At 42.1% G+C, this 72,089-nt stretch overlaps 2 protein-coding genes and 1 non-coding gene across 4 annotated transcripts; 1 reads left to right on the forward strand and 2 right to left on the reverse strand.

Moving 5' to 3' along the window:
• Positions 1-17,729: 17,729 nt before the first annotated feature.
• On the reverse strand, positions 17,730-22,251 carry LOC130712553 (uncharacterized). The gene is made up of 3 exons (XM_057562382.1): positions 21,691-22,251; positions 21,001-21,280; positions 17,730-17,797 (listed from the first exon to the last, which is right to left on the reverse strand). Exons 1-3 carry the CDS (start codon positions 22,249-22,251, stop codon positions 17,730-17,732), a joined length of 909 nt encoding a protein of 302 aa, XP_057418365.1.
• Positions 22,252-25,355: 3,104 nt separating this feature from the next.
• Positions 25,356-25,462, reverse strand: LOC130716473 (small nucleolar RNA R71). The gene has a single exon (XR_009012084.1). It is a non-coding gene; the product is annotated as a small nucleolar RNA R71 (small nucleolar RNA).
• A 12,429-nt stretch (positions 25,463-37,891) lies between these two features.
• Positions 37,892-48,088, forward strand: LOC130715736 (uncharacterized). 2 transcript variants are annotated; one of them, XM_057565854.1, is made up of 9 exons: positions 37,892-38,110; positions 38,544-38,752; positions 38,935-38,968; positions 39,068-39,223; positions 39,340-39,429; positions 39,877-39,942; positions 40,102-40,193; positions 40,276-40,323; positions 47,778-48,088. In XM_057565854.1, the coding sequence occupies exons 1-9, from the start codon at positions 38,084-38,086 to the stop codon at positions 47,893-47,895; spliced, it is 840 nt and encodes a 279-aa protein (XP_057421837.1). In that variant the 5' UTR covers positions 37,892-38,083; the 3' UTR covers positions 47,896-48,088. The 2 variants fall into 2 exon arrangements, with proteins under 2 accessions (XP_057421837.1, XP_057421836.1); XM_057565853.1 differs by lacking the exon at positions 37,892-38,110 and having other exon boundaries at positions 38,162-38,752.
• The last annotated feature ends 24,001 nt before the right edge of the window (positions 48,089-72,089 follow it).

Consider the following 72,089-nt stretch of genomic DNA (forward strand, 5'->3'; position numbering starts at 1 on the left):
TAGTTTCTTTTATCTTTTGTTGAGGAGTTTATTGTTTTCTGTCTTTAGTTATATTGTCGAAAAAAAAATAATTCACGTTTTTCCGCTTAAGTATTTCTTTTGGTTACTAAAGTGACGCCACCGAAAACGGGGTGTTACAACTGGGGTATCAGAGCTTAGTCGAGTCTTTCGGGAGTCTTTGGGGAATAGGTCTTCTGTGCTAGGTTGTGTGACTCTGCAAAGAGTGAAAATTGATTGTCTGCCAAGCGATTTTTCGCTTAGAATTGCCTGAAGTTATTGCTTAATCATATTGTATAGTTATATTAGATGCTATCTTATGATGAGTACTAATTGTTTGTTTGACTTAGCAGAACATGGTGAACGCTAACCAATTAGCTGAGATGATGGCCACAATGGCCCAAGCTGTGACTGCACAGACAAACGATAATGCTATGAGGCGTGCTGCTGAGGAGGCACGTAATCAGCACCAACGCCAGAGGGAAGTGATATTGGACCAGAACAAGGGCCTGAATGACTTCAGGAGACAGGACCCACCTAAGTTTTCGGGGGGTACTGACCCGGACAAAGCGGATCTCTGGATCTAGGAGATTGAGAAGATCTTTGGCGTATTACAGACTGCTGAGGGAGCCAAGGTGGGGATGGCAACCTTTCTACTGTTGGGTGATGCTGAGTACTGGTGGAGGGGCACCAGAGGAATGATGGAAGCAAACAATTTGGAGGTGAACTGGGTTTCATTTCGGGCTGCTTTTCTGGAGAAGTATTTTCCAGATAGTGCTCGTGATGAGCGTGAGGCACAATTTCTGACTCTTCGTCAGGGTAGTATGTCCATCCCGGAATATGCTGCGAAGCTGGAATCGTTGGCCAAACACTTTCGATTCTTCCGCGATGGGGTTGATGAACCCTACATGTGCAAACGCTTTGTGAATGGGCTGAGGCCCGATATTGAGGACTCGGTGAAACCGTTGGGGATCACTCGCTTCCAGACTTTGGTTGAGAAAGCCACGGAAGTGGAGATAATGAAGAACAAGAGACTGAACCGTGTTGGAACAGGAGGGCCGATGAGGTCGGGCTCTCAAAATTTTCAAGGCAGAGGTAAATTACAGAGCAGGAGGCCGTATCAACGTCCTGCTGGTAGAGGATTTGCTCTAGGATCTTATAGACCCATGGTGGGTACTGCTGGTGGTTCCGGAGGTCAGACTATGAACAGGGAGATGACCTGTTACAGATGCGGACAGCCTGGGCACTATGCCAATGCTTGTACTGATATGAGGCCCAAATGCTTTAACTGTAACAAGTTGGGGCATACTGCTGGTCAATGCAGAGCACCCAAGACAGAACCAGCTGTCAACACTGCTCGTGGGAAGCGTCCTGCTGCTAAGGCAAGAGTCTACACCATGGATGGTGAAGAAGCTGAAGGAGTTGATGGTTTGATCAGGGGAGACTACGAGATTGACGGTAATCTCCTAACTGTACTTTTCGATTCCGGAGCAACGCACTCTTTTATCTCTAGGGAATGTGCTACTAGATTAAAACTTCCTATTACTGCTTTGAGCTTCGATCTTATAGTTACCACACCTGCCAAAACACTGCTTGCTAATGCTGCATGCATGTATTGTCCAATAACCTATAGAGATCGAGTTTACCATGCTAACCTAGTGTGCCTAACCCTCAAGAACCTAGATGTTATCCTAGGGATGGACTGGTTGTCCCACTATCATTGTCTTTTGGACTGCAACCGAAAGACAGTGGTATTTCCTGACTCGGATCTTTCCAAGTATCTATCCGCCAATCACATTAGCGTTTCTCTAAATGAAGGATCTCAAGAGTATTCCGTTTTGCTAAGCTTGGAAAGTAAAGGGAATCCGGAAGTAAATAGTATCCCAGTTGTGAGAGACTTCACGGATGTTTTTCCTGGCGATGTACCTGGATTGCCGCCTGTGCGCGACATTGAGTTTGCTATTGACATCGTACCGGGGACAGGACCGATTTCGATTGCACCGTATCGGATGGCACCTGCAGAATTAGTGGAGTTGATGTCTCAACTAGAGGATCTTCTGTCGAAGGGATTTATTCGACCAAGCGTTTCACCTTGGGGAGCACCTGTTCTATTGGTGAAGAAGAAGGATGGGAAATCTAGATTGTGTGTCGACTACCGACAACTGAACAAAGTAACCGTCAAGAATAGGTATCTGTTGCCTAGAATTGATGATTTGATGGATCAACTACGAGGAGCTGCGATATTCTCAAAGATAGACCTGAAGTCGGGTTACCATCAGATCAGAGTAAAGACTGAGGACATCCAGAAGATGGCATTCAGAACTCGTTATGGACACTATGAGTATCTAGTGATGCCATTTGGGGTGACAAACGCACCTGCCATTTTCATGGATTACATGAACAGGACCTTCCATCCGTTTTTGGATCGATTCGTCGTGGTGTTTATCGACGACATTCTGATCTACTCAAAGAATGTTGAGGATCATGAAGGGCACTTGCGTCAAGTTTTACAAGTACTGAGAGAGACAAAGTTGTACGCCAACCCTTCTAAGTGCGAATTTTGGCTCGAAGACGTAAAATTCTTAGGCCATGTGATCTCTAAAGAGGGTATAGCGGTGGACCCAGCAAAGGTAGAGACTGTATTGTCATGGGAACGGCCAAGAACTGTGACTGAGATTAGGAGTTTTGTCAGTTTGGCGGGATACTATCGTCGCTTCATCGAGAATTTCGCCAAGATTGTTGGACCCTTGACTCAACTTACGAGAAAGGATCAACCTTTTGCATGGACCGAAGCGTGTGAAACTAGCTTTCAGACGATGAAGGAACGTTTGACGACGTCACCTGTACTCGTCTTACCGCAACCCGAGGAACCGTATGAAGTGTATTGTGATGCTTCGCATCAAGGTTTGGGATGTGTGCTGATGCAACATCGGAAGGTGGTGGCTTATGCTTCACGACAACTGAAGACTCATGAGAGGAACTATCCGACTCATGACTTAGAACTCGCTGCCATTGTATTTTCGTTGAAAATCTGGAGACATCACTTATATGGATGCAATTTCACCATATTCAGTGATCACAAGAGCTTAAAGTACTTGTTCGACCAGAAGGAGTTAAACATGAGACAACGACGCTGGATGGAATTTCTCAAAGATTACGATTTTACTTTACAATACCATCCTGGAAAGGCTAATGTCGTTGCTGATGCATTGAGCAGGAAAATGCATATCTCATCAATGATGGTTAAGGAGCTGCAACTACTGGAACAATTTCGAGATTTGAGCTTAGATGTGAGAGTATCCGAGGGAGAACTGAAGTTCGGAATGATCAGGATCACCAATGGATTGATGGGAGAAATCCGAGACCAACAGTTACAAGATGAATTCCTACTCGGGAAAAAGAATTTGGTAATTCAGGGTAAGGACCCGGAATTCAAGGTAGGAAGTGACGATATCCTACGGTGTAAGGGTAGAGTTTGTGTACCTAACAACCCTGACTTAAGGAGGTTGATTATGGACGAAGGTCACAAAAGTAAGTTGAGCATTCACCCTGGGATGAAAAAGATGTATCAGGACTTGAAGGTGAATTTTTGGTGGCCAGGAATGAAGAGACAAGTAGCGGAGTATGTAGCTGCATGTTTAACCTGTCAGAAGGCGAAGGTGGAACATCAAAAATCTGCAGGTATGCTACAGAGCTTGGATGTACCTCAATGGAAATGGGATAGCATATCGATGGATTTTGTCGTGGCGTTGCCAAGGACTCAGAAAGGATATGATTCGATTTGGGTAATCGTGGATCGACTGACTAAGTCGGCTCATTTCATACCTGTGAGAACTACGTACAACATGGAGAAGCTATCAGAGATATATATAGCTGAGATTGTGCGACTTCATGGAGTGCCAACAAGTATTGTTTCCGATAGAGACCTGAAGTTTACTTCACATTTGTGGGGAGCTCTTCATGAGGCTTTGGGAACGAGGCTGAGATTAAGTTTTGCTTATCATGCACAGACTGATGGACAGACTGAGAGAACTATCCAATCATTGGAGGATTTGTTACGAGCTTGCGTGTTAGACAACAAGGGCAGTTGGGATACCCTGTTGCCACTAATTGAGTTCACATATAATAACAGTTTTCACACGACCATAGGCATGGCACCATGGTTATCAAAATCGAGTTTTAAATCGTAAACTCGTACGATTTTACGTGTTCAGGTGGTGAAATCGAGTTAAAACGGGTGTAAACTCGTTTTAGGGTAAAATCGGGTGAACTCGGGGTGAACTCGTTAAAATCAGGTAAAATCGCGAGTTCAAAACGAGTTCAGCGAGTTTAGAACAAGAAAAAAATTCCTCTGCTTTTAACCCAAACGACGTCATTTTGAGAGTTACAAGGTTAGGGACTTAGGGTTTTGCTTTTCATAACTTGAAATGGCCTGAACCATCATCGTTTTTCTTCTGCTTTCCTCTATTGACGACTCCATGTTTCTGGTTCTGTGAGTTCCTCTGCTTCTGCCTTCCTCTGCTTTTACGTTGGATTTTGCTTTTGGTATGTCGAGTTTCTCTGCTTCTGGTTCGCCGTTCTCCGATTTCTCCACTTTTGCTTCTGTGTTTGGCGTTCCTCCCTCCACGTCTCCACCTTTTGCTCGTCATTCGTCATCATACCTTTGCCCAACATTGGTATTTTTCAGTCATTTTATATTCTTCTCTGTTAAGTTTATACACTATAGTCTGAACTCTGAATTGATATGGCCATGATGATGGATTTCAAGATGTTGAAGTATCTGAAATTTGATATCCTGACCTCACCTGTTGGCTTTTGTTTAATGTTTTATTATGACTTGTGAAACCTTAAATTTGGATTATTTAGTGCTTTTATGTATGAACTTGAACTTGTTGGTAATTTAATTTATGGTTTGAACTTGTTCTTACCATTATTGTTGGTGATTTGGTTCATTTTTATAGTTGTTAATGAGTGTTCATCACCATTAAAGTGTTTTTATATGTATTTTTTACATGCGGTAAACTCTTACGAGTTTACGAGTCGAGTTTATGAGTTGAGTTTACCCCCCCCCTCCACGAGTTTACCTAAACTCTCGAGTTCGATTACCTTGCATGGCACCGTATGAGGCTTTGTATGGCCGCAAGTGTAGAACACCTTTGTGTTGGTATCAAGATGGAGAAAATTTGTTAGTAGGACCAGAACTTCTCCAACAGACGACTGAGAAGATCAAACATATCAGAGAGAAGATGAATGCTTCTCAGAGTAGACAGAAGAGCTATGCAGATCAAAGGTGCAGAACCCTGGAATTCGAAGAAGGAGATCATGTGTTTCTGCGAGTTACCCAGACTACAGGAGTTGGTCGAGCAATCAAGTCAAGAAAGCTTACGCCAAAGTTCATCGAACCTTATCAGATTACTCGTCGTGTAGGACCGGTAGCTTATCAGATCGCACTACCGCCTTTTCTATCAAACATTCACGATGTGTTCCATGTGTCACAACTGAGGAAGTATATTGCTGATCCGACACATGTTATCGAACTGGATGACATTGAGTTGAAGGATAACTTGTCTTTTGAGACACCGCCTATCAGCATTGGTGACACAAGGATAAAGCAGTTGAGAGGAAAAGAGATCGAGTTAGTGAAGGTTATTTGGAACAAAGACACCGGTGATGCGACGTGGGAGCTAAAGGAAAAGATCAAGGAACAATATCCATAAATTTTTACTGAACTTTAAGTTTCGAGGTCGAAACTTTCTTTTTGGTGGGTAGTAATGTAAGGCCCAAGTTTTTAAGCTTTGGATAAGTAAATAAAATATAAGGGTTTATTTGATTAAAATAAATTTGTGAAGGAAAAGGTTCAGGAAAGTCCAAGAATTTTGTCGAAAAACCGATAAGAGTTATAGCACGACTAACATTCGCCTAATCCTAGGTCAAAGGTTTTAGTGAATTGTTAATTTACACGTTAGGGCACGATGGAAACTACTTCCAAAAATCTTCAGAGAAATGTTAGAACTTCTCTTTTTCGTCTATAAACAAGTGTTTCAATGCGAAAGCCTGGAATGTACGAACGCCAAATTCCAATTCTCGGAAGTTTGCCGAAACGGAATCCCTGATAGTTCAAGAAACCTGAAATCAACGGACGATGAAGACTTTCTCTATTCGAAGCTTCAAATGAAGATTCCACCCGCGTTCACCTATTTCTCTCGTTATTTCTAATCTTTCTTCAGAACGAAGTTTTCTCTTCCGACGATCACTGCAAAAAGTAGTTTTTCGGGATGAACCGACTCACACCGACTTTGGATCGTTTGGTTTAATTCCAAGAATCCTGTTTTGAGTTATGGAATTCTGTCGCCAGAACCTATCTTAGAATTTGCAGAGGAACGCACAGGAAAAATCGGAATCGCAAAAAAATCATTTTTTCCGCATTTTCCAAAACCTATAAATAGCTTGAAAATTAGATTTTTTGCAAAAAAACTCACCCATTCCCTCCCCCAAAACCGCGAGCTCCAAGAGAGAAAGAGAGGATCCTGATTTCGCCGATTCTTGCCCGTTTGCTTCACCGATCGTTGCTAATCGAAGACCTTGAGGTAGGTAAACTATATCTCTCTTCTGATCGTCGTTTCTGTCGACTTCTTCTATGTCTTTCTGTGCTCAAAGTTTTGAGCTTTTTGTAAAACTGTCCAAATAAGCTGATTTCAGTGTCTAAACTTATTCCCTGCATGCTCCTGAGCGTGTTCTGCGGATTAGATTTTGTCAGATGTCGACGAAATGCCGCCGGGATCAATTTTTGCATCAAATACCCATTTTTAGGCAAAGTCGCAACCTTTAAGCTGAAAACTATCGACTTGGCTTAGTGCTAGTAGGATTAGTCGTCATAAACGTCGTTGTTGACGTCCCCATCCAATTTGTTTTTCAAAAATCCAATTTTGAAATTCTGAGCTGAAAATAATGACCAAACTACCCCTATATCAGTTTTCGATCCGAAAATTTTTCCGAGTTTAGATTCGCCTTAGTTACGGCGTATGATAACCTAAGAACCAAGTTTGATCGAAGAAAAATCGACCCTCCCAATTAAGGAAAGTGGCCGAGAGCTATACCAAGGGGGGGAGGAAATCCGACTTTTTCGAAAACTTGTCTTAACGCGTTAGATTGTCGTACCACGGAGGTTGTAATGTACCGTGTGACCCTAGGATTTATTGTTTGCTGAGTTTTTGACTCATTGTGTTGATTTCTGTGACTTTTGCTTAAGTTTCTTTTGAGGAGTTTCCTGGAAATCAAGGAGAGGAGCGTGAAGGAACTTGCGAGGAGGAAGCTGGAAGACCCACCGGTGAGGGCTACTCTCTGAATTACTAGATAATGCTTTAGGTGTCGACGAATTCGACTTGGTTTATGTGTTATGCACTTAATTGCTAAATGTCTGAAATGATTTCTGAGGCTTCGGCCGATCTTGTTGAGTACTTGATGCCATGATATTGTGTGCTAAATGATTCACATGTTATGTGCTAAATGGTTAATCTAGGATGTGTTGGAATATGCTGTTTATGTTTATTGATTGAGCTGATTTTAAGTTATTCCACTTATAACTGTGATTCTGAGGAGTGAGGATTGCGGGCAGGTCATGCCGAATTTTTATGAGATTTTTGAGAGAGTTTGAAAGGACGAACGGAGTTCGGACCTTGTTATGTTTTAATGGACCGAGACCTTCTCAGAAATTATTTGGGACTATGGAATCCCTGAAACTCGTAGGAAACGTTATAAGACTAAAAGAAACCTATTTTCTCAAGGAAAATTCATAAGACATCAATTAATCTCTAAAACCCTTGAACAATAATAACAACCTTAGATAAGAGCTTAGAGCTTGAACATTAGTTTTAAAGATAGGAGAAGTGTCGTCGAGTCCAAGTTTCGAGGGAACTTACAAGTTTCTGAGTATGTTGATACTCTTTTGCTCGATGAGCAGGTTATTGTTTGGCTATCTAAAGTTTAGCCGGAAACTATAAGTTTCCAAGTACTTCGGTACCTTTTCGCTCGATGATCAGTTTACTGATTGGCTATCTAAAGTTTAGCCGGGAACCATGAGTTCCCAAAGTACATTCTTTCTTCTTTTGATTAATTCATTTTGTCGCAGAATCGACATTTACCTTAGGGTATTTTTTTAGAGACATTAAGTTATTTAGAACACGTAGTGACGTGTCGAGTGAGGTCGGAGACGTTGTTTGGCTAATCACTTGCATTCATGCACTCATTTTGAGGTTAATACACGGCGTGATACCGGACCTCGGTGGATTCCAAAATGGTCATAAGACCCGGATTTCCATATTTAGGACACTACGGTGGTCCTTAGTAGCAGACGGAATGGCAGACCTACGGGTTCACTGCTGATCTGACTACTTTTGTGTGGTGTAAGAGACACGCGAGCAGGGAGGTACCCACCGTGGCTGGTGTTAGGGTCGTCTCGTTGATGTCCATCCTTCTTTCGGAATGCATCTTGTCAACCAGCATTGCATTTCATGCAACATACATTCTGACTTAGTTGCTGAGTGTGATTGGTACTTGTTTATCCTATTTGAGGCATGCTAATTGTTATTATGATTTTTTTATATTCATTGTGATACATGCAACTCTAGGATGTTATCCCTAAACTTATAAGCCTGAGAGACTAGTAATTATTATCCTATATATCTGGTTTTATTATTTATATAATTCTTTGGAGTTGACCCTCGCGTCTTCTGTGTGTGTTTGGGCGGACTACGCCATTGCCAGATGAGTATGGCGGATTGGTTTACGATGGTCAGCCCTTCGGGGGGGACCAGATTCGAGATGCTTGACCAGGACGACCCAGGTGCATGGGTGGTCGACCCCGTAGGCCACCGTGCGACCTACACCGGTCGGTTCATGGAGGACCGTGTTGACCGATTCGGACGCTTGACGGAGGGGGTATTGAGGAGACATATATTGAGCTTCAACTTGCCGCCTGGCGTGCATTGTGGACCCGGCTTGGGAGGACCACCACCACCACCATTATCTTCGGATGATGAGGACCCCTCTGAGGAGGTGCCAGTGGGTGGGACTTCGACGGAGTCCAGTTCGTTTACTGCTGCTGTCATCGAGGATCATGGTCCGGGCCCCGAGCCCGAGAGATCAGTGCAGGAGCGCGTCAGGGTGGATAGAGAGGGTAGGATTGTGTATGTCGACTTAGTTGTCCTGGATGCAGATTCGGACGACGACCGTGCTAGCGTCTAGGATCGAGTGCTAGTGTGGGCTCCTCGAGTTGGGATTAGTGTAGGAGTAGTGTCGTAGCTCTGGCCGTCATGTTTTCAGATTTCGGGACAGGGTAGTTTCCTGCCGGTAGCTTTTTGTGTGGTTTTCTTATGGAGATCACAGAGAGCTGGTTGGATTTAGGAGGTCTTTTCTTAGGCCGCTGGGCCAACTTGTTCTCAGTTTTTGAGGTATAGTGTTGCGGACACAGGTTTTTACCTTGGACTGTACATATTGCCTTCGGGCGTTACTTTCTTTCTGTTACTCGTCACTGGAGGTTACTCGTGACGTGGTTTGTATGAGCGGGGCATGTATATATATATAGTTATATATATTAGTTTCTTTTATCTTTTGTTGAGGAGTTTATTGTTTTCTGTCTTTAGTTATATTGTCGAAAAAAAAATAATTCACGTTTTTCCGCTTAAGTATTTCTTTTGGTTACTAAAGTGACGCCACCGAAAACGGGGTGTTACACTAATGGGCCAGTTGGGCCTCCCGGGAGAAGTCCCAATTTCCTGGCTCGCATGTCGCCCCGGGCTGGCGCGCCTGGGCGAGGGACTCTAGGGTCTCGCCCAGTCCACCATGCACACAAAAGCTCTAACGCTACTGATTAGCTTGCTAAAAAACCCAATGTTCCAGAACCCAATCGGTATTTTCCATAGCTTAAGCCATGTTAGAAAACCATTAGGTACTATCGTTGTCTCAACTGGTTCCACTGACATGAAACTGCCATCCACCTCTGCTGCGTTCTGTTTGAGGAATGTTTCACAATCGCTTTCAGACTGGAAAGTCAAGATTTTTTCTTTTTCACCAAACGGCTTGACAAGCACCCCTCTGTGGCCTTTCTCTTGTAGCTGGTGTTGAATAACTTGGCTTCTCACCATATCTTTCAGCGTGACAATTGCCATCTTGGGAATTTTCGTGTTTTTTGCCACCCTCTCCTTCCTCCAAGTCACGTCTGGGGGATGGTCATTACCCTGGTGTTCTTTTTTCCTCCATTCCTTGCGGATCCTCGTACCTCCTGTAGTTCTCAGCGTTGGATTCGCCTTGGGTGCCCATCTTTGTTTTCGTCTTACCTAGTTCTGACTTCTGACTCTCCCTTGTGTGGCTCTGTTCTTTACCCAGTTTTCGTGATTATTAGATGAAGATTCAGCTACCTTGACTGTTAAAAAAACTCCACTGTACTTCCATTTATGTAGTTCTGAAATTGCTCGCAGCCCATCTTGCATTTCCTGAAAGCTAACGAATCCAAAGTTGAACCTTCTTTTGCGTCGAGTGCTCCAGGGGATGAAGAGCCTTTCCACTATTCCAAATTTCTCAAACAGTTTTCATACACGTCTGTGAGTAATCTTTTGTCCAGCCCATCTACGAAGACCGTTAATCCTTCTTTCCACTCCTTACTCGCTCTATCCCTCCTCCATGCTACCGGTCTGCCAGTTTCTTCCTTAGAAGATGAAACCCTAGCAGAGCCAGTGGGGCTCATTAAGTTACATGAATTTTTGATTATTCAACGTGTCATAAATAAACTTAAAACTGATATGAAATTTAATGAAGCAATGCATGTGGATAAGAAATAAATGTTAGTCATAAAATGTAGTTGTCTTCAATAATTATATACTTCATATATAATTAGGGTATAATTTAGAATGAAATTTAAATACAACTTTAAACATTTTAATAATAATAAAACTTAATTAGAATAAAATGTCTTAACTAAATTCAAATCAATCATAGAATTGATAAATATATGTGGATACGAAAACATCCCTAGTTAGGAAATTTAACAAGATTCAATAATTATAACTATTATAGAATATGAATCATTTAGTATAAATTTTAACAAATACATTGATTCGAGTGAGGGATCTAAGTGGAGAATAAAGAAATATCAGTTACAAGATTACCTTGCCTTCAATATTTAAATTATTTTAAAAGAATTCGAATAATTGAACGTGAAATTTAAAGAAAGCTTCAGAAGACATTTAAGATAATCAGTTGCCAAATATTACTTTCTTTAATATTTATGAATTGGAATTTAAACGTAGCTTTTATATGGACAGTAATGATACATAAATATGTGGAATAGTGTCTGAAATAAATTTGAAACAATCATAGAATTTAATTGAGGAATGCACGTAAATAATAAATAAACATCAGTTCTGGATTTTACTTGTCTATAATAGCTTTATAGCAATTATAGAATTTGAATACTCTAACATGGAATTGAAATTCAACTTTAAAGTGTATAATAATGATTAAAGTCCTTTGGAGTAAGTGTGAGGGTCTTTGCAAGAATAATTTCCATATGCATCGATTTGAGTGTGATATCGAAGTAAAAAACAAAGAAACATCAATTACCAAATTAAGTTTTCTTCAATGGTTATATTGTGCATATTGAATTCAAATCATTAAAAATGAAATTTAAATACATCTTTATATGTCTTTTCAGATCATCAGTTACCAAATATATTTGTGTTACATTGATTAAAGGTAAACAATAATAATACAAAATCAACCATTAATGTGTCTTAAATAAATTTAAAACGGATATGAAATTTAATGAAGCAATGCATGTGGATTATAAATAAATGTTAGTCATAAAATGTAGTTGTCTTAATAATTATATACTTGAAATATAATTAATTAGGGTATAATTTAGAATGGAATTTGAATACAACTTTAAAGAATTTAATGATGATAAAAATTAATTAAAATAAAATGTCTTAAATAAATTTAAAGCTATCATAGAAATGAGAAATATATGTGGATAAGAAAACAACACTAGTTAGCAAATTTAACAAGAATCAATAATTATATCTATTATAGAATTTGAATCACTGAACATAAAATTTAACAAATTCATTGATTCCAGAGAGTGATCTAAGTGGAGAATAAACAAATATCAGTTACAAGATTACCTTGTCTTCAATATTTGAATTATTTTAAAAGAATTATGGAATGGGCGAGTCCCTAGAGGGGCAACGCCCAGGGGTGCTCGCCTAGTGGTCGGTTACATAGCCTTTAAGTTGGGCCTCAATCAGCTAGGCCCAACCGGCCCATCAGAGGATTTAGCACGCGGGTGCCCCGACCCCCCCACCCCTATAAATAGGTAGCTGTTACCATTTGTAAAGGACTTTTGCTCATTTAATCAATATATTCATGAAATACAGTTACTCTCTCTCTCTAATGCAATCACACCACACTCTAGGTCCTATCCTATCTCACAATTTTCATAGTGGGAACATTTGGCGCTGTATGTGGGGACCGGTAAACTCTTGATTCTCAGGTCACGTGGATTGGTTGCACGATTGAGTTTTACCAGAGATTCTTGTTGATTTTCGTTGATTCTCGTTGATTCCCGTTGATTCTCAGTGTTCTTCGTCGATTTCTTCGTTCTATTGTCATCGATCTCCTTCATTCTTGATGGAGACTCGTCGTCGGAGCCATCGCGATTTGCCGGAGTGAAGGTGAATCTCGCCTCCGCGTCGTGTCAGGAAAATTCACTTGGAGGAACCGGTGCGGCGCGAGGAGGCGCAGCAAGAGAAGGTTTCCCGTATTCCACTGTCCAATAGCGGGAACCAGCCACCGCCATCGCCTCATCCTCCTCCACCTCTACCACCGCCTTCTCTGTCTCTGCCACCTCCACCTCCATCTCCTTCGTTGCCAGGAACTCTGGTGCATTCGCCTGCTCTGTCACTCTCTCAACAAAAGCCTCTCATGAATGTTACTCAGGGAGAGTCGCAGCGAATGATGCGTAGTATTGGCGACATCCAGCAGCGCAATGAATACCTGCAAGCGTAGTTTGACTTTTTTCCGCCAGGAGCAGCAGGATGACGGAACTCGCGAGGCTGACACGGTGGCGGAAATTCGCCCGTTCTCGGCGGAGGTAGAGAACGTGGCGATCCAAGACAACATGAAGACGTTGGTCCTGGACTCGTACAGCGGGGAGATGGATCCGAACTCTATTTCAATATGGAGATGGTAATCATCGCAGCTTCTGATGCGGTGAAATGGAGGATGTTCCCTTCAACCTTGCCGCGCGGTTCAATTTCAAACTTCAGTGATTTTTCGTCAAAGTTTTTGGTGCAATTCTCGGTGAATAAGATTCAGCAAGTGACGATCAAGGATCTACACAACATTCGCCAGTAGGAGGGTGAAACGTTGAAAAAATTCATGGCGCGTTACAATGCAACGTCAGCGAAGGTGGAGGACATAGAGTCACGCGCTTGTGCGTCGGTGTTCAAGAACGGTTTGTTGCCAAGCGCGTTGAACAGCAAGTTGAGCAGGAAACCTGCTCGGTCGATGGAGGAGATACGTACCCGGGCGAACACGTATATTCTAGAAGAGGAGTGTGACGCCCGGGGCCGACGAGGGCGGGGAGTGATCGTCGGTGCAGTGAGGCACGGACAAGGAGCGGCTCCTGGCAGGCTTCTAGGCGGAGGGGCACATGAATGAACCGATCTCACACCCGAACAAGAGGTATTCCGAGACTGTATAGGGATGGACTATACAGTTGAGGAGGGCATCAAAGATTTGATTTGGTACTACTCATGACAACAAGTTCCAACTTCTTTTTGGGAGCCCAACTCATAAGAACTCCATGGTTAAGTGTGCTAGCTGATGACCCTATTTTAGTAGTGTTTTTAGGGTCATTTCTTTGTGTGTTTTGAGTCTTTTTGTTGAGTCTCATGTAGTGTTTCATGCATTCTCATGCATTTTTATCTTTTCTTTAGTCTTTATTTTGTTTTGGTAATTTAGTAGTTTTATAGGGAGTTTTCTTGCATTTTAAGTAAAGTTTAGGACTTGCATGGTTTTGTTGTTTTTTATGAAGGACCTCTTGTGCTAATGAGCTCTTGGAGCTTCTAGAATCTTCCTTGACTTGTTGGTTAGGTTTGGAGAGCAGAAACTGAAGGAGAAAGAAGGCCAAGAAGCATGGAATTGATGGAGAACTTAAAGAGGATTGAAAAGAGGAGTTTCAGAAGCCAAAAAGTCCTTTTCAGGCGAGCTTAAGCGCCTATGCGCTGGGAATGGGCGCCTAGGCGCCAATTAGGTCCAGAGGCATGTTTTTCAACATGCAATTGGCGCTCAGGCGCTCTGAATCGGCGCCTGAGCGCCCAGTCTCGTTTATTTTGCCTATAAATAAGGCTTAGGCCAATTTCTTTGACATTTGGACATTTCACTCATTTTTGATCAAGTTTGAGAGCTGAGGAGAACTTTGGGGCCAAGGGAGGCTTCCAACTTGTATTCTTTCTCAGGTTTTCTTTACATTTTCTTTATGAATTCACTAGCCATGAGTGGCTAGTTTACTTTTTGCTTTGGGTTAAGAGATTCTATGAAATTTTAGTTTGTTAAATCCTATCTCTATGCATGAGTCTTGATTGAATCTTGTATTTCAATTCCTTATTGCATGCTTAGCTTTGGTGCACCTTTGCTATAGGCTAGATTATAATCAAATGGAAATTTGTTATGATTTAGGGACATGAATTGGAATAGATCCTTCTATACTTGCTTCTAGGCATAGAGTGAGGGTAGGGTTTTGTTGGCCTGAACATACATGCTTATTTACCTCTTATGAATGTTTAAGTACGCAAGGAATTGGGCTTATCTTTCAGTTTGAGAGAGTTACTTTTGTGAGGAATCAACTAGTAAGTACATAGGCTATAACAACAAGAGTTGAATCAAGGTTTCACATGCATAGGATAGGTGGACTAAAATGGATTAGATGATCAAAAACCCAAGGCAATTTTCCATCATTTGTTTTTCACAACTTATTCATCATTGCTCTTCTGCAAAAATTTTGTCACAATCAACCAAAACCAATCTTTGAAATTTACTGCTTTAAGAACTTGCAAACTTTAGGCTTAAATCAACAATTCTCACTCACAATCCCTGTGGTTCGATATTTTAAAACCCGGAGGTATTCGTACACTTGCGAATTGACCAACACTAGCCCTGTAGTAATATTGGGATGGGTGACCTCCTGGGAAGTTTTCTCGGGAAGTGCGCGAGTGAGGACAAAGCGCGCTGAAAAGACTCGTGTTGTTACCGTGAGACCAGTCGTCAGATCGGGATGTTACAAATGGTATTAGAGCCGACCTCTCCCAATACGGTGTGGTTCGGGGACGAACCAAGCGGAAGTTGGTGGGCCTGTGACGCCCGGGGCCGACGAGGGCGGGGAGTGATCGCCGGTGCAGTGAGGAACGGACAAGGAGCGACTCCTGGCAGGCTTCTAGGCGGAGGGGCACATGAATGAACCGATCTCACACCCGAACAAGAGGTATTCCGAGACCGTATAGGGATGGACTATATAGTTGAGGAGGGCATAAAAGATTTGATTGGTACTACTCATGACAACAAGTTGCAACTTCTTTTCGGGAGCCCAACTCATAAGAACTCCATGGTTAAGTGTGCTAGCCCTGGAGAAATATTGGGATGGGTGACCTCCTGGGAAGTTTTCTCAGGAAGTGCGCGAGTGAGGACAAAGCGCGCTGAAAATACTCGTGTTGTTACCGTGAGGCCAGTCGTCAGATCGGGATGTTACAAGGAGTATAATGCGATCAAGCGTAAACGTGCGAGGATGGAGAAGGATGGAGTTCCGTCCAAGCAGCCAGGGAAGGATAAATTCGGTAGCAAGAAAAAGGAAGGTAGTAGAAGCAAAGAGGAAAAGGGAAAGACGGCGGCAAAGCCGTCAAAGGAGCAGTTCTATCCGTCAAGAGATAATTATGAGCGGTGTCGCCGTTGGAAATCATAGCGGTATCCTCGCCGGCGAGACTAAGCGGATTTGGTAATTAATACGAGATTGACAGATACCTTTCGTGACGCAAGGGCTGTGCACATGATTGATGAGTCGGAAGCGCCAAGGCATCATCCGCGGAATGCAGATCCGAGCAAATGGTGTGAATACCATCGCTCGACAGGTCATGACACTAATAGTTGCTGGACCTTGAAGCGGGAAATTGATAATTTAATCAAGGCGTAGCATTATAGGCGATACGACCAGAGGGATGACCGCCAACAAGGCCCGGTGAAGGATCAGAAAAAGGAAACGCAGGCGGTTGCGAAGCGTGGCGTGGAGGGCACATTTTCTCAAGAATTGGGCCCGGCGGCGGGAACCATCAACACGATTGCAGGGGGGTTCGCCGGCGGTGAAGATACGCAAGTGACAAGGAAGCGACACGTGCGGGTGGTGAACTCTGTCCATGAGATTCCTTTCGGATTCCAGCACCCAGACATAACGATCTCGATGGCAGACTTTGAAGGGATTAAGCCTCACAAAGACGATCCAATTGTAGTGCAGCTGAAGGTGAACAGTTTCAACGTCATACGCCTACTTTTGGATTAGGGGAGTTCGGCAAACATCATTTATGGTGACGCATTTAACAAGTTAGGATTAACTAACAGTGATTTGACCCCGTATACGGGGGCTCTCGTGGGTTTTTCTGGCGGGCAGGTTTGGGTTCGTGGTAACCTTGATTTGGACACGATTTTCGGGGAAGAGGAAAACATGAGAGTGTTGAGAGTAAGATACTTGGTGTTGTAGATTGTAGCCTCTTACAACGTGATTATTGGGTGGAATACTTTGAATCGTTTGTGCTCCGTGATATCGACAGCTCACCTGGCGGTTAAGTATCTGTTGAATAATGGGAAAGTTGGTAAGATTAAGGTTGACCAAAAGAGAGCCAGGGAATGCTATAGCAACTGCCTGGACTTGTATGGCAAGAAAAACGCTGCAACTGGTCACAGGTGCTATGAGATTGAAACCCTAGACGAGGATCTTGACCCGAAGGGTGAGCGGCGTCTGAACATGCCCACTCCGATCGAGGAGATCAAGGCGCTGAAGTTTGGAAAGAAGGTGCTAAAGATTGGAACAAGACTCACTAGCGAGCAAGAGGCGCGTTTGGAGAAGCTGCTGGGCGAGAACTTGGATCTATTTGCTTGGAGTTGTAAATACATGTCGGGAATAGATCGTAATTTCATTTGTCACAAATTGGCACTAAACCCGGGGATTAAGCCGGTGTCACAGCTTCGTCGCCGGATAGGCGGCGAGAAGGGAAAGGCGGCGCAGCAAGAGGTAGACAAGCTGCTGGCGGCCGAATTTATTAGAGAAGTCAAGTACCCCACGTGGTTGGCGAACGTGGTTATGGTGAAAAAGGCGAACATAAAATGGCGAATGTGTGGGGATTACACAAATTTAAACAAGGCATGCCCAAAGGACTCTTATCCGCTCCCAAGTATTGATAAGTTGGTTGATGGCGCTTGTGGTAACGAACTGCTCAGCTTGATCGATGCCTACTCTGGATATCACCAGATCTGTATGCACCCATCGGAAGAGGACAAAACGGCTTTCATGACCGCCAGAATTAACTATTGTTATCGAACAATGCCGATACAGTAAGACCTACCAAAACGCGTATGGGTTCGGGAAAGGGATCTCCCGAATATTGGGTAGTCGTAGTTAAACCCGAAAAAATAGTTTATGAAATGGGCGGAGTCGCAGAAAATATAGCCAGAAAAGCTATTTCAATAGCAGCATCCAAAATGCCTATACGAACTCAATTCATTATTTCAGGATAATAATTAGAACCAAAGGAAAGAGGTCTGGTCTTTCGTATAAAAACAAAAAAAATTGCAATTGTAACTTTCTTTTTTTTTTAACACAAAATATTTTTTTTTACTTCAACTTTTTGTTTTAGATGGAAAAAAATGATATGATTCAACCTCAAACCCATTTAAATGTAGCCGATAATAGCGGAGCCCACAAATTGATGTGTATTCGAATCATAGGAGCTAGTAATCGACGATACGCTTATATTGGTGACATTGTTGTAGTTGTAATCAAAGAAGCAGTACCGAATACACAACGCTGGCGCAACCTATCAACGATTGATGGACAAGGTTTTCGCAAGCCAGATCGGGCAGAATATGGAAGTCTATGTAGATGATATGATCATGAAGTCTGTTTTGGGATTGGACCACCACTAGGATTTATCGGAAAGCATTTGGCGAGATCCACAAGCACAATATGAGCCTCAACCTAGAGAAGTGTTCTTTCGGAATTCAAGGTGGGAAGTTCCTGGGGTTTATGCTTACTTCAAGAGGAATCGAGATCAACCCCGACAAGTGTAAGGCGAATCGCTCCGGAAAGTCCGGTGCAATCGCCGTTATCCGTTGGCGATGTGTGGGATAAGCTTCTTATCCAATAAAGCCTCCTCGGAATAAGGGTGATCATTTCTAACTATGCGAAGCCTTGGAGTAAATCGCAGCAGTGCCGGAATGAAGGTTCGCCGGAGGTATCTGGAAGGAGTAGGGAACAGAGAGTTTGTGAAAAGAATGAATGGTGAAGTCATGTGGTCTTTATAGGCTTGAGGGGGGAATAGGAAGGGACGCGTGAGAGCCCACGACAGTTGGTGGGGGGAACGTGCCCCATGATGATGAGAGAGTCGCCACATTGGGTGAAGCGTTTCCTCGTGGAGGGCAGTCGGCGCGTAGTTATTACGCATGATTGGCTCGACATCTGTGAGTTTATGACGAGGGGTGACGTTTCGAGAAGGGCAGTTGAGATCTTGGAGATACGCTGACTTTTCCACATCTCTAACGTGTCAACGTGCCTGGCGACCAAACACACCACAATCGCCCCTTTAATGTGGCAACCAAGCTCACCACGATCGCCGCTCGTGGACTCGAAGACTCGCGAAAGTTTGGCTATGCGTTTTCTAACGCCATGTTGGCGACCCATTTACTTTATGTAATAACGTTTGTAATTATTTGTTAATGGTCTTTAAGACACACTTAGCCCTCATGCTTCGTGCTCGGTGTCTTGTGGACTGGGCGAGCCCCTAGGGGGCCTACGCCCAGGGGTTACCTGCCAATCGGCTGTCGCCCAGCCTGGGAATTGGGCGTCCTTCAACGAGGCCCAACCAACCCAACAAGAGGCAGTTACATTTATTAGGCCCAGCACCCCCACTATAAATAGGGAGCGGTTACCATTTGTACAGGACTCTTAGCTCATTTGCTAAAAACATGAAATTCAGTTATATTCTCTCTCTAAACTTTCTCTTTCTAAGTGAAATCTCTTTACTCTAGGGGCTATACCCTTTCTCAATGTTCATGGCAAGAACACTTGCTTAACAACAAGTGTGAAGCATGAACAAATAAACAAATTTTGCTGCAGGGGTAGGATAAAGTGCATATGAGGAATTTTTTTCTTTTGTATAACATGTTAAAGAGATAAGAAAAGGATCTTATAAGGCTTCCAAAAATGAATGTTTCTGAATCTTCCTAGCAAATAACTGCTTGAATAAATATGAGTGGGCTGACTTATAGATTTTAAACTTTCACATCATGGAGAGTGAAAATCTAGATCCCTTAGAACAAATGTCCTGCACGATGCTGGGACAATCGATTAGAACATCATATGACTGAAAAGCATGAACACAAAAACAACTAAAAGAAACAAGACACAGAAAGTTGTTAACCCAGTTCGGTGAAACTACACCTACGTCTGGTTAGCTTTCGCCCAATGAAAAGGAATTCCACTATCTCAAGATCTAGGTATTATAGACACACATGAACACATCAAGTTCATTGTTCTTAACCTAATCTACCCAGTGGTCTTCTACTTAGAACCACAGCCTAAGTATGAGAGCCCCTCTCACTTTTCCTCAATCACTGCCACAGTGATTGGTAACAACAATAACACAAGGTTTGTTTGACACTCAAACACAACACAGAACTCAGTCTCACTTTATAGAATCAGTGAGCAAGACTAGTTCACAACTAACAAAGACAAAGAACAACTTACACTCTTAAGAACACTTGATCTTCAAGGTAATTCTCTCGATCTCCTCAAGCTTCAGGTCTTTGTCTATATATGTATAATTCAGCAGAGGCGGCTAGGGTTTATTTGGGCTGAAGAACACTTTGATCCAACTCATATCAGTAGAGAATCTTCCAAGATCTGATATGAGTGATCAACAAATAAAATAGAAACAAATCTTTTAATCACAGATTTGTTCCAACAATAAACAACCCGCAATTGGCTCCCAACAATCAGTTACTTGACCTTCAAGTAAGCACAAAACATACCATAAAACATAACCATAAGGGACCCACTTGCATGCCAGCAGGGGCGGATGTCCTGGCCTTCACCAAGGCAGATGTCACAACACCGGCTAGGACATCAGGTTGTTTTTAACAAAATTGATGACAACAAAGGAACAACAATCTCCCCCTTTGTCAAATTTTGTCTAAAAACAACTTCACTACCAGAGAGGAAAAAAAAAAACATCAAACTCATCAGAGTCAATAGCAGAAATACTCCCCCTCAAACCAATGCATCCACAACAGCCAAAACATGAAGGAACTCCCCCTCAAAAGATGCATCCAAATAAACATTGCCTGAAGTATATAGAAACCATATGCATAGCAGTACAAACTAAAACAACCACACTTGGTAACACTTGAACAGAAGCTAGCTTGAAGCACTTGAACATAGAAGATCTCCTGAACTTGTCTTCACAAAGCTTCATACTTATTACAGAACATAACCAGAATACCAAAAAAAAACAACACACTACTACTCCCCCTTTTTAGCACAAATTTGGCAAAGGTGGAAAGAATTTAAGAACAGCCAAATAAAAGTCAACTAGTACACAGACTAGGACATGCACTAAACACCAGAAGAAGAGGAGTTTTCCTCATCATTTTCTGCAGATCCTTCCTTCTCAGCATCAGCTGCATGCTCACCCTCTTGACCAGCTTCCCCCTTGAGAGTTTGGATGAGAGCATCCACCTTAATCTTCCTAGCAGCAGCAATCCTGATGGTCTCTTGAAGTTCCTTGGAAATGGCCTCAAGTTCAGCAATGACACTGTGAGTTCCTGAGGCAGACATAGAGGCAGGAACAGATGTCCTACTGGATGGCAGATCAAAGTCCAGGACATGAGGTTCCAGGAACAACCGTTGGTCCAAAGTGATGGGAGTGCCTTTGGGCACAGGAACATCATCAACAGTGAGGATATTAGGATGCTGTTTCAGAATGATAGCAGTCAGTAAAGAAGGAAAAGAGATGGGGAGTTTCACAGCACATGTCTCTGCATGCTTCAAGGTTTGGGAACAATAAACTCCTTCACAAGCTTGTCATAGCATTTTCCTATGTTCATCACAGTCTTCCTCAACCCTGCTTTTGCAATCAAGGCAATGATCTCTTTGCAGGCTAACACATCAGAATCAATCTCCTTATCTTTGGCAACACGCCTTTGATAGACATATTTCCATTTGAAGGCATTTTCTGGAGCATGAATAGACACATTATCTAGAGGAACATTAGGAACATCTGAGGGAATACGCTTACCAGAGAACATTTTCTTCTCAGAGGCAGTGATGTCCAGGACATCGCCTTCAACATCTGATTCAGTCTCCAAATCAATTCTGGAAACTTTCTGCTTTTTCCCAGTAGTCTTTTTGGCTTTTTTCCCAGACGATTCCACAGCTTTCTGCTTGCCTTTCCTTGACACATCGGTTGCCCTTGATTTTGAAGACCCAGTAGTGATCTTGGCTTTCTTCTTCTGGACAACAGGGGTTTCTTCAACAGATGCTCTTCTTCGTTTAAGAATTCTGGCAGCAACACTCGCTAGAGGCACATCCTCTGAATCTTCATCATCAGAGACATCATGAACAATGGGAGGGGTCTTCATCGACTCCTCTGACAAAACATCCGTTGAGTTTGCAGCCTTGGAATTAGAACTCTTGGATGAAGAGGAAGAATCCTTTGAGAGTGAAACTTCCTTGGCAGGCTTATCAGACAATGTCTCATCGGAGCCATGGGAAGACGTCGCGACATCGTCTTCATCATTTGCAGAGATAGAAGTGTTTGAAACATCCTCAGGCACAGGGGCTTCAGGGTTTTGCATTGGGGTTGCACGAGACTTGTAGTGCTTCTTGGAAGGAGTTCTTGAGTTCTTCTTGGATTGAGTGGAAGAACTTGTGTGCAAACCCATAACCCTAGCACCACCAACAGTTCTCTCTATCTTTCCCTTCACAGACTCTTTCTTGCTTGAAGACATGATGAAATGGTAAAGCAAAAAGACAAATACAAGAAATTGAGAAAAATGTAAGTGATGAGAAACAAAGACTGTTAGAGCAAGATTGGCAACTTGTTGTGAGATTGTGATGAAGCCATTGGTGATGATTATATAGCAGTTGAGTGAGAAGGAAGCAATGATGTCACAACGACAGTTAATGGTAGTTACGAGGAAACTAGCCGTTAGATAGAAAAGGGGCTTTAATTGCTATGCTCCTTCGAAGAGGCAAATCCCAAGATTTCCTCTTAATTTGTCAAATGTAGCAGCATCTAAGGGCTTGGTAAAAATGTCAGCCAATTGTCTCTCTGTGGGGACATGTTCCAAAGTAACAATTTTATCCTCCACTAATTCCATGATGAAGTGATGTCTGATATCTATGTGTTTGGTTCTGCTATGTTGAATAGGGTTCTTGGCAATATTGATAGCACTCAAATTGTCACAGTACAATGTCATGACATCTTGCTCAACTTCATATTCCTTGAGCATCTGCTTCATCCAAATAAGTTGAGTACAACTGCTTCCAGCAGCTATATATTCAGCTTCAGCTGTGGATAAAGACACGCAGTTTTGCTTCTTGCTAAACCAAGAGATTAAGTTGTTTCCAAAGAAGAAACACCCTCCAGATGTACTCTTTCTATCATCAGCACTTCCTGCCCAATCTGCATCACAATACCCTACAAGAGAAGAGTTAGTATCATTTGTATAAAGAATCCCATAGTCACAAGTACCATTTATGTACTTAATGATTCTTTTCACTTGTAAGAGATGACTGGTCTTTGGAGCAGCTTGATATCTTGCACAAGCACCAACAGCAAAGGTAATGTCAGGTCTGCTAGCAGTGAGGTACAACAGACTTCCAATCATGTTTCTATATAAGCTTTGATCAACATCCTCTCCCTGATTGTCTTTAGACAACTTGATATGTGTAGCAGCAGGAGTCCTTTTATGTCCAGATTTTTCAAGTCCAAACTTCTTGACAATGCCCCTAGCATACTTACTGATGACCCTATTTTAGTAGTGTTTTTAGGGTCATTTCTTTGGTTGTTTTGAGTCTTTTTGTTGAGTCCCATGTAGTGTTTCATGCATTCTCATGCATTTTTATTCTTTTCTATAGTTTTTATTTCGTTTTGGTAATTTAGTAGATTTATAGGTAGTTTTCTTGCATTTTAAGTAAAGTTTAGGACTTGCATGGTTTTGTTGTGTTTTATGAAGGACTTCTTGTGCTAATGAGCTCTTGGAGCTTCTAGAATCTTCCTTGTCTTGTTGGTTAGGTTTGGAGTGCAGAAACTGAAGGAGAAAGAAGGCCAAGAAGCATGGAATTGATGAAGAACTTAAAGAGAATTGAAAAGAGGAGTTTCAGAAGCCAAAAAGTCATTTTCAGGCGAGCTTGAGCGCCTAGGCGCTGGGAGTGGGCGCCTAGGCGCCAATAGGGTCAGAGAGCATGTTTTTCAACATGCAATTGGCGCTCAGGCGCTCTGAATTGGCGCTTGAGCGCCCAGTTTCGTTTGTTTTGCCTATAAATAAGGCTTAGGCCAATTTCTTTGATACATTTGGACATTTCACTCATTTTTGATCAAGTTTGAGAGCTGAGGAGAACTTTGGGGCCAAGGGAGGCTTCCAACTTGTATTTCTTCTCAGGTTTTCTTTACATTTCCTTTATGAATTCACTAGCCATGAGTGGCTAGTTTACTTTTTTCTTTGGGTTAAGAGAATCTATGAAATTTTAGTTTGTAAATCCTATCTCTATGCATGAGTCTTGATTCAATCTTGTATTTCAGTTCCTTATTGCATGTTTAGCTTTGGTGCACCTTTGCTATAGGCTAGATTATAATCAAATGGAAATTTGTTATGATTTAGGGACATGAATTGGAATAGATCCTTCTATACTTGCTTCTAGGAATAGAGTGAGGGTAGGGTTTTGTTGGCCTGATTAACCATGCTATCATACCTCTTTTGAATGTTTAAGTACACAAGGAATTGGGCTTATCTTTCAATTTGAGAGAATTACTTTTGTGAGGAATCAACTAGTAAGTACATAGGCTATAACAACAAGAGTTTAATCAAGGATTCACATGCATAGGATAGGTGGACTGAAATGGATTAGATGATCAGCAACCCAAGGCAATTTTCCATCAATTGTTATTTACATCATTTTCAACATTGCTCTTTTGCAAATCTTTTGTCACAATCAACCAAAATCAATTTCTAAATTTTACTGTTTTAAGAACTTGCAAACTTTAGGCTTAAATCAACAATTCTCACTCACAATCCCTGTGGTTCGATATTTTAAAACCCGGAGGTATTCGTACACTTGCGAATTGACCAACAAGTTTTTGGCGCCGTTGCCGGGGATTGTTTGTGGTTTTCGGTTTAAGTTAGGGAGTTTGTTTGTTTGTTTTACTAAGCATTGCATTGAATAGGTGTTACTAACCTTTTCTCTGTTTTTTTGATTTCAGTTTATGCATAGTAGGCTTGGTACGGATCCATTGCTGTTTGATCCGGTGCCTGAATGTACTCTTCGCCGTCGTCGAGCCCAACAAAGGCTTGAAGCCATGGCTGCTCAAATGACGGAAGAGGAGATGCAAGCCCACATTGAAAAAAGAGTGAATGAGGCTCTCGATCAAAGACTTCAAGAGCAAGAATTGGAGAATGCCAATCGTTCTCTCAGAGACCTCACCTCGGCTGCCATGAGCTACGATTATCCGGGCAGCATAGTTTCCCCCGATGGCACGGGAAATTTTGAGCTGAGGCCGGCATTCATTAATTTGGTGAGCCAAAATCAGTATGGTGGAGGTGCTCTTGAAGATCCTCATGCACACATGGAGCGGTTTATCCGTAACTGCAACACCTACAGAGTTCAGAATGTTTCAGCGGACACCATCCGCTTGAGTTTATTCCCTTTTTCATTGAGGGATACTGCTGAAGAGTGGTTGAATTCTCAGCCCCAAGGGAGCATTACATCTTGGGAAGACTTGGCTGAGAAGTTCACCACAAGGTTTGTTCCAAGAGCCCTCTTGAGAAAGCTCAAGAATGACATCATGACTTTTACTCAATCCACCGATGAGAATCTCTATGAAGCTTGGGAGAGGTTCAAGAAGCTCTTGAGGAGGTGTCCTCAACATAACCTTACTCAAGCTGAGCAAGTAGCAAAGTTCTATGATGGTCTCCAATATTCTTCGAGGTTTGGTTTGGATGCAGCTTCAAGTGGAGAGTTCGATGCCTTACTTCCACAAGTGGGGTATGAGCTGATTGAGAAGATGGCTATAAGAGCCATGAACTCTAGTAATGATCGCCAAGCCCGAAGAGGAGTCCTTGAGGTTGAAGCTTATGATCAACTTATGGCCTCCAACAAGCAACTCTCCAAGTAAATGAATGAGATTCAAAATCAAATGAAGACAACCAAGATTGGTGGTCGAGTTGCCAAGGTGGAGTGTGTGACTTGTGGAGGGCCACATGACAGCGAAGAATGCACAGAGACTAGACCGGAGGAGGAAGTGAAGGCTATGGGTCAAGCTCGGAATGACCCATTTTCAAATACTTACAATCCAGGATGGAGGAATCACCCTAATTTTTCTTGGAGGAAAGGTAATAATGGGCAAGGAATTGGCTTTCAAAGACAATTTCCTAGCCAAGGATTTCAAGGCCAAAGCTCAAGACAACCTCAAGAGCGAGGAGAAGGTGAAGGTGGTGGTTCCAAGAAGAGCTTAGAAGAGGTTGTGGAAACTTTCATCAACCGGACGGAGAATAATTACAAGAATCAAGAGGCGGCTATCAAGAATCTTGAGAATCAATTTGGCCAGCTGGCCAAGCAAATAGCCGAGAGACCTCAAGGTAAATTTCCTTCCGACACTATCCCCAATCCTAAGCAAGAAAATGCCTCTGTTGTAGCCACTAGAAGTGGGAGAGTGATGAGTGAGTTGAAGAAAAAAACAGAGGGAGAAAAGAGAGAGGATAGAGTGGAAGGAGAAGTAGTTGTGCCTATTAAGGTGAGAGAGGAAGTTGATCTTACTCTTGAAACTAGCAAGGTTCCGTTCCCTAAAGCTTTGGCTAAGAAGAGCTTAGATAAAAAGTTTTCAAAATTTGTTGAGGTTTTCAAAAAGCTCCACATTAGTATTCCTTTTGCCGATGCTTTGGAACAAATGCCTATATATGCTAAGTTTATGAAGGATATTCTGCATAAGAGAAGAAGATTGAAGGGAGTAGATGAGACGGTGCTGATGACGGAGGAATGTAGTGCCATTTTGCAGCGGGAGATGCTAAGAAAAAAAGGGACCCCGGAAGTTTCACTATTCCGGTAGAAATTGAAGGCATGGCGGATGTGGAAGCCTTGTGTGATCTTGGAGCGAGCATCAATTTGATGCCGCTCACCATGTTTGAAAGGCTTAACCTAGGAGAGGTTACTCCAACCATGCTCTCCTTGCAAATGGCGGATCGATCCCTCAAGACTCCATATGGGATTGTGGAGGATGTAATGGTGCGGGTGGACAAGTATGTGTTCCCCGTGGATTTTGTTGTGCTTGATATGGAGGAGGATGAGAAGATTCCTCTCATTCTTGGTCGACCTTTCTTAGCTACTGGTAGAGCTAAGATTGACGTTGACAAGGGTCACCTCATTCTCCGTGTTGTTAAGGAAAAGGTACGGTTTTCTGTTTTTAATCCTATGATTGAGACTAACCATGACAATGACTTTGTCTGTGATGTGATTAGAAGCAGGTCAAAGGTTTCCGAAGAGACCCCCAAAGTTAATGCCCAAATCGATGAGTTCCATCCGGCTCTCATCAAGCTTGTTAATGGTAACAAGTATGGGGGGTCCAAGTACGAGAACTTGCACGCTCATTTGGTGAAGTTTACCCAAGCTAGCACCCTTGCTAAGATTGAGGGTGTTTCAAGTGATGAAGTGAAGATTAAGCTCTTCCCTCATTCTTTGACGAGGGAGGCTAGAGCTTGGTTTGATGAGCAAGAGGACATTGCCTCATGGGAGGATTTACTCCAGAGGTTTTGTGCAAGGTTTCTTCCTTGCACTTGTGGTAAGTTAATCAATGGAAAGGAATTTCCTTCCTAATACCATCGGAAGGAGAGTCCACCTAGGACTATAACCTAGGGCTAACTGGGAGACAACCCATTCTTTTAATTTTGCTATTTTCTATCTTTTAATTTTGTAGTATTTTAGGTGTTTAATTTCAAAAAAAAAAAAAAAATTGTGAAAAAACTGGGTTGAGCGCCTAGGCGCCAATTCATGGGCGCCTAGGCGCCAATTAGTGGCAGTGGCACTGCCTCTGTATCTGGCACGAGCGCCTGAGCGTTCCCCACGAGCGCTCGAGCGCTCCATTACGTTGTTTCTGCCAGATTTTGGGTTTTAAAACCCCAACCTTTCATTTTCCCACTCTTAACTCCCATTCTCCCATAAAAAACGCACCCCACTCTCTCCATACCCCATTTCCACTTCTCATTTCTCACTTGCACACACATTAGCTCTTCCTTTTGCTTCAAAGTTCTGCATTGCATCAAGTCTATTCCACTTGCACCCACTCACTCTCAAGTCAAGGTAAGTTCCATTTTCCACTTTCCTTCATCATAGCTTGAGTTTTGCAATGCATGCTCCTTTTGGGTAAGGGTGAGTGAATTTGTGCTAGTGCAAGTTGGGTTTGGTTGTGTATGTTCATATTGGGTTGATTTTGTGCTTAATTAGGAAGGGGTTGTGAGTTTGTGAGGAATGGGTAGTTAGGATTTTGTGGATTAGTTTAGTTTAGCTTTTGCTTATTAGGTGTTTGATAGAAAGCCTCAATGGGTTCTCTTAGTCGATTTTTGGCAAGTGCTTGTGGTAGTCTTTCTTTCTTTGCCAAAATCACTAAGAAACTTGTTGGGTGCTCTTGGGTTGTTCTATTTTTGCTTTTGTACAAAGTTTTTCCTCTCATTTCTTTGTTTGAACTAACATTTCTAACGTTTGTGGCTTGTGTATGGGCTAACAACTTTGCAGATGCCTGTGAAAAGATCAAGAACCAACACAAGAGCTGCAGCTTCTTCCTCCACCTCCCGGAGTTTTGATCGCTCCCGCTTCCTATCAGCGATTAAGGAGGAGTTTTACCGAGCTTACCTAGCACACAAGGAGTGTGTGAAGGAGCGGGGAGTTTTGTATCGGGAGGGGGCATGCAAGAAGCCATGGAGATTAGGAGGTGGAAGAATTGGGTCAACCCCATTCCGTTTGCTTGTGAAGTCATGGTTAGGGAGTTCTACGCGAACACCTACTGTGACAATCAAGAGGACAGGTCCAGGCCACCGGTGAATTCATCTTGGTTCAGGGGAGATGTGATTGACTACAATCCAGCAGTCATTCGCAGGCATCTTGGTCTCCTCACGGAGGACCAAGAGAAGGAGCTTTTCCCCGAGAAGGCCACTTATCATGAGCTCTTAGAGGAGAAGTCACCGGAGATCTTAGAAGACATGAAGGTAGTGATTGTTAGGCCTGGGCGGGACTGGGAAGCAGCTGAAGATGAAATCATTTTTGTGAGAAGGAAGGATATGACACCGCTGGCTAGAGTTTGGACTGAATTTTTGCAGGATTCCCTCATTCCTAGCTCTAACAAGTCTGAAGTTAGAGAGGTTACATTGGTTGCTATCTATTGCATCGTGAGAGGCCATCCTATGGACGTGGCCACCATCATTGCTGGTCGGATTTATTCCGTCTACAACAGGAGTAAAGACAAGCATCGGCCCATCTTTCCTCACTTGATTTGCTCTTTGATTCATGCGGTGAGGGACAGAGCTAGGAGGCCAGTCCATGTTATTGAGAAGAGGTTGCCTGTGGCACCTCTGCTCAGTAAGGAGAGGATCACTCAACTTTATAAGGAATGGACAGCAAGGATGCCTCAAGAGGATGAAGAGGAAGAGGATCCTTAGGAGCCAGCGGGAGAAGAAGAGGAAGAAGAGGAGGAGGAAGAAGAAGATGTTGAGGTGGTGAATGAGGTGGTTACTCCACCACGTGCTGACCCTTCTCCTGCTTGGATGGAGGCCGCTTTCGGGCGGATGTTTTTGAGGCAAGATCGCCTACACAGGGATCTTGACCTCCATTGGAGGGGAGGTAGCACATCAGACCCCAGGTATAATGGGCCTTTGGATTTTAATACCTTGGAGCAGGGGATGATAGACTTGAGCTTGATGCATGATGCCGGTGTTCATCCGGATTATGGCGATGGAAGGGGTGATCATGACCCCATGGAGTGACTTTGTTGAGGTAACTCTACTCTTAGTTTAGATCATGCATTTTTAGCATATTTTCCATTTGTAGATTTTGTTTTCTTTTTGATCATGCATTGTTTTGGCTGGTTTTGTTTTTGTTTTTGGGTCTTTTACTTCCCTATACTCACATGCTTTTAGCTATAGTTTTGCTTCCCCACTAGTGCTGTTTTTGAAAATGCTTTTGTGAATACTTGTTGTTGTTTCGGGGATGAGTGATTGCATGTTGGGGAAGAGAGGAGGAGACTTCGGTCTTCCGAGTGTGTCTTGAGAAGGGAGTCGAGGTGAGTCCATTAAGGGTCTATCTTTGACCCTTTACCATAAAAATTCTCTGGAGCATCCTGACTCACTTGCAATTCTTGGCTCTGCGTTAATTTCACTCATAGCATGTCTAGTGATTTCTGTTTTATTCTTGAGACTCATAGGATTTCTTGAGATTCTGAGTTTGTGGTTGAACATTACCCTTAGTTGTCCCATTTGAGCTTAAGTGGAGAATCTTTTTGTAGCCAAAAGCTGGGATGGATGTTTGGTTGGAATATTGGGGGAGTGATGGTCCTTGTTGTGTTGTTTGGAGCTGGACAAAATGAGAAATAGTCTCTTGCCCCAAAAAGAAAAAAAAAACAGTAAAAAAGGAAGAAAAAAGAACTCCTAAATAAAAGTTGGAGTTGGAAAAAGAAAAGAAGAGTTTGAAGAGGGGGTGCAAGAGACTTGTGTAAAAAAAAGGGTGTTGTAAGCTCCGGGGTTATTAGAAGAGGACCACACTCAATGTGCTTGAAAGCCTAGTTTTCCTTTAGGGACCAACCACCATCATGTTTTACCTAGCCAATGTTTCAACCCTTATGGAAGTCTCTTTGAATATTTGCATGTTTGATCTTTGTTGCTATTGAGTGAATGACATTCAGGACCTATGAACTTGTTTGTGTGCTCAGTGCACTAAATGAACATCTCGTCCTAGGATTTTTAGTTCTAAATGCTTCTCATGAATGGACTCTACACTCTTCTCTTTTCAAAAGATGCATGAAGTAGGTTGTCGGGTCTTTCTCTTGGAACTAGCTGTGACTACTTTGTCCCCCTGTTTTTGTGAAGTATTCCTTGTTGAGAGCACTTGTGTGGGAGCACTTCTTGCGCTTGAGGGCAAGCGAGTGTTATTTACGCTCGAGGGCGAGCTGCCGTTGAGTATAGTGGTGTGATGACCCTATTTTAGTAGTGTTTTTAGGGTCATTTCTTTGGTTGTTTTGAGTCTTTTTGTTGAGTCTCATGTAGTGTTTCATGCATTCTCATGCATTTTTATTCTTTTCTTTAGTTTTTATTTCGTTTTGGTAATTTAGTAGATTTATAGGTAGTTTTCTTGCATTTTAAGTAAAGTTTAGGACTTGCATGGTTTTGTTGTGTTTTATGAAGGACTTCTTGTGCTAATGAGCTCTTGGAGCTTCTAGAATCTTCCTTGTCTTGTTGGTTAGGTTTGGAGTGCAGAAACTGAAGGAGAAAGAAGGCCAAGAAGCATGGAATTGATGAAGAACTTAAAGAGAATTGAAAAGAGGAGTTTCAGAAGCCAAAAAGTCATTTTCAGGCGAGCTTGAGCGCCTAGGCGCTGGGAGTGGGCGCCTAGGCGCCAATAGGGTCAGAGAGCATGTTTTTCAACATGCAATTGGCGCCCAGGCGCTCTGAATTGGCGCTTGAGCGCCCAGTTTCGTTTGTTTTTGCCTATAAATAAGGCTTAGGCCAATTTCTTTGATACATTTGGACATTTCACTCATTTTTGATCAAGTTTGAGAGCTGAGGAGAACTTTGGGGCCAAGGGAGGCTTCCAACTTGTATTTCTTCTCAGGTTTTCTTTACATTTCCTTTATGAATTCACTAGCCATGAGTGGCTAGTTTACTTTTTGCTTTGGGTTAAGAGAATCTATGAAATTTTAGTTTGTAAATCCTATCTCTATGCATGAGTCTTGATTCAATCTTGTATTTCAATTCCTTATTGCATGTTTAGCTTTGGTGCACCTTTGCTATAGGCTAGATTATAATCAAATGGAAATTTGTTATGATTTAGGGACATGAATTGGAATAGATCCTTCTATACTTGCTTCTAGGAATAGAGTGAGGGTAGGGTTTTGTTGGCCTGATTAATCATGCTATCATACCTCTTTTGAATGTTTAAGTACACAAGGAATTGGGCTTATCTTTCAATTTGAGAGAATTACTTTTGTGAGGAATCAACTAGTAAGTACATAGGCTATAACAACAAGAGTTTAATCAAGGATTCACATGCATAGGATAGGTGGACTGAAATGGATTAGATGATCAGCAACCCAAGGCAATTTTCCATCAATTGTTATTTACATCATTTTCAACATTGCTCTTTTGCAAATCTTTTGTCACAATCAACTAAAATCAATTTCTAAATTTTACTGTTTTAAGAACTTGCAAACTTTAGGCTTAAATCAACAATTCTCACTCACAATCCCTGTGGTTCGATATTTTAAAACCCGGAGGTATTCGTACACTTGCGAATTGACCAACACTTACTCTGGGAAATAAACATGGAATCTTCCATTTGCTTGATCTGAAGTCCCAGAAAGTAATTCAATTCACCAACTAAGCTCATCTCAAACTCTGACTTCATTTATTGGACAAAATTTTCCACCATCGCGTTCGACATCCCACCAAACACAATATCATCAACATATATCTGTGCAATCATGAGTTTTCCTCTTTCATTTTTCACAAATAATGTCTTGTCTATTCCTCCCTTGCAATAGCCATTCCTCACCAGAAACTCTGTAAGACGTTCATACCAAGCTCTAGGAGCCTGTTTTAATCCATACAAGGCTTTCTTGAGTTTGTAGACATGATTAGGATGATGTGGATCTGTGAATCCCTTTGGCTGTTCAACATAAACTTCCTCATTCAGATAGCCATTTAGAAAGGCACTTTTGACATCCATTTGGAATAATCTGAACTTCAAAAGACAGGCAACACCAAGCAAAAGTCTTATGGATTCCAACCTAGCCACTGGAGCAAAGGTTTCATCAAAGTCTACTCCTTCAATCTGAGTGTATCCTTGAGCCACCAGCCTTGCTTTGTTTCTAGTTACTACACCATTCTCATCTGACTTGTTCTTGAAAATCCACTTGGTTCCTATGATGTTTACTCCCTCAGGCCTAGGAATGAGATCCCATACTTCATTTCTTCTGAATTAATCAAGTTCTTCTTGCATAGCATTTATCCAGTATTCATCTGTCAGAGCCTCCTTGACATTCTTGGGTTCTAACTTGGATATAAAACATTCATGAGCAATATAGCTTCTAGCCCTGGTAGTAACTCCTTCTTTGAGGTCACCAATAATATTCTCTTGAGGATGATTCTTTTGAATTCTGATCGATGGAGCTTTATTTGCAGAGGTCATCTTGTGATCTTGCTCATCAGAACTGGTTTCTGATTCAATGTCGAGGTCAATAGTTGGGACATCGGCTGTGACATGTGGACCATCATCATCTTCAGTTGCACCAGTGTCTTCTCTTTCATTTGGTTGATCATCAATAGAGACATTTACAAATTCCATCATTACCTTTGTTCGAGAATTGTACACTCTGTAAGCTTTGCTGTTTGTAGAGTATCCCATGAAAATTCCTTCATCACTCTTAGGATCTAGCTTTCTTCTTTGTTCACGATCAGCCAGAATATAACATTTGCTCCCAAAGATATGAAAGTGTTTCACAGTTGGCTTCCTTCCTTTCCAGAGTTCATATAGAGTGACTGTGGTTCCAGCTCTAATGGTTACTCTATTGTGAATGTAACAGGCTGTGTTCACGGCTTCTGCCCAGAACTTGTTGGAAATCTTCCTTGCATGAAGCATAACCCTGGTGGATTCTTGGAGAGTCCTATTTTTCCTTTCAACAATTTCATTCTGCTGAGGTGTAATTGGAGCTGAGAATTCATGGCTTATTCCTTCTGAATCACAGAAGTCAGAGAATTTAGAGTTCTCAAACTCTCTTCCATGATCACTTCTGATTCTTACTATAGAGCAATTCTTCTCAGTTTGAAGTTTCAGGCATAGCTTTTTGAATATGTCAAAGGTTTCTGATTTTTCCTTCATGAAGTCAATCCAAGTGAACCTGGAATAATCATCAACACAAACATAGACATATTTCTTACCTCCTAGACTTTCTACCTGCATGGGTCCCATCAAGTCCATGTGAAGAAGTTCAAGGACTTTTGTTGTAGTTGGATGCTGAAGCTTTGCATGAGATGTTTTGGTCAGCTTTCCAATCTTGCATTCTCCACATATCTTTTCTTCATCTACTTTCAGTTATGGTAGCCCTCGAACAGCATCTTTAGAGATAACTTTCTGCATACTCTTGAGATTGATGTGACCTAGACGTTGGTGCCATAGATTCAACTCATCCACCTTTGATATCAAACATCTAGACACTTGGGCTTTCTCTTGTAGAATCCACATGTAGCAATTGTCTTTGGACCTGACACCTCTCATCACAATCTCTTGATCACTAGTGGTAACCATGCATTCAGTCTTGCTAAACATCACATTCAGCTCTTGATCACACAACTGACATATACTGATTAGATTTGCTGCCAATCCCTTGACAAGAAGAACGTCGTTCAGATTAGGAGATCCAGAGTTTACCAATTTCCCAATGCCTTTGATTTTTCCTTTAGCACCATCTCCAAAGGTGACTGATTTACTGGAGTATTCCTTGAGATTTTCCAGATATTCCTTATTCCCAATCATGTGTTTTGAGCAGCCACTATCAAAGATGTGTGTGCTATAAGACATGAAACTTCTCCTTTGGGTACCCAAGCTTTCTTAGATGTTTTGAGAACCTTCTGGATCTGAGGATATCCGTATAGCTTGAAGCAGTAGGGCTTAATGTGACCAAACCTACCACAATAATGACATCTCCATGGAGTTTGAGCAGTAGCCTTCTGAGTAGTAGGATGTTGAGGCATATGTTGTGACATCGGGCTTGACATCCGATTGTTCTCTGGGTTTTTAAACTCAGAGTTTTCCTTAGCTCTTACAAACTTCCTTGATGCTTTCTGATTTCCTCTATTCTCAGACTTGTAACTGAAACCAATGCCTTTAACACTCTTTCCTTGCTTGCTTGTTTCTTCCAGGATCTCTTCAAGCATATTAGATCCACTGTTCAGCATACGCACTGACTTGTAGGTATTTTCCAGTTTGGCTGTCAGTGTAGCTACTTTCTCTTGAAGATCAGTTATAGTTAACAGAAGCTTGGCTTTTTCAACAGTTTCAAGATCCTTTAATTTTGAGTTCCATTTATCCAAGTCATCTTGCAGTTTATCAATGGTCTCCCTCAGGTTTTCATTTTCAGTCTTAACTTGTTCCATCTCATCTTCTTGCTCCTTCAGATGTTTGCAAGTTTCCTTCCATTTAACATGTAAGAGTTTGTAAGTCTCTTCCAAATCCTCAAATGTCATTTCATCACCACTGGAATCTGAGTCATTGACAGCCCCTGAGAAGGCATTAACCTTGTTGGCAGATAACTCTTCCTCATCCTCAGTATCTTCATCTGACCATGTCACTACCATGCCTTTCTTTTGTTTCTTCAAGTAGGTTGCACACTCAGATCTAATGTGACCATAACCCTCACATTCATGACACTGAACACCCTTGTTTTGGCCTGATTTGTCCTCTTCTTTGACCTTTCGCTGGGAATTGTAGGATTTAGAGTTGTCTGACTTAATGTCCTGGACATTTGGCCTAGTCCTTCTGTCTATCTTCCTTAGAACTCGGTTGAATTTTCTAGCAAGATGTGCCAGAGCTTCATATAGATTCTCACTTTCACTATCAGCATCATCTCCTTCAGTGGTGTTGGAGACAAAGGCAATGCTTTTGGTCTTCTTTTCAGGTTTTTCACCCAACTTTAACTCATAAGTCTGCAGAGAACCAATCAGCTCATCCACTTTCAAACTGCTAATATCTTGAGCTTCTTCAATAGCAGTGACCTTCATTGCAAACTTGCTGGTTACAGACCTCAAGATTTTCCTCACAAGCTTTTCATCTGACATAGGTTCTCCCAGAGCAAATGAAGCATTTGACAGATCACGCACACGCATGTGATATTCAGAAATTGTCTCATCTTCTGTCATTGTCAAGTTCTCAAAACGAGTAGTAAGCATCTGGAGTCTAGACATCCTCACCCTGGTTGTACCTTCATGTGCTGTTTTCAAAATCTCCCAAGCATCTTTGGCTACAGTGCAAGTATTAATCAATCTAAACATGTTTTTGTCCACAGCATTGAAGATAGCATTCATTGCTTTTGAGTTTGCCAGAGAAGCTTCTTCTTCAGCACTTGTCCATTCATCCTCAGGTTTTTCTTCAGGAGTATATGTACTTCCTTCTGCTTGAGCTTTGACAGGATGCTTCCAGCCTTTGACAACAGCCTTCCAAGTTTTGATATCAATAGACTTGAGAAAGGCTATCATTCGAACCTTCCAGTAGTCATAATTGGAGCCATCCAGGATTGGTGGCCTGTTGATCGATCCTCCCTCCTTATTGTCCATGAGATCAAGAAAATATCTCCCTGGAGCTCACCCACACAAAACAGGGGTGCATGCTCTGATGCCAATTGAAAATCTAGATCCCTTAGAACAAATGTCCTGCACGATGCTGGGACAATCGATTAGAACATCATATGACTGAAAAGCATGAACACAAAAACAACTAAAAGAAACAAGACACAAAAAGTTGTTAACCCAGTTCGGTGAAACTACACCTACGTCTGGTTAGCTTTCTCCCAATGAAAAGGAATTCCACTATCTCAAGATCTAGGTATTACAGACACACATGAACACATCAAGTTCATTGTTCTTAACCTAATCTACCCAGTGGTCTTCTACTTAGAACCACAACCTAAGTATGAGAGCCCCTCTCACTTTTCCTCAATCACTGCCACAGTGATTGGTAACAACAATAACACAAGGTTTGTTTGACACTCAAACACAACACAGAACTCAGTCTCACTTTATAGAATCAGTGAGCAAGACTAGTTCACAACTAACAAAGACAAAGAACAACTGACACTCTTAAGAACACTTGATCTTCAAGGTAATTCTCTCGATCTCCTCAAGCTTCAGGTCTTTGTCTATATATGTATAATTCAGCAGAGGTGGCTAGGGTTTATTTGGGCTGAAGAACACTTTGATCCAACTCATATCAGTAGAGAATCTTCCAAGATCTAATATGAGTGATCAACAAATAAAATAGAAACAAATCTTTTAATCACAGATTTGTTCCAACAATAAACAACCCGCAATTGGCTCCCAACAATCAGTTACTTCACCTTCAAGTAAGCACAAAACATACCATAAAACATAACCATAAGGGACCCACTTGCATGCCAGCAGGGGCGGATGTCCTGGCCTTCACCAAGGCAGATGTCACAACATCGGCTAGGACATCAGGTTGTTTTTAACAAAATTGATGACAACAAAGGAACAACAGAGAGCATCTACTGATTAATTGCATATTTCATATGATGTAGAATATGAAAGAGTTCATGAAACTTTGAATTCAGAAAACAAAATCTAAGCACAAAGCAATATCATTTTTGAAGTTGATTAACAGAGAAAATGAAGTCAATATCACATAGAATTGTGTGAGATTTTCAACAATTTAAATGATGCTTAAGTTCAACTAACATGTCAAAAATTATGCATGTTCTAAAGAATTAAGAATCTAGAACAGTCCCACATGTTGCCATATGCATTACTAGTCAGAAGTCAGAATTGTAAGCCGCCAACATAACATAAGGCTTAACATAAAAAACACTTGATTGCTAAATATAACCAGCCCATAGACTTTAAATCAAGTAAAGCACAACCTACTGCCCTCCTTCTCCCTTATTTGTATCATCACCAACCTCTCTTTTCAGAGATCCACACCCTTCAAAACTAGTTAATATCTAGGAAAAAATTTCATGTTTTATTCACCACATATTTACCACAGAATGTGCATGCTCGTGATTGAACCAAAACCACTATGTTATGTAGACCCCTTTATATAGAGCAAGAGTTTTATACATGAGATATATATATATATATATATATATATATAATGACCGTGAATGACTAAAGATACAAACCCTAAAAGTCTGAAACTACTGATTTCAGTTTTTAAAATCAGTAGGAAAAATAAATGAGAATAATTTATTAAAAAAGATTATATTGTTTCTGCTTTATCAAGTTATATTATAGTGATGAATCTTCTATTCTTAAGTGTGTGCCCTATTATACCAAAAAAGAAGTGTGTTCCCTATAAGGTTATTGAGAATTTGAGATCAGCCCACAAACCCAAAAAGCAAATACCGTTATACTCTTCACGCAACTTGATTCCTCTCTCTCTCTCTCTCTCTCTCTCTGTATCTCCTTCTTAGACATATAACCACAAAAGATAAAGCAAAGCATCTTCGACCCTCTCAATTTTACTGATCAACAGTGAGCACTACACCTTCATTTGGATGAAGTATTGAACTTTATGGACTTTTGGCTGAACACATCTCAAGTAAGGAATCTAGTTTTGATTAATTGCCTTCAAAAATTTGATCAAGAAGCTTGTTATGTAGTACTTCTGAGTCTTAAGTTTTGCTCATCATCTCCCATGTCTTGAGTTTCAACATTCTGCATAAACATAATCATCAAAATCCTCTGCTGACTTATCAAAAAAAAAAATTAATCAAAATCCTCTGCTTCTGTTTTGGATGTTTGATTGCATTTCTAATATTTGTGATAATGCTTATGCATTCTCTTTTAAGCATCTGCTAGTGGTGACTGCTTTATAAATCATGAGTTTCTTGACAGAATCATCGACCCATACTTGGCAACCCACCACAACTTCAGATACTACTACTCCAAGTTATTGGTTGAATTGGAGGTTCTTCTTATGTGCAGTGTGGATTTTAATCTCCCTGACTTTTGCATCTTTTTTAATATTAAAGCATGAAGGATTCAAGAAAACAAGACCTGATCAGAGGGGAGAAAATCAAGCTGGATTGGTATATGAGGATGAAGCATGGAACACATGTCTAATAGGAATCGATCCTTCATGGCTGCTTATTTATAGAGTGATTTCTTTTATTGTGCTTTTGGCTTTGATTATTGCTAATGTGGCTGCTGAAGGAGCTGGCATATTTTACTTCTACACTCAGTAAGTCTTGTTTGCATCTATTCAATTATAACATGTTAAAAGTGGAAGCACTTATTATGATTTCTTGCATAAGAAAGAAAAAGTCAAAAGAAATTGTTACACACACTGCTTTTATAACCAACATTTTTTTTATAATTAAATCCTCTCGTTGTATAATTTTGCTTTCTCCTTGTGCTGAACAGATTGACCTTTTCGCTGCTGACAATTTACTTTGGGGTAACACTTATATATTGAAGTAAATATTTTTAGCATGAAAATGTTTTCAGTCCATATCTTTTCAAATTAAGTGACTTGTACTGTCATTTTCAATTTCAGCTTGGATCATTATTCTCTTTATATGGATGTTTATTTAAACAAAATAAATTTGAAGACAGAGGTGCCAATAGTGCTGCTTTTGACACAGAGCTAGGCACTTATCATACTCGGAAAATTGCTGGTGTATGGGGTTACATTTTCCAAATACTTTATCAGGTAATTTGTTTTTGGGTTGCATTGTGTGATTAACAAATGTCAGGAGTTAATTTTTCATCAGAATCAGGAGCAATTTATTGATATAATTTTTTTCTCTCTTTCTTTTAATTATATAGACCTGTGCAGGTGCTGTACTGCTCACTGACTCTGTATTCTGGTTCATCATTTATCCAATTCGAACAAACAAAGATTACGGTCTGGATTTTGTAAGTGTGATCAATACATTATCCTTTCGGCTGGAAGTTTAGGCTAATTATACCAATATCATAAAAATGTTAGTGTTCTTGATCTAATTACTAGTTTTATATTTAAAGAAAGATTTACATAATTTGAGATTTGCATTGATATTACATGACTGTCTTCCATTTTTGAAAGCAACAGTTGAGAAAACAGTACTCAATTTTCTCTTCTTTCACTTTGGTTCAAACTAAAACAAGTACCACACTGTTTTGATGAAAAAGAAAACTATGGTGAAACTCTGAAAGGCCTATCTAGATTAGTGTAAATCTGATGAGTGCATGTTGTTTCTTAATTATTATGATGAAGCAAATGAAGGTGAGAAAAAAAGGTGAATCTACAATTCAAATACCATGAGATGAGATGCTTTTCTTTAATTTTAAAATTTTAAAATATTTGCACTTCTCCTTTTGCAGTTGATTTTTTGTATGCATACAATTAATGCTGTTTTCCTCCTCGGTGACACATCATTGAATTGCATGGTAAGATTGGGCTTTAGCTGTGATTTTATTTTACATTAACTATCAAGTTTTGGTGAGCTCGAGTATCCACTGCCGACAATAGTAACTTATCCCTTCATATACGAAGTTCAAACCTTCAAATTAACAATACTATTTGTTATTGACACATGCTATATGCAGAGATTTCCAATGTTTCGGATTGCATACTTTGTGTTGTGGACAGCTGCATTTGTGATTTTTCAGTGGATCATCCATGCTTGCTTTTCAATTGGGTAACATTGTGCATCCCTAGTTTTGGTTTTTAATTTGCACAAGAGTAAGCTCTGTTTTATAATTTGATAACCTTTGTTACAGGTGGCCTTATCCCTTCCTTGACTTGTCATCCAAATATGCCCCTTTATGGTATGTTCACAAATATTTATATTGATGAGCTTCTAAAAAATTTAACTAACCAAAACTATAAATAAGTTGTGCCAATGATTGACAACATGTCCATATATAGGATAGGCACAGATTAACTTGACATTTCAACACGCATAAGAATTCCAGACTATATTTGGCAGTAAATATTATTTTGTTTCTATTATAAAATTAAGGCTTAAATAAGTTTTTGGTCCCTATCCTTTACAAAATGCTTGGTTTTCGTCCCTCGCCTGAGCAAAGGTGGGTTTTAGTCCCTAACCTTTGTCAAAAGGTTTGGTTTTGGTCCCTACGGAGCTCTGGGTCAACGCCGGAGCTCCGGTGGCCCATGTGGCATAGCCACATCAGTTTAATGAGCTGATGTGGAATTTGTTTTTATTTTAAATTAGAAAAAGAAAATTTAAATATTAATAAAAACCTATTTACCCTCTAATTAATTTCATATATTGATTAAAATTAAAATAAACATTAAAAAGGGAAAATTCAAATGAAACAAAAGCAGCTCCTCTTCCCTGACCTGAACCACCAGCACCGCCTTTGTAACACTCCGATTTCGGTGGCGTCACTTTAGTAACCAAAATAAACTTAATGCGGAAAAACGTGAATATATTTTTTTTTCGATAATAACTAAGACAAGACTGAATTAAATAAAACCCAACAATAACAATAATCAGAACTAATATACAATATATAGACAGCCCCGCTGTAGTAGTAACCTCGTCACGAGTAAACCTCCAGTGACGGAAAGAAAAGTGTAACGCCCGAAGGCAATATATACAAACCAAAAGAAAAGGGTGAAGTGCCCGCAACACCATCCCTCAAAACTGAGAATCAGCTGACCCAATGGCCTGAAAATAAGACCTCCTAAGTCCAACCAACTCTCTGTGATTCCCGTAAGGAAACCACACAAAAAGCTATAGGCGGATCTACCCTGTCCCCTAAGTAACAAATGAAGCAAGACTGTCAGAGCTAAAACTCTACTCCTACACTAATCCTAACTCGAGGAGCTCATGCCAACACTCAAAACTATGTGCTAGCATGATCGTCGTCTGAATCAGAATCCAGAACGACCAAGTCTACTAACCCTATCCGTCCTCCTCTCGCAACCGCAGTGCGCTCCGATGCTGGACTCACGGGCTTAGGGCCCGAACCCTGATCATCAATGATCGCAACGGAGGGTGCACTAGACCCTGCCGAAGGCACTCCCACTGGAATCTCCTCTGAGGGATCCTCCTCCTCTGAAGATGACGGTGGCGGCGGTGCTCCTCCGAATCCCGGTCCACAGTGAACGCCCGGTGGCAAGTTGAAGCTGACAGAGCATCGCCTCAACACTCCTGACCTCAAGAGTCCTCCACTGTCCACGTGATCCTCCATGATACGCCCCGAATACGTCGCTCGGTGGCTCGCGGGGTCAACCACCCACGACCCGGGGTCGTCCTGATCGATCATCTCATACCTAATCCCCCCCGAAGGGTGGACCATGGTGTACCAGTCCGCAATATTCATCTGACAAAAGGCGTTGTCCGCCAAAACACACACAGAAGACGCAAGGGTCAACTCTAAAGAACTATGTAGATAATAAACCCAATAGGTACAAATAATAGATAGCCACTTAGGCTTATAACTAGAGATATCATTCCTAGGGTTGCATGTTCCACAAAATCATAACGACAATAATAACAATTAGCATGTTCCAAGTAAGTTTATCAATTAGCAACCACACTCATCAACTAAGTCAGTATGCATGTTGCGTGATATGTATGCAGGTTAACCCAGTCAACCAATATGCAATCCGGAACGGATGGACATCATCGGATCAGCCCTTCACCAGCCACGGTGGTGCCATTTCGGCCCGTGATGTCTCTTACTCCCACTGGGTAGTCAGATCAGCAGTAAACCCGTAGGCCTGCCATTTCGGTCTGCTACAAGAGACGTCTACAAATGCTCTTTCACGGCATTCCGGGTCTTATGACCATTTTGGAAACCGACGAGGTCCAGAGTACGTCCTGTGTTAATACCTCATTAATGTTGCATCTATGCAAAATGATTAGTCAAACAACGTCTCCGACCTCACTCGACACGTCGCCACGTGTTCTAGGGAAGTTAAAGTCTCTAAAAGCTTACCCTAAGGTAAAGTCGATTCTGCGACCAAAAGACACACTTCATAACGACACATAGCTGCTCCAACAGCACCACAACACACGCTGCTCCAACAGCACAATAACACACGCTGCTCCAACAGCACAAGAGTATCACATACTCGGGAACTAACGGTTCCCCGGACTTATCCCCAGGATAGCCCCACAACATAGCTGCTCCAACAGCACAACAACCAACGCTGCTCCAACAGCACAACAACGACATACTCAACACTTGGATCCGACGACACTCCTCGTTTTTCCAAAACTAAGATTTGACTTCCAATGCCTTCCTTCGAGGTTATTATCATTACTTAAAGATTTAGAGGTTATTTAAGGTCTTATGAGTTTTCTTTATAAAATAGATTCCATTTTGTCTTATCGCAAGTCTTATACATTTACAGGATCTACCAATCCCAAGACGCCTCCAGAGGATGTCTCGATCCACTAAACAAAATCAAGGCCCGAACCTCGTTCGTCCTATCAAACTTTCTCAAAACTCTCAAAATAAAATCGGCATGACCTGCCCGCTATTCTCACCATTCAGAATCTCAGATTTCCAGTGTAAAGCATATTTAAATCATCACAGTCAACAACATGTCATATATCAAGAAATCTCAACATTAACACTTAGCACTTAGCATATAAAGCATGCACCACACATCCTAGATTACCCACATAGCACATAGCATGTAAGTCAATCTTCAAAAACATTCAGTAGATGAATCATCTACATTGTCAGCTGAAGCCTCAGAAAACATTTTCAATCACACACAATCTCAGTGCATAAACAGTAAACAATGTCGAAACATCGACCCTAAGCATTAACTAGAGATTCAGTGAGAAGCCCTCACCTGAAAGTTCTCCAGAATGATCAACTAGTGCTTCCTCGCACTCAAAGTGTTGGTCCTCGGGGAAATCCTCGAAAGTACCTTTACAATGAAATCACAGAATACTATAAGAATCTATCGGAAACTAAGTTATCGATACTTACTAAGGTTACTCGAAGTAATCTATACTCTAAGGTACGATAATCTAGCGCGAAAGGACAAGTTTTCGGAAAAGGAAATTTCCTCCTCCCCCCTCTAATAGGCTCGGCCACTTTTCACAATTAAGGGGCTCGATTTTTCTTCGATCAAACTTGGTTCCTATGCTTTCATAAGCCGTAACTAAGGGTATTCTGAACTCGGAAAAATTATCGGATCAAAAACTGTCGCAGGGGTATTTTGGTCATGATTTTTAACTTAGGATTTTCAAAACTGAAATCCCAAAAATAAAATTTTGCAGGGACGTCACCAACGACGTTTATAACAACTAATCCTACTAGCACTAAGCTAAGGCGATAGTTTTCAGCCTAAAGGTTGGAACTTTACTCAAAAACTACATAAATGGGTATTTTAGGCTAGAATTGATTCCGGCGGAATTCCGGCGACATAACGGAAAATCTAATCCGGCAGAAGTGATCTTGGGCACATATAGAAGAGGTTTAGAATCAGAAATGAAAGATTCAGGATAGTTTTGCAAAAACCCATAAACTATCCACTCAGAAAACTCTACAGAAAAGCTATGGAAAAAGCGATCGGAGGTAAGGATTAGCGACTATACCTCGAAACCTTGAAGCAGCGACTAACGGATCAACGATCAAGCGAGGTTTGAAGAAAAGCTCTTCTTCCTCTTCCTTCTATGGAGCTCGCGGCCTTGGAGAGAAAATGGAGGAGTTCTTGTAATTTTTCTCACCTTTCTTGCTATATATAGAAAATGGTAATTCGCGGGAAAATGAAAGTTTCGCGAATCAGATTTTTCCGGCATCATTCTCCATGAATTCTAAGATAGGTTTTGGCAAAGGAATTCCTAAGCTAAGAAGATGTCTCCTTGTATTTTTGGCAACTAATGCAAAGTCGGTGCAAAGTCGGTGTAAAACTATTTTACCCGATAAGTTGCTTTTTGCATCGAATGTCGGAATGGAAAACTTCCTTCTGAAGAAAGATTGAAATCATCAAGAGAAATGGGTGTACGCGTGTAGAATATTCATTTGAAGCTCTAAATAGATAAAGTCTTCATTGTCGAGAAATTCTAGGGTTTTGAAATACCAGGGTTTCGGTTTCGGCAAACTTCCGATGATTGGAATCGGACATTCGTAGATCCTAGAGTTTCGCCTCGAAACGATTTTGATATATGGAAAAAGAGAAGTTCTAACATCTCTCTGAAGATTTTTGGAATTAACTTCCGTCGTGCCTAAAAGTGAAAATTAGCTATATACTAGGGTTTCTGACCTAGGTTTAAGCGTAAAACGTTCGTACTATAACTTTTATCGATCATAATGCAATCCTTGAGCTTTTCCTGAACTTTCTCCTTCATAAATATATTTCATTTAATAAACTTTCGTTCAGGTTTCCCTTCACATTACATCAACCCTAATCGTGAATAAGAAGTTTATTCACTTAGCATAAGCTTAAAAACTTGGGTCTTACAGCCTTCTCCTCTCACTAAGACCTCCATCAACCACTGAATCCACCTCCTCTCAACTATTGTCTTCACCGAACCTTTTCCAGCACCCATCACTTTTCTCTCTCAACCATCAACTCCTTCTCCTTCACCACCGAATCATGCGACAACTATCGTCGCTGTCGGAGCCGGCGAGGAAGATCTAGACCCCAATTCAAAGTCGTAGGAAGTGTGCGGGCAAGGATGCGGCATTGAACACAAATTGCTCGGTGGACTCGCGTATAAAGCTATAGTAGAAACCGCCATGAAACAAAAGCTTCTTCTTCAATTTGGGGAATTAGGGTTTCCAAATTCCAAACTCAAGCGCCCAAATAAATGGTAAAGTTGCAATTTTTTCTGCTTGTGGTGATACGGGTCTGGAAAGGATGAGGATTGTTGCCAGGTGTAGAGACTTTAGAGTAATGCAGGGAAAGGGAAAGGAAAGCCTCTCTGTTTTTTTGCTACTATGCCCTGTGTGTGTCTGTATAAAAGTTGATTCCTCCTCCCCTTTGAAAGGTCTGGAAAGGATGAGGATTGATGTTGCAAGGTCTTGATTTCTCCTTGTATCTGTATTCGTTACCTTTAGCACTTCTTGTGCACTTTAATATATTTTGGATATGCAATCTTCAATGGTGAGATGAAGATGAAGAACGTTGTTCCAATCTGGGTTTGCTGGTTTTTATTTTCTGGGTTTTGTTGAAGATGATCAAGGTGATTTTTTTAAGCACATGGTGAAGATGATGAAGAAGGATTAGAGTTAAAAAATTAAAGATTTGATTAGGGATTAAAGTTAAATAAATTAGGCTTAATCCTCAAATTAGTCCCTGTCTTTGTGTCGCCGTCTGAACCAGGTCCCTGACCGGAAAAATTTGTGGAAAAGGTCCTCATCAATGCAAAACGTCTGGAGCAAGTCCTCGCCGGAGCCCGGAGCTCCGGCGAGTGATGATTTGGCATGCTGACTGTATTACTAGTGTTGATGTGGTTTTAAAAAAAATTAAAAATTAAAAAGTTAAGGTTTAATCAACATAAATTAAGTATTTCTAATCCTAACCCTAAACTAATTCACATAACCTAATTTCCTCCCAATCTTTTCCTAATTTCCCCCAAATTATCCCAATGCCCAATCGTATACCTCACACAACACAATCTGGAATTCCACAATATGAGGTATACGAAACACAAAATCTTCAATCGCGTTCCACTTCCTCTTCTCTTCTCCCCTCCGCTCCTCTTCTCCTCACTCGTTCCTCTTCTCTAACCACCGAGTCCAGCTTTGGCGAAGGAAAACAAAAACACGAAATTTGCATTGGATGCAATCTGCTCAGATCTGGGTTTTTTTGGTTTGTGTGAGGGAGGGATTGAGGATGAAGATGATGAAGAAGGGGAGGAGATGAAAAGAGGTTGCAGTAGCATGACCCATAACCAGAACTTGCAGGAGAGGAAGAAGGAAGACCAGAGCATGACCCAGAATCCAGATTTCCAAATCAAACCCATTAACCCAGAATCAAACCCCCAACCGAACCCCAAAAACCCACGGGAGCTTCATTTATTGGTTTTTGCTGTCTCTTTTAGTCTAGTGTCTTCTCTCTTTACTAGCCCATGTACTCTTTTGTTTTTCCTGTACTGATCTGGCACTTGCTGTGTACATGGGTTTGTAGCATCCCTTAATGCTACCTTTTTTATTCATTAATTTGGCTGTTCAAAAATAAAAATCACTCATCGGAGCAAACAAACCCACCCCCACCCTCAACATTTTTCACACTGCCTCCTCTTCTCCTTCTTCATTTTTTTCTCGGTTTCGACTGGATCTCGTGATAACAGTTCATAGGTTGTTGTTGCTGTTGTTGCCAAAAGCGTGACCAAAACCTTAATTGGAAGAACAAGGTTTGTGCTTTCTGTGCTTGTTGATTTGACTGGAACAAACGATGATGATAAACTGTGGGTCAAATGTTTCAGCTGAAGGTGGAACAAGTGAGCTTTTGTGTTTCTGAGTCTGAAGAAGATGAGTTGGGGTAATTGGTTAGGGAATTAGGATTAGTTGGGGGGAATTAAGATTGTTTAATTAGTTTTGGTTTAGAATTAGAGTTAGGTTAATTATGTTAATTATATTATGTGTAAATTAATTATTATTTTTTTTAGTGCCATGTCAGCTTCATTTACACAGTCAGCATACCATATCATCACTCGCCGGAGCTCTGAGCTCCGACGAGGACTGGCTCCATACGTTTTTAAAAGAGAGGGATTTAATCCACAATTTTTTCCGGTCAGGGATCTGGTTCAGACGGCGACACAAAGACATGGACTAATATGAGGATTAAGCCAATAAATTAAGTATTTTTTTAAATTAATTATGTTTTTAAATTTAAAATAAAAACAAATTCCACGTCAGCTCATTAACCTGACGTGGCCATGCCACTTGGGCCACCGGAGCTCCGGCGTTGACCCAGAGCTCCGGAGGGACCAAAACCAAACCTTTTGACAAAGGTTAGGGACTAAAACTCACATTTGCTCCGGCGAGGGACGAAAACCAAGCATTTTGTAAAGGTTAGGGACCAAAAACTTATTTAAACCTAAAATTAACAGCATTCAAAAGATTTGAGTCGTCTGATTAAGATTAGTTGGCTTAAATTTTTCATCAAAATCAAACGTTATTCATATTTTGAAATCTGAGCCAATCAACTAAAGATTTAGACAAGTCAAATTCGTTAACTGCGTGAACTTAGGAAACCGTGACTGATTTCGAGTTGGACCTAGGAAAATTAACTCTACTATTCAAATGACCATGTTTTATTTCTTGCCGTGTTGGATTTCCAGGTACTTGGCGGTGGGTCTCATGCATTTTCCATGCTACGGTTTCTTTGCTTTAGTAGTGACGGTGAAGCACTCATGGTTATCAAAATCTTTTCCTGGGTCTTCCCGGTTTGAGGGATGATTCCACAATATTCATAGTTGAAGAGGGTTTTAAGCACTCATGGTTAATTATCAAAATCTTTTCTGGGTAAACTGGGAAAGGATATTTTTAGCGCTACATCTTGCAACATGCCTTGTAATTTTCGTCGAAGACATGTGTTGTAATTTGGTTAAGTGACCGTTGTAAAGTAGTTAGAATATTTAGTTTATAAATATATAGAAACTCACTTATATGTAGAAAAGGATACATTTTTCTACTAACAAAATTCCTAAAAGCTTATATGTCCATCCAAGTGACAAACGAGGATTAGGAGAATAAGTTTCTCTTTTTCTTTTTGGTACATCGGAAAATTAAAAGACAAGCAAAGACTACACCCCTAGAGCATCCTGAGAGATTAACGGGATAATTCGATTAGGAGAAACCTCAAGAACAGCAAACACACACTGAGGAGAAACACCCATTGTGAAACTTCTTTATATTCCAATGTAATTTATAATGTGTTTGCAATTTCTTTTTGTTTTCTTCTTTTCTTATTCTTTTATTATTAATTTCTTCGATCATGATTTCCTTTAACTTGTGAACAACATTTACATTGAAATGTTGTTCATCATAAAAATTGAGTTGACACTTAAAACGTCTTTAATAAAAATATAGAGTGGGGTTTTCTTTTGGACTTGTTAGCCGAAATGAATTTTGGGAAGAGTGGATAAATTGGAAAAGAAGTTGCATCTCCTCAGCATCTTTGGCGATTCTGGTTAATGGGTCTCCTACCATGTTCTTTGGAATAGAAAAAGGTTCGTGTCAAAGAGATCCGCTATCACCATTCCTGTTCAACATCTGTCTTAATGGATTTTCCTACATGCTGAACCAGTTATTGGGGGCTTCTTATTCAGTGGGGTGAGAATTAGTCAAGAGTTGGCTCTAAACCATCTACAATTATTGATGACACTATTCTGTTTTGCGAGAATGATGAGGAACAACTAGATCTATTGTGCAATGCCTTGGTATCATTGTTATTTTCTTCGGGGTTCAAAGTCAACTTGTCAAAAACAACGCTAACGGGTTACAATGTCCCACCGGTGGAGGTTGAAAGGGTTGAAAATGGGGGTTCTCCCTACCTCTTACATTGGTGCTCTGTTAAGAGGGAATCTTAGAAGGAAATCCATCTAAGAAATCTTTATGGGTCCACATGCTTGATAAATTAATGAAAAGAGGAGAACATGGAATTTGAAGTATACCTCCTTAGTGGGACGCTAGTGTTAATGAATCGACTTTATGTTTGATTCTTGTCTTCTGGATGTCTATCTACAAAGCACTGATTAAGGTTGTGGGTGAGGTGGAGAAAGTTCTTAGGGCATTCTTATGAGAAAATGCGAGTCAGAGAGGAAGGTAGCCTAGATCCCGTTGACTCTGATCTGTCAATCAAAAGATTCAAGGGGACTTGGCTTAGGTTTCGTCGGCTGGAAAAACAATGCATTACTTCTGAAATAGGCTTGGAGATATAGGGTTGAGAGGGACATCTTGTGGAGGAAGTTGGTTCTTGCCAAATATGGCATGGATATCCGACTACTACTGCTGCACTCAGTGATCGATCAAAGAGGGAGGTGGTCTCTCATTATGCAGGATATAATCAAGGTGATCCATGAAGACTCTCTATTGTCGTGGGAATTGAAAGAAGGTATTCTGTGTGGAGTAGGAGATGGAAGAAACATAAGGTTTTGGGAAGATCTGTGGGCTGGTTCTGAGTTACTAATTCAGAAATTTCCTAGAACGTTTGTTGTTTGCACAAGTAAAACAACAAGATAGATGAGAATCTTTGCTCAAGCGAAAAGGTTTTCGGACTGGGCGAGACCCTAGGGTCCCTCGCCTAGGCGCGCCAGCCTCAGGCGACGCGCGAACCAGGGAGTTGGGTCTTTTCCTGGGAGGCCCAACTGGCCCACTAGGAGAAGTTAAGGGCGCCAAGCCCAAACCCCGAATCTATAAATAGGGAGCGGTTACCAATTGTAAGGGACTCTTAGCTCATTTGGGAAATATAAACTTGAAATTCAGTTACTTTCTCTCTCTAAGCGGTTACGCTCTTACTCTCTCTAGATTCTCATATCACGATCCTCTCACTATGGGTACCGTACGTCATCTCTATGTTCTTGGATAGAAAATTTGGTGTCGTTTGTGGGGAACGGTGGATTTCGATTCCCGGACACGTGGATTGTGATTTGGTTGAGAGAAGTTCGATTTTCCGTGCAATTCTCTTCGGTTTTCTGGAATTTTGGTTTAATTCTTGGTTCGCTTGTGAAGTCTGATGGAGACACGTCGTCGGAGACGCGACGGAGAGCAGGAGCAGCGGCGCGGTTCTCCACCGCTTCGCGTAAGAGGCGGGCCACGACGGGAACAAGTCCGCCGCGACGAGTATGAGCAATTGACTCCTCCTCCACCTCCACCGCCACCACCTCCTCCTTCTCCGACACCTCCTTTGCCTTCTTCGCCGTCCTCACCGGAGCAACAGAGGTCACCAACACACTCGTCAGGAGCCTCACAGGGAGAAACACCGCCGCTACAAGCTCCGATCACCGGTCGAGATTGGCAACGTCTGATCCGAAGTGTCGATGACATTCGGCAACGGAACGATTACTTACAGAAGCAGTTGGAGTATTATCGTGTCGAGCAACAAGATGATGGAGAGCGGGAAGCCGAAGCCGTGGCGGAGTTTGAGCCGTTCTCAGCAGCGGTGAGGGAGGTGGCTATTCCAGATAACATGAAGAACCTCGTTCTGGAAGCATATAGTGGCAAGGCCGATCCCAAGGAGCACCTGCTGTATTTCAATACGAAGATGGTGATAAGTGCAGCTTCTGACGCGGTGAAATGCAGAATGTTCCCATCAACTTTTAAGGGCACAGCGATGGCGTGGTTCACGACCTTGCCTCGCGGATCTATCACGAACTTCCGCAATTTCTCGTCAAAGTTCCTTGTTCAGTTTTCCGCGAGCAAGAGCAAGCAGGTTACGATAGAGGACTTATACAACGTGCGCCAATCGGACGGGAAAACTCTAAAGCAATACGTGAAACGATTCAGCGCGGCGTCTGTTAAAATTGAGGAGTCAGAACCGCATGCTTGTGCGCGTGCTTTCAAGAACGGGTTAAAACCAGGAAAGCTGAACAGTAAGTTGAGCCGAAAGCCGGCTCGATCGATGGCGGAGATCTGCGCACGGGCAAACACTTACATTTTGGACGAGGAGGATGATGCTTTCAAACGAAAATGTGCAAAAACGGAAAAGGAGAGAGATCAGAGAGATGCATCGTCAGAAGGCAAACCAAGTAAAGAGAAAAGAGAAGGTGGTAGGCGGCGAGATAAGAAGATAAAGTTAGGGGAAAGGACTGCGAAGGAACCATTGTACCCTAGGAAGGAAATCTTCGAGCGCCGTCGCCCGTGGCATCAGACCGACTCCCGCCGGCGTGAGGAGTCGGGGAAGAGTCTAAAAGCGCATTTGACAGAACTACCTCGGGAGGTCAAGGCGACGCATGCAGTCGAGGCGGGCGAGAAGGAGACCGACCCGCCTCGAGTGGCGGTGGACAAAACGAAGTGGTGCGAATACCACCGCTCGGCGGGTCGCGACACTGGAGACTGTTTCACTTTAAAGAACGAGATTGAAAGGCTAATTCGGGCAGGATGCTCGCAGTTAAACGACAGCGGTGACCGTTGGCGCGACGAATGACAACAGGGGAATCGATACAAAGGGTACCGCCAGCAAGATGATCGCAGGCGGGATGATCGCCGTCGTACGCCGACTTCTGATAAGAAAGAAACACTGGCGACAAGGAAGAAGGGGGCGGAAGAGACCTTCAACAAAGATCTCGAGCCACCAGTTGGGACGATAAACACGATCGCGGGGGGTTTTGGTGGAGGTGGCGACACAGCTTCGGCGAGACAAAGGCATGTAAGGGCGGTGTTGTTAGTACGAGAGTATGAAGCCCCATTTGGTTTTCATCACCCAGATATCGTGATATCATCAGCAGATTTTGAGGGAATCAAGACGCATAAAGACGATCCTGTGGTAGTAATGATAAGAATCAACAGCTTTAATGTGCGAAGAGTTCTTTTAGACCAGGGAAGTTCTGCAGACATTATCTACGGTGATGCGTTTGATCAGTTGGGTTTGACAGACAAGGACTTGATGCCATATACGGGGACTTTGGTAGGTTTTTCAGGGGAGCAGGTCTGGGTGCGCGGCTACTTAGATTTGGATACAGTTTTTGGTGTTGACGAAAATGCCAAGCTTCTGCATGTAAGGTATTTGGTATTGCAGATCGTGGCATCCTACAACGTCATTATTGGACGGAACACGCTCAACCGTCTTTGCGCGGTTATTTCAACGGCTCACCTGGCGGTGAAGTACCCTTTGATCTGTGGAAAGGTAGGAAAAATCGCGGTTGATCAGAGGAGAGCAAGGGAGTGTTATAACAACTGCCTTAGTTTGTACGGAAAAAAGGGGGCCGACGAGGGACACAGGTGCCACGAGATTGAGCTTTTAGAGGGCGAGCAAGATGGTCCGGGCGAGCAAGATCAGGGGGAAGACGGACCAGGAAGGTTAGAGCAAATGATCGATCGGAAGATATAAAGGTTGAGGAACAACCAAGGTTAAAGAAGGCAAGGGACAGGACAGGAAGGGACAGACAGTTTACGGATGCACATGCGGAAGAGCGCTGGACGAATGTAATAGCAGGTTTGGAGGAGTATAAGTTCAGCAGAGGCATGCTCGCAATCGAGCCCAGGCTCACGACCAATCAGGAAAGGCGCCTGGAAAAGCTGGTAGAGGACAATTTTGACCTCTTCAGTTGGAGTCAGAAGGACGCGACGTTCTGGGGGCTGCCAAGATTCAGGAAGCCAACTTTTTTGGGGACGGGCCAGAAAGAAAGAAAGGAAAAGGGGGCAGTGGAGCAAATGACGGAGCAACAGGGTTTTCAGCGCGAGGGCGGCAAGCGAAGTGGTCACGAGGCACTCGAGCAACCTCGAGAAAAGCCGAAGGTAAGGAAAAGGAGCCCGACTTGCCGCCGCACGGATAAGGAAAAAGGAAAAGCGGGGTATTAGAAACTCGTGGGGGCGACAATTGGTAAACCAAGGGCAACTAAGCGCGGCAAGAGGAAAGGTAAGATAGGCGAGATCCCGTGCTACTCTTGGGCGAGTTGGCGAAGGGATCAGCCCTGCTTTGGCAACGATTGGGAGGCGAGCCCGTCGGGGACAAAGGACGAGGTGCTTGGCGTGGTGCTCTGATTCGGGGAAAAAGCCAAGGACAGGAGCAAAGACGCGGCGAGAGGACTGAAAAACTAGGATAAAAATAAAGATGAACTCTTTTTCTCCACCACGAGAGTTTTTTAACGAGGCATCCCTCGAATGTAAATTTTTTTTTTACCGAATCAAATACAAAAAGGATATTCACAGCAATACTCCTAGCTCTACTAAATCATCACGGTCGCCCGGTGGGAAAAATTCTCTGAAGGTGGCGATCCCAACACGACCTTGATGTCTTGGGATCGCTCCGGAAAGTCCGGCACGAACCGTTGCTACACGATTAGCAACTCAACCAAAATGTCACGGTCGCCTGGTGGGAAAAATTCCCTGAAGGTGGCGATCCCAACACGACCTTGATGTCTGGGGATCGCTCCGGAAAGTCCAGTGCGAACCGCTAATCCCTCGTTGGCGATGTGTGCGGATAAGTTACTTATCCCAAAAGTCTCCCCGAAATATGGGCGAGCAAAACCTCTCCGAAATATGGGTGAGAACCCAAAGCTAGGCTAAGTCTCGGGCAACCCATATGGCCATTGGTTCCCAAGCAGTCATAAGTCCTTGCCATGAAAAAACTGGCAAGGCCACACCTGATCTTACGAGAAATACGGTGTGAATAAAGCATCGGTTCAAAACTGAGCGAAAGTCCTAGCTTTCTTTGGCACACACTCAAAATCGCTACACGACGACTAAATCCAAAGGCATGAAACGAACGAATAGAGGAAACATGGCAGCGCGATGAGTAAAATAAGACAAATGAAACTATAGCGAAATTCTGTTCATTAAACGCAAAACAACATTAGGTACAAAGAGGTAAGGAAAAATCAATACCGAATATTTAAGTTATATTAACATTCTCCGTTTTCCCTGCATTTTCAGTAGCCGCTGTAAGACCCAAGTTTTTAAGCTTATGCCAAGTGGATAAAATTCTTATTCACGATTAGGGTTGATGTATCGTGAAGGGAAACCTGAACAAGAGTTTACTAAATGAAATAAATTTGTGAAGGAGAAAGTTCAGGAAAAGTCTAAGGATTTCATCAAAATCGATAAAAGGTATAGTACAATCGATATACACTTAAACCTAGGGCAGAAACCCTAGCAAATAGCTAGTTTACACTTAAAGTCACGATGGAAATTAATTCCAAAAATCTTCAGAGAAATGTTAGAACTTCTCTTATTCCTTATACGACAATCGTTTCGAGGCGAAACCCTAGAATCTACGAACGTCCGATTCCAATCCTCGGAAGTTTGCCGAAACTAAAACCCTGGTAGTTCAAATGAAGATTCCACACGCGTACACCCATTTCTCTTGATGATTTCAATCTTTCTTCAGAAGGAAGTTTTCTCTTCCGACATTCAATGCAAAAAGTAACTTATCGGGTAAAATAGTTTTACACCGACTTTGCATTAGTCACTTAAAATACAAGGAAACCTCTTTTGAGTTTTGGAATTATGTCGCCAAAACCTATCTTAGAATTCACGGAGAATGAAGCCGGAAAAATCGGAATCGCGAAACTTTCATTTTCCCGCGTTTTTCCAACCTCTATATATAGCAAGAAAATGAGAAAAAATGGCAAAACTTCACCATTTTCTCTCCCAACACCCGCGAGCTTCACAAGAGGAGGAGGAGAAGAGATTTTCTTCATTTCTTGCTTGATCGTTGATTCAACAGTTGCTACTTGAAGGTATCGAGGTATAGTCGCTAATCCTTACCTCTGATCGTCGTTTCCATAACTTTTCTCTATGTCTTTCTGTGCTCCTAGTTTTGAGGTTTTTGCAAAACTATCCAGATAACTCCATTTTTCTATCTAAACATCTTCTCTACGTGCCCAAGAGCATGTTTAGCTAATAATACTGCGCCGATTCTCGAAAAACTACCATCGAGTTTCAATTCTGCTTAAAATACCCATTTTGGGGAAAAGTTCCGTCCTTTGGGCTGAAAACTATCGCCTTAGCTTAGTGCTAGTAGGATTAGTTGTCATAAACTTCGTTGGTGACGTCCCCATCCAATTTGCTTTTCGAAATTTTAGTTTTGAAATTCTGAGCTAAAAATAATGACCAAAATACCCCTGCGACAGTTTTCGATCCGATAATTTTTCCGAGTTTAGAATACCCTTAGCTACGACTAATGATAACCTAGGAACCAAGTTTGATCGAAGAAAAATCGACCCACCTTACCAATAGTGGCCGAGACTACCCTAGGAGATGGAAGAAAATTCTTTTTCAAAAACTTGTCCTTTCGCGCTAGATTATCGTACCTCGGAGTATATGCTACTTCGTGTAACCTTAGTGGGTATTGATTACTGAGTTTCTGATAGTTTTTGATGGAATTCTGTGGTTTTACTCTAAAGGTTCTTTTGAAGAATTTCCTGAAGATCAAGGAGCTCATTGTGAAGGAACTTTCGAGGAGAACCCTGGAGAATCTACAGGTGAGGGCTACTCACTGAATCTTTAGTTAATGCTTAGGTGTCGATGCTTTCGACTTGATTTACTGTTTATGCACTTGTTTGTGTTTGACTGGAAAAATGTTTTCTGAGGCTTCGGCTGACAATGTAGATGATTCATCTACTGACTGTTTTTGAGATTGAATTACATGGTACGTGCTAAGTGGGTAATGTAGGATGTGTGATGTATGCTTTATATGCTAAGTGCTACGTGGTTATTCTAGGATGTGTTGATATATGTGACATGTTTGTTGACTGTGCTGATTTAACTATGCCATTTCACATATATCTGTGGTACTGAGGAGTGAGAATAACGGGCAGGTCATGCCGATTTTATTTTGAGATTTTGGAGAAAGTTTGATAGGACGAACAAAGATTCGGGCCTTGTTATGGTTGTAGTGGATCGAGACATTCTCGGGGAGTTAATTGGGATTATGGGATGTTGAAAACTCATAAGATTTGCAATAAGACTAAATGGAAATTATTTTATAAGGAAAATTCATAAGACATTAAACAACCTCTAAATCTTCAAATAATGATAACAAACTCGAAAGGAAGCTTAGGATTCAAATCTTAGTTTTGGAAAATGAGAAGTGTCGTCGGATCCAAGTGTTGATAAATTGATAAGTTTTGAGTATGGTGGTACTTTTGTGCTCTGGGAGCAGTTGTGTGTTAGGCTATCTAAGAGATAAGCCGGGAAACAGGTAGTTTCCGAGTATATTGATACTCTTGCTCGTTGAGCAGTTTTGACCATCGGATGGAGATGAATCGGATGATTTGGAGATCATCATGAGTTATTGTGTTTCTTGTAAAGAAGTGTCTTTTGTCGCAGAATCGACTTTACCTTAGGGTAAGCTTTTAGAGACATTAATTTAGCTAGAACACGTGGCGACGTGTCGAGTGAGGTCGGAGATGTTGTTTGGCTAATCATTTCGCATTCATGCACCATTAATGAGGTATTAACACGAGACGGACTTCGGACCTCGGTGGATTCCAAAATGGTCATAAGACACGGATTTCCGCGTAAGAGCGCTATTAGGCGACTCTTAGTAGCAGACCGAAATGGCAGGCCTTCGGGTTTTATGCTGATCTAGCTACCTTTGTGTGGTGTAAGAGGCACGCGGGCCGAAATGGTCCCACCTTGGCTGGTGCTAGGGCTGATCCGTTGATGTCCATCCTTTCCGGAATGCATTTGGTTAACTGGGTTAACCGTCATCTGCATTTCATGCAACATGCATACTGACTTAGTTACTGAGTGTGATTGATAATTGTTAATCCTATTTGATGCATGCTATTTGTTATTACTGTCGTTTATAGTCATTGTGGAATGTGCAACCCTAGGATGCTATCAAAAGCTATAAGCCTAAGTGGCTAATCTCTTATCTGTATCTATTTGTGATATTATTTACATAATTCTTTGGAGTTGACCCTCGCGTCTTCTGTGTGTGTTTTGGCGGACTACGCCCTTTGTCAGATGTCCATGGCGGACTGGTTCGCGATGGTTCACCCTTCGAGGGAAACTAGGTTGGAGAGGCTTGAACAGGAGGACTACGGTTCATGGGTGGTCGACCCCGCTGACCACCGAGCGACTTACTCGAGTTAGGATTAGTGTAGGAGTAGAGTCTTAGCTCTGACCGTCATTGTTTTCTTTGGGGACAGGGTAGTTTCCCGCCTATAGCTTTTTGTGTGGTTCTCTACGGGGATCACAGAGAGTTGGTTGGACTAGGAGGTCTTGTTTCAGGCCGATTGGGCTAACTTATTCTCAATTTTGAAGGTTTGTGTTGCGGACACTTCACCTTTACTTTGGTCTGTACATATTGCCTACGGGCGTTACCTTTCTACTACTTTCCGTCACTGGTGGTTACTCGTGACAAGGTTCGGTACTACAGCGGGGGCTGTAATTATTATTGTATATTAGTTCGAATATCCTTTGTTGTAGAGTTTCTATTTCTTGCAGTCTTTGATGGTATTATCAACAAAAAAATATATATTCACGTTTTTCCGCATTAAGTTTCTTTTGGTTACTAAAGTGACGCCACCGAAATCGGGGTGTTACAGCCGCAAAGTATGCGGCGTCGAAGCCTGGAGGATCGTCAGGGCCGACCAAACCCTCAGGGGTAATCTTCTTGAAGGCTCCCATTCCGCTGAGATTTATTCCCTCATAAAGGTACTGGACCTGGGCTTTGGCGAGGAAGAAACCGTGGTCGCGCCCGTCTACAACCTCGGCAGCAACTTCGACCTCCAGCCTCGCTCGAAGGGTTTTGGCTTCGGAGACCGCCCGGGTTTCCATTTTCGCAACAGCTTTGATTCTTGTCGCGAGTTGATTCTTCACTTCGGCGAGAGTCTCATTCGACAGCGCCAACTCGTTGCGCAGGGCCGCTATCTCATCATCTTTGGCGATCAGGCGGCCCTACTCACGGCGATCACCTCGGTCTTCGCCTCCAAATCCTTCTGCAAATCGTCCCGCTCGTCCTTTAAGTCCTTCATTCTCTCTTCACAGGCGGATAAGTCGGCCTCACGACCGTTCATCTCGATTCCCAAGTTGGTCAGCTTAGTTATTTGGGCCGCCACCTGAGTCAACAACCTGTCATGCTCTTCGTACGCCTCGAGTGTGTCGAGACGATAACTTTCATCCTTCTGGCGTAGCTCTTCAACTTCAGTCGCAGAGGCTGAATCCTAGGATAACTAGGCAAAGAGACACCCCGCGCGCAGGGCTTGAGATGGCTTCTTCTGCCACGCCATCAAGGTCGGAATTCTCAGCTCCTCTCATGTTATCAAAGAAGGGATCAGACAACATGAAGTTGACGGGAGTAGGTTGCTGGTTTGGAGGAGAGTTTTCTTCCTCGACAGCGTTCGGATGACTGCCAGCAAGAGAATAGGGGCGAAGAGAGGGCGAGACAGCAGAAGCTTGATCCTTGTCGTTACAAGCCGTTTCATGGGTTGGGGAAGCCCTGGGTGTAACACCCCGATTTCCGGGTGCCACTTTAGTAACCAAAAATAAACTCTACGCGGAAAACAGGTAATTTTTTTTTCGTTTGATTCCTTTTAAATAAAGCAATAGAAAATGAAGACATAACCCAACCACTAAACTAACCAATATACATCAAATATAAATATGTACAGCCTCAGCTGCACTTCCACGTCACGCGCACTCGCAGTGACTCCAAAGTAGTGTGCCCGTAGGCAAATATTTACAGATCCAGAAGTGTGAGTAAGAAAATCATAAGTACAACCCACCAAGAGAAAGTCGGCCTCAAAATGGCCTAAGCAAAGACCCCTATGGTCCGACTGACTCACTGTGATCCCTCAGTAAGAGAACCACACAAAAAGTCATGCGTCGGGAACCTACCCTGTCCCAAAAGCAAAACGAATCAGAGCTCTACACAAAACATGACGCCTGCCTAAACCTAACCTCCCAATACCAAGCCCACAGCGATCTGAAGTCGGCAAGTTGAAGCTCAGCTTCATGCGTCGTAGAACTCCTTTCGTCAGACGTCCACGCTCGTCAGTCCGGTCCTCCATGACCCTTCCCCGGTACGTCGCTCGATGACCCACAAGATCGATCACCCAAGCGGTGGGGGCAGCCCGATCCACAAGCTCATACCTGATCCCCCCCGAGGGAGAGACCATCGAAAACCAGTCGGCCATCGGCATCTGGCAGCAGGCCGACCGCCCAAACACAAACATGCAACCAAAGCCAAGGCGCTAGGGTCAACTCACGGAAATAAGTAGATATACACTCAACATGTGATATGGGGTATAGATATATATGTTGATATATATATATATATATATATATAAACAATCCTAGCATGTTATTGGCTCTAACAATGCTTCAATAAATCAAACAGCACACAATTCCAGTCAGAGTGAATGTATGCGTGAAATGCAATCAATATGATCCGGATTGTGACGCGTTCCCGTTCGCCACAAGTGAAGCATTCCCGTTCTTCACTATGGATGAACCATTCCCGTTATTCATCCTTGGTGAACCATTCCCGTTATTCACCGTATGATGAACCATTCCCGTTATTCATCATTAATGCAGTGGTGAACCATTCCCGTTATTCACCATGAGATGCACAGGTGAACCATTCCCGTTATTCACCCGATTGATGCAATATGGTTAGCCAAACATCGAATCGTCCTCACCACATAAGTGTTTAGCTCAAACCCAAACTCAAAACGAACGCAAGAGTTAGTGTCGGTCAATACAACACAACTCGGAGTTAGTGTCGGTCAATACAACACAACTCCGATAACAAAACCCAAAATCAAAGCCAGAGTCAGTGTCGGTCAATACAACACGACTCGGAGTTAGTGTCGGTCAATACAACACAACCCCAACACCCAAAACCCAGAGTTAGTGTCGGTCAATACAACACAACTCAAACAACAAAACCCAAGAGTTAGTGTCGGTCAATACAACACAACTCGAATAACAAAACCCAAAGTCAAAACCCAGATTTAGTGTCGGTCAATACAACACAACTCGAATAACAAGAGTACTAGAGTACTTGGTGACTTTCAATCATCACCGTAGCTCACCTCAGTGGCTTTCCCCAATTCCAAAACCCACAACAAAAGTCGACTTTTCCCCGTCTTTCGCAATTATTTTCCCTTTAGGTTCTCCTATGATTATTCGTTTAGTAAAAACGTTTCGAATTGGATTAGTCAAGTTATGAGTTTATTTCTCAAAGTCTAGGTTTCCCAAAGTCTCTATTTTTCGAAAGTCTAATCATTCTAAGTTTCTAAAGACCAACCACCCAAAAGAAATTTCCCGGGGAAAGTCTAAGAATACGAACAAATGGCTAAATCTCAAAACTCAAGTTTGAACTTGCCTAGGGTTGTACATCCAACCCGAAATATCAAAGATCACCAGATCAATGAATCCCCACTCCGAAGTCGTGTAAAAAACGCACAATCCAACAATCATCTCAACATCATCAGTTACAGAAACATCATAACATCAGTTCATCAACATAATCAACATCAAGTAAAGCATAAGTCGAATTCATCGACGCCTATCATGCAGTCATAGCTAATAGTAAGTTGCCCTAACCTCGAGCTGATCCAGTCTCGTGATCAAAGGTTCCTTCACTCAAATGCTCTGAAGCTTCCAAAGTTCCTTCAACTGAACCTCAGAGAAAACAAAGCAGAATCCAAACAAAATCGATTAGTTCAATCACAATACAACTCACAAACGCTAGACAAAGCATTAAAGCTTCAGAATACGACAATCGGGTACATAAAGACAAGTTTTCGAAAACGAAAACTCCCCCCCCCTCACTACATAGCTCACGGCCATAAGGGAAAAAGGGCTCCGGCTCTTTTTCTTCGATCAAATCTGTTTACAAGGTAGTTTTAGGGTAAAACTAAGGCAAAGAAACTGTCGGAACAATTTTCGGACAATCGGATCAAAATACGGCCGTTCAGGGGCGTTTTGGTCCAAAATAAAAGCTCAAAACCTCAAAGTTATCAGTTCGGAAAACAAATTTGACAGCAATGATCCTAACGACATCTGTGACAACTAATCCTAAAGGCACGAAGTCAGATTACAGCTTTTCGACAATAAAGTTTCGAAATGTGCGACAAAAAGGGTTTTGAATCAGTTTTTCAGATCTTGGACAACTCGATCACAATCGGCGAATACTGACGGAGGTTTTAGGCTCTTGGGCACATAGGGAAGATAACCCAAGCGAGAAATCAGGAAAAACGGACAGTTTTACAAAAAGCTCAAAACTTCGAGCACAGAAACGACTACAGAAACGCAGTAGAAACAGTAATCAGAGGTAAGAATCAAGCTAGTTACCTCAGTACCTTGAAGCAGGAACGAACTGCGCGAAGATCGGTCGAGTTTCGGCGAAAAATTCTTCTCCCTCTCCCCCCCTTGAAACTCGCGGCCTTGATGGAGCAAATGAGGAGATATTTTGCTTTTTCGACTATTTATAGGCAAGTGAAATCGCGGGAAAATGAAAATTTCGCGATTCCGATTTTTGCAGCACGTTCACCGATGAATTCTAAGAGAGATTCTGGCGTCAGAATTCCAGAACTCAAAACATATCTTTGACATTTGGGAAAAACGATATCTAAAATCCCAAAAGCGGTGTAAGTTAATCTGTCCCGAAAAACTACTTTTTGCTGTGATGGTCAGACGACAAAACTTCCTTCTGAAGAAAGATTGGAAACGTCGAAACAAATCTGCCATCGCGGACGGAAACTTCGTTAGAAGTCCCGAATAGAAAAAGTCTTCATCCAGTGCTTGAATTTAGGGTTTCGAAGCAAAGAAATTAGCATCGTCGGACTTCCGAAAAGTGAATACTATCGTGCGTACATTCCAGGGTTCCGAAATGTAACGCTGGTCGAAGGAAAAATAAAGAGAATCTTTAAATTTTCCAAGGATTCGAAATCTCACTTAAAACGTTGCTCTAAAAGCGAAATTAACCTATTCTGAACACGCTCGCCATAAGGCAGGTGTGCAGACGACTCGCACTAATTCCTACAGCGACTACGCAACATTCCTCAAGCAATTCCTGAACTTTCTTCTTCATTAATCTTTCTCAAATAGCAAACTCCTGTCACGCTTACACTGATTCTACGCGTGAGTCGGAAATTAACTTGTTCTGCAAATCCAGGTCTTACACTGGGAGAGCTTACCTCAGCTTATTGGGATGCATGGTCAGAAGGGGATACTGTTTGAGTAGGATCAGGAGCGGCGTTCTCGGAGACGCCTTGGCCAATGGGAGTCTCCTTAAGAAGGGGCAAAGTTTCCGCCTCACCGCCCTTGGGGTCCGGTTCGTCCTCTTCCGCCACATCCTGGCGAGGAACAGATGACTTGTCGATTTTGACCCCCTTGGTTCTCTTTTTTCTCTTCTTCAGCAGAGGGGGGGCAGCTATAGTTTCTCCGTCTGTCCCAAGATCAGCTTAGGATTTGTGGGAATCTTCCGCTAAAGAGGGAAGAGTGGTGTTGATGGTAGAACCCGGCGCCGGCTCGTCAGTCTCCGGAGGAATGACAGCATCAGGCGTGGGTTCGCTAGACCCAGGAACTGCAGTGTGTGGCGTAGCCCCGCCGGCCTCAGGAGAGGGCGGCGTAGGCTCAACCGATGCAGATCCGCGTACCCGTTTCTTAGGGAGGGGGCGGTGGTCTCGGTGTCGGCATCCGCAGTAGTGCGTTTCCTCTTACTTCCGTTAGTGTTAAAGACGGGAGGAAATTCGAAGGTTTCGGTGGCCAGGACACGCTCCAGTTCGGTTTTGGTAAAATTCATTCCTCCAAGGAATGAACCAAGGGTGTTCTTGCGAGCGGCCTCGAGCAATTGGGAGCACTCAAGGACCGGAAGCCCAGCGAGAAAGTTAAGGATTATTTTATCTCCATCACTCAGCGACGCATCTGACGGCGGTGGAACATCGCGAGGGCTCTTGGTCCAGTTTCTTAGCTTCTTTCTTCTATGTTCAGCCCTTATATACTCCAAGGCATATGGTGTAGCCGTTGCTAGGGTTTTTGTCTGTTAGAGTGGCAATCTTGTAATATCAGACTGCTAGGCTGAACGAGGTAGGTGGCGGACAGGCTATGACAGTACGATGTGTACTATGACAGTGACCTGTCCTTTCACCAGCTAACTTAAGATCTGGAGTGCTTCAGATGGACGTTGGTGAAGCTTCTGATCAGAGTCAGACGGAAGATTGGATCCTCTGACCTTGCAACTTCTCCTTATGGGCATGTTCCTCAGAACTTCTGAATGCCAGAGCTAGAATAGCTTGGGTCTTTAGAGCCAACTTCTTGCAGGTCTTCAGAACTTGAGTCTTCTACTTCAGGACCGTTCCTTCTGAAACATCTGGTCTTCAGAACTTCTGACTCCGGTTCTTCAGTACCTCTTGAGAGCTTCTATCTTCAGAACTTCTGAAGGATTTGCCACTATTCTGAACGAACATGGTGAGCTTTAGAACTCTCTTTTGGTTACCCTTGGGTCTTCATCTTCTGATGGAATCGGCTTGGCTAGAATTAGAACCTGTTTGTCACAACTATAAAGGACAAACGTTAGAGTACCATAATTGTTCATACTCAAAAACCTTAACTGTAATCATCAAAATATAGAGATGCAACTACTGATCAAATCTTGATCTTACAATCTCACCCTTTTTGATGATGACAAAACAAGTATTTTGATGAACAATTCTTAGTCAATAAACTGAATACACAAGAGAGAGGAGATCAGAGATTAAACTTATCCTTGTGTAACGGTTTATGTTGCTCCTTCTGAATCTAGGATTGCACCTGATTCTGAGCTGGGGACTCCCCCTGACTCCCTCTGAATCTATGACTTGATGAGATGATGATGAGTCTAGATTCGGAGTCTTGTGAGGTGATCAGAAGATACGCAAAGAAGAGTGTATACTCATCAGAACTTGATGGTTCAGAACTTGCGTAGATCACTTGGAAACAAAGAGTATTGTCCAGATGGATTGTGATAGGGCGTCAGAGGCTTTGAACAAAATGTATTCCTTGTTTAGGACGCTTGGCAATATCTATGTGTTATAAGTATTTGATACTTATTCTCCTCAACTGGTTTATTAAAAGTTTATCAAAACCATTTTATGTACTCCCCCTTTTTGTCATAAGCAAAAAGAGTGAAAAACAAAAACACTAACAACAAAGAATTAACTCAGATAAAGCGCAATAAATAAGTTGTAGCAAAAACACATAAGGAAATAAAACATAGTCAAACGTAGAATAAGTTCACAGACAGATAAGATGAATAAATATGCATGAAGGATAGTTGAGAGGGGTTCAGAGCTTTGATGAAGATTGTAGATTCTCGATCAGATACTTCATCATATCCTCCATTCTGCTTGAAGATTCCCGAATCTACCGACTTTGTTCATTCTGAATGATGCCTTGATGCTCAACCATCTGAAACAGCCTCTGCTGATCATCTTGTATCCTATCAATTTTGGCAGCCAGGAGAGTAACTTCCGGATGTGGAGCTGGTTCTGGAGCTTGAACAGGAATAGGAACTTCTGCAGATGCTTGAACTTCTGCCTCTGATTGAACTTCAGCAGCAACTTGAATAGGCACTTCCATCCGAACTTCATCAACCTCTGCAGCCTCATGAATGATGATCTCTTCAGCACTGTCCTCTACAACTTCTGCTGGAATCATCTCAGCATCTTCTGAGGTACGTTCAAAGACAACATATGTTCTTGCCGCCATTGCTCTTCTCATAGGTTCATAAACCCTGTGTAACACCCTCTGCCTCTGCTCATAGGCTCTTTCAGAGGCATCATGAACTCTCAGACGCTTCTCTCTGCTGAGCTGCTTCTCAAGCTCATAAGCCCTTCTTTCTGACCATCTTCCGAAGGCAGACCACATACCATCAACCAAAGATGCATCAAATTGATTATCAGTTACCTGATATAGCCATTGCAGTCTTCTGGTTGCTTCATCAGAGAACTCCTGAATGAGTTGAATAAGACTTTGTGGTCTGAAAAAGGGTGCCAAATCCATGATGGGTTGAGGAGTGTTGGTTGCGTTAGAGCTTGATGTATTAGAACTCTCAGTTCTATTTTGTCCTGAAGGTGCTGATTCATCCACATGAACCTTCTCCTGTCCCGAATGATCTGATTCATCCATATACTCAATCTCAGGAATGGTCTCTTGTCTTTGCCTGGATGTAGCTGTCTTCTCAGGCGAGGTGAAGCTCAGATCTCTTGAGTTCACCGTGGAGTAGTGAGACAAGGACACATAAGAAGACTCAGCAACAACATCTGTGAACAGATTTTCAAAATAAGAGGCTACCTGCTGGATAGGTTGCACATTGAAAGGAGGTTCTAGAATCTGAACATCCTCATCTCCTTTGTCTTCCACAGTAGGAATCTCACCAGATTCAGTTACCAGAAAGGTTCTTGAGGTGGATGGAGGCTTGGGTGTGAATTGTTGAACCAAGTCCTTCAAGGTGGCCTCACTCTGAGCGATACCCTTAATAAATGAATTGATGAGAGGTACTGACTCAGTTGTGGTGGATGTGGAAGAGGTTTGGATTGGGATGGATGGAATGGAAGTGATATCCGTTTGGATGTTTGAGTGGGGAGCTTGTGTTTCGGCTTGAGATATGGTTTGTGTGTGAGGTTCTGTTTGAGGTGGAACTGTTTAGATTGAGATTGGTAGGGAGGTAGATATAGGTACATGTTGTTCAGGAATAGTTACTAAAGCAGAATCTAAATTAATGCTTTCAGTAATTGCCTTACTTGGACCTCTGAGGGTGGCAGATCTGGTGAGTCTGGCAGTCCTTGCAGGATCAGAAGCTATCTTTGATCTCATTTCCCTTTGTACCTCATGAGCACTCTCAGATGCTTGCTTAGGTTCTGGCTCCTTCTTCTGAAGTGGACCCTTCAGAGGCAATTTCTTTCTCTTGGCTATGAGCACTTCATCAGAATCAGTGGATTCTTTTGATTCAGCTTCTGGAGATTCCCTTATGTCTCGGAGCACATACCCAATAATTTCACTATCATCCGGCTCAATTTCCTCCTCAACTTGAATTACCTGAACTTTTTGCCTCTTGGTCAGGGGAGTATCATCATCTTCAGTTTCCTCACCAGAAGATTCTTCCATGACAGCTTTCCTCTTGACACTCCTTCTGGGTGAACCTTCTTCAGAGTTAGAGTCAACAGCTCCTCCTCTGTTGGTGTCATCTTCTTCCTCTTGAGTTCCAATAATGGAAGCTAAAGAGCTCTCAGAGCTATCAGACTTAGATTTCTGAGATGACTGCACTTGAGTTCTTTTAGGAGAGGGTTCTGGAATTGGTTCCCTGATGACCACAGATTTTGATGCAGCTTTCATCTTCTTGGTTTCCTCTATCAGAATCCCTTTGCCCATGGGATCTGAAGGCTTGCTACTTGTTGCTCTCTTAGACTTCCTTGTTAATACCTCAGGAGGACTGTCAGGAAGTCCTTTGATGAATTCCTCGAGAGTGATTGGATCTCCTTGACTTCTGAGCATTCTCACATATTCCAGAATACTGGCTGGATTATCCTTTTTAGACCAGAGAGGAAAGTCATCAACAGGGTAGTTCTTCTGACGAACCTCTTCAGATGATTCTTCTTCAGGTTCAACTTGAACTTTGTCAATGATCTGCATTCTCTTCAACTTAGTCCCATTAAGAGCATCTCCAATGGACATAGCCAGATCATCATGAAGGCCTATGTCAGATAGAGTCTTGACCAGTTTGTTCTGAGTGAATATATCCGAAAGCAACCTGCCATAAGGAATGTAGGAGATAGACCTCTTGGTCTCAATTGCAGTAGTCCTTGACTTCTCAACACACTCTTTCAGATAGTTGAAGAGCAGAAATGGAACACACAGGCTCACCCTTAGAGATATAGTACATGATTACCTTTTGAGTTGCATTGAGGTAATCAGTTCCTCCTGTTCTGGGGTGAATGCAGTATATGAAAATCTTCTGCCAGATCTTCATTGTTGGCTTCAATTCCTTTATGGCATACTTTGTCTTCTCTAAAGACCAGTTATCATAAATAGCACGATTAACTAAGTTCCTCATGCCAGGAACATTAGCATCCACATTCTTGATTCTCTTGCCCTGTTGGAACTCCATTCCCAAAAATTTTGCAATGGATTCCTCGGAGATAACAATCTTTCTATCCAATACATGAGAAACGACGTAGTAGTCGTTGCATACAGCATTCTTCCAGAATTCCACAACTAATATGTAATAGATAGGGCCACAAAGCCGATTGAAATAGCCAAACCAACCTTGCAAATCGACTTGATCCCTGATGTCAAATCCGTGTTTAGCCAGGTTGTCGAAGTCCACTCTTGACTCGTTGCATACAACCAGTTTTTCAATCTTCTTGATGCAGTTGACCGCATTGGCCGCGTTCAGGATTTGCTGAGCTTCTTCGAATCTTTGCCTCTCTTGCTCTTCGACAGTCAGTTTGGAAGAAGCAGTAACAGTCGCCTTTGATTTCCTTGATTTGCCCATGATTCTCAGGAATGCGAGGTTTAGGGTTCAGAGGGAAGGTAAATTTTGGAGGGAGACGAGTGAATGAAATGCAATGCACACAATAGGTTTGAAAAACATTTTAAGTATGTGTGTGGATTAGATCGTGTGTGAGATCGTGCGTATAGTGGGTTTAATGATAACCGTTGAGATTTTAAAAAGCATGAAGCAAAAAGCAAGATCAACGGTTTGTAAAATACTTAGTCAGAAAATAGCACAGTGGAGGAGAGTAGGTATCATCATTATAGCAGATACACCACGCCACACAAGGAACTATGTCACAAAAGAAGTGACACGTGTATTGTTGTCTACCACAGAAGTTGAATCGGTGGGTTAAGTACTTTCTGATCGAGTACCTTTTGAATAGGTAGCATCTGATGACTTCAGAAGCACCATGGTCAGAGGTTCTGAAAATTCCTTACTCTGGACAAAAGTCCATGTTCAGATTTTCAAGAATAAATAAAACCGATCTTCTGCCAAGGGCTTAGTGAAGATATCTGCCCATTGATGGTCAGTATCAACATACTCTAATGATAGAGTGCCCTTCTGAACATGATCTCGAATATAATGATACTTTACCTCTATGTGCTTTGCTCTTGAGTGTAGAATGGGATTTTTGTTGAGGGAGATAGCAGCTGTGTTGTCACAGAAGATTGAAATCTTCGTCAGAAACAAACCATAGTCCTCCAGATGATTCTTCATCCATATGGTTTGTGTGCAGCAAGTGGCAGCTGAGACATATTCTGCTTCTGCAGTTGATAAAGCAATTGTGTTCTGTCTCTTGCTTGACCAAGTGACAAGATTTGCTCCAAGGAAATGGCAACTTCCTGAGGTGCTTTTCCTTTCCACTCTGTCTCCAGCAAAGTCAGCATCACAAAAACCTGAAAGTGTATACTCTGATATTTTTCTATACATCAAGCCAAGGTTAGTGGTTCCCTTCAGATATTTGAGGATCCTCTTAACAGCTGTTAAGTGAGTCTCTCTAGGATATGATTGAAATGTAGCACAGAGATGCACACTAAACAATATATCAGGTCTGGAAGCTGTTAAATAAAGAAGAGAGCCTATCATTCCACGATAGAGCTTCTGAAAAACCTTAGAGGAAACTTCCTATTTCTAGAGAAGGCATGTTGGATGCATTGGAGTCTTTGAGATGTTGCAGTCACTCATGTTGAACTTCTTCAGAAGTTCCAAGGTGTACTTCTTCTGATGGATATAAGTGACTCCTGGTCGTTGATCAATTTGAATTCCCAGGGAGTACTTGAGCTCTCCAATCATGCTCATCTCAAATTCAGCCTGCATCATCTTAGAGAATTCCTTACAAAGAGAGGGATTAGCAGAACCAAATATAATTTCATCAACATAAATCTGAACTATAAGAATATCATCCTTATAGGTTCTGCAGAAAAGAGTGTTGTCACCTTTACCCCTTACAAACTCATTCTTCAGAAGAAAGGAGCTAAGCCTTTCATACCAAGCTCTGGGAGCTTGTTTCAGTCCATAGAGCGACTTCTTGAGCTTGTAGACATGCTCTGGATGCTTGTCATCTTCAAAGCCAGGAGGTTGCTTGACATACACTTCCTCTGAAATGTAGCCATTGAGGAAGGAACTCTTGACATCCATCTGATGAAGAGTTATGTTGTGATTCACTGAGAATGAGATCAGTAGCCTTATAGCTTCAAGCCTTGCCACATGAGCAAAGGTCTCAGTGTAATCAATCCCCTCTTGTTGACTGTAGCCTTGAGCTACCAGTCTTGCCTTGTTTCTCGTGACTTCTCCTTTTTCATTCAGCTTGTTTCTGAATACCCACTTGGTTACTATGACATGGAAACCTTAGGGTTTAGGCATTAAAGACCAGACATCATTCTTTGTGAACTGATCTAGCTCTTCTTGCATTGCCAGAATCCAGCCTTTATCTTCAAGAGCTTCATCAACTGATTTGGGCTCAATGAGAGATACAAGTCCCTTCAGACTCAGAAGAGTCTCTTCTGAAGATTTGAGCATGGACCTCGTTCTGACAGGAGCATCTTTGTTGCCAAGAATCAGTTCTTCTGGATGAGAGGCAGCTATTCTCTTCTTCTTCTGAAGTTGATCAGAAGTTGTTGGAGCATCTTCTGATGCTTCTGCCTCTGGAGCAGCATCCTTTGGGCTGTCCTTTGGTTGATTTGCTTTCGATGGATTAATGCTGAGATCTGCAAATCTTTCAAACAGCTTTGAGTTTTCTGAGCCAAGCTTGTCATCAAATCTAATTTGGATAGATTCCTCAACAGTTTGAGGGACAATATTATAAATTCTAAAACCTTTAGATCTTTCAGAATAACTAAGAAAATAGCATTTTAAAGCTTTAGAATCGAATTTACCCAATTGCTCCTTTGTGTTGAGCATATAGCAAGTACTCCCAAAGGGATGGAAGTAAGAGATATCAGGTTGTCTTCCTTTGCACAACTCATAAGGAGTCTTCTCCAAAATTGGTCTGATGGAGATTCTGTTCTGGATATAGCATGCAGTGTTGACTGCTTCTGCCCAGAAGTGTTTGGCCATACTTGATTCTTGCATCATGGTTCGAGCCATCTCCTGAAGAGTTCTGTTCTTTCTTTCAACAACTCCATTTTGTTGAGGAGTGCGAGGACAGGAGAAGTTGTGAGAGATCCCTTGAGAGTTGAACAATTCTTCAAAGGCTTTGTTCTCAAATTCTCCACCATGATCACTTCTGACAGTAATCACTGAAGTTTAGAACTCCTTCTGAACTTGGGTAATGAAGTTTGTGAACACAGTGTGTGTTTCATCCTTGTGCCTTAAGAACTTTACCCATGTCCACCTGTTGTAGTCATCCACAATGACTAACCCATACTTCTTTCCTCCAATGGATTCAGTTTTCACGTGTCCAACGAGATCATTGTGAAGTAGCTCAAGGGGTCTTGTTGTAGATACCACATTCTTTGCTTTGAAAGGCTTCTTGGTGAATTTTCCCTTCTGACAGGCTTCACACAGAGCCTCTGATGAAAACTTCAGACAAGGCAATCCTCTGACGAGGTTTAGCTTGCTTAGTTGGGAGATCTTCCTGAGGCTTGCATGCCCTAGGCGTCTGTGTCAAACCCATTGCTCATCATTAATGGACATGAGACACTTGACCTTCTAAGATAGCAGTTCAGAGGATTTGATTTTGTAGATGTCATTTCTCCTCTTTCCAGAAAACAGAACAGATCCATCTGTTTGACTGACAGCTCTACAGCAGGTTTGATTGAAAATCACATCATAACCTTTGTCAGCTATTTGGCTTATGGAGAGCAAGTTATGCAATAATCCTTCCACCAGAAGTACATCATTAATAACTGGAGTTTTTCCATCTCCTATGGAACCTTTTCCAATGATCTTTCCCTTCTGGTTTCCTCCAAAGCCAACGTCTCCTCCTGACTTAAGTGGCATTAGTTTTTGGAATATAGACCTTATGCACGTCATGTGTCGCGAGCATCCACTGTCCAGGTACCATGACAGGTGTCTTAACTGAGCTGCATAAGATATCTGCAACAGGAATAATTTTTGTCTTAGGTACCCATATCTTGGGTCCTTTCTTGTTAGTTTTCCCAGAAGTTCTCAGAACTTTGGGTGCAACAGGAGGATAATACAAGGGAACTTGATTATAATATTTAGACATGTCAAGTTTAAATTTTCCCTTTGGTTTTACCACCTTGGGTGTAACCTTCTCTGGAATGACAGTACCAGCGGGAACAAAATGCTTATGCTAAGGTTCGCGTTTGGGCTCAGATGGCTCACCTCTCATAGGTTGGGAGTAGCCAAGACCACTGTTCCCATTTCTGCTTTTGCCATAGATCATTGAGGCCATAACACTTCTGTCTATGCCTTTGGCTAGGAACCTTTGAAACGCTTTCTCATATAAAGTTTCATGCTTAACATCAGATGATGCAAGTTGATCTTCTAGCATGGCATTTTTAGCACGAAGAACAGAGTTGTCATTTTTAAGAGAAGAGTTCTCTTCAATGAGTCCAGAGACTGACTTCTCATGAACTTCTGATGTACTAGTTTTAACAGCATATTTTCTTTTAAGCTCTTTATGTTTATTTAAAAGCACATCATGTTTCTTCATTATTTCAGATAATGCAGTTCTTAGTTCAGATGAAGAAAATTTAGAGAATACCTCATCGTCATTCTCAGAGTTTGAGCCATCTTCTGAAGCTATCATATCATCCTATGCTTCAGCATCTCTGCTAGTGGTAGCCATCAGAGCTTCCACAGCTTCATCTTCTTCTGACTCAGCTTCATTAGAGTCAGCCGCATCAAAGGTCACAAGATCTTTCTTCTTGAAGACGTTTCTTGGTCTCTTGTCCTTCTTTAGCTTGGGACAGTCACTCTTGCAGTGCCCAGATTCCTTGCACTCGAAGCAGGTGACTTCCTTCCCAGAGGGCTTCTTCTGACCAGATGAAGATTCAAATCTTCCTTTACTTTTCCTCGGTCCTTTGCCCTT

This window comes from Lotus japonicus, chromosome 4, assembly GCF_012489685.1.
Source record: "Lotus japonicus ecotype B-129 chromosome 4, LjGifu_v1.2".
Lineage (NCBI taxonomy): Eukaryota > Viridiplantae > Streptophyta > Magnoliopsida > Fabales > Fabaceae > Lotus > Lotus japonicus.

Coding starts and splice junctions, on each gene's coding strand:
- LOC130712553 (XM_057562382.1), bottom strand. CDS start 22,251: ATGGGTTTGCACACAAGTTCTTCCACTCAATCCAAGAAGAACTCAAGA. Junction 21,281..21,690: donor CTACTGGGAAAAAGCAGAAA/GTTTCCAGAATT, acceptor ATTCTGAAACAG/CATCCTAATATCCTCACTGT. Junction 17,798..21,000: donor GGGGGAAGCTGGTCAAGAGG/GTGAGCATGCAG, acceptor GAGTTCGTATAG/GCATTTTGGATGCTGCTATT.
- LOC130715736 (XM_057565853.1), top strand. CDS start 38,391: ATGAGTTTCTTGACAGAATCATCGACCCATACTTGGCAACCCACCACA. Junction 38,753..38,934: donor ATATTTTACTTCTACACTCA/GTAAGTCTTGTT, acceptor TGTGCTGAACAG/ATTGACCTTTTCGCTGCTGA. Junction 40,194..40,275: donor CATGCTTGCTTTTCAATTGG/GTAACATTGTGC, acceptor CCTTTGTTACAG/GTGGCCTTATCCCTTCCTTG.